Genomic DNA, 71,164 nt, shown 5'->3' with positions numbered 1-71,164 from the left:
GCCTCATTATTTGGCAAAGTTAACATTTAAACAAGTGTGACAGCCAAAGAAAGACTAAAACTCCTGCCCTCCCACTTTCAGGCCAACTTATCAGACTTTACACAAGAAGAATCAAGGAGGCTTACTGAAAAAGTAAAAGTGTGCTTTAAATGTTTAATATATTATTACTCTATTATAATATTATTATTATTATTTATATCTATTGAAAGAGTTGTTAACCAGAGACTTGACTAACAGTGTCTAAATTTAGAAGCAGGTAAACAGCCACCAGTTCAGAACCGAGACATTAAACATACCTGTTCAGCCTAAAACACTCTTAAATGTGAAATCATACGTTTAAATAATATCACTATAGCTGATTAGCTTTCCTTTCATCATGATCACCTGTTTGTACTTGAATCTCTTATTCGATGATTTTCCTTCTGATTCTCTACAAACCCGATTGACCTTCACCTTGGTGTGTTTGTCACTAAGACTCAGACTTATGAGTGAAAAATGCTTTTACTGTTTAAAAATGCTGCTCATTTTTCCTGAAATGTTCTACAGATGGACGTGAACCTGTCAGAGCTGTCTCTGCAGGACAAGGTGCTCTAGAAGTAATGAGAAACTCTCAGTTGCTCCTAAATTTCACCGAAATTTAACTAGGCCTGAACATTTACGCCCTTCCCATCCTTTTGAATATCATATGATCAAATGTTTGAATATGATTTTGCAAATTTTTGTGGTTGTTAGCAATACCCACTGTGTCTGATAATGAAAACATAGATGTGCCAAGAAACAAACATTAGCAAATTTAGACAAAACAAAAAACATTCATTTTATTTGTTTACAGGAAACCGGTTTCAAAAAAGTATTAACTGGAAAGAATTTTGAGTCCCGCGTTGTAGACTTGGTGTTTGTTCTCCCTGTCACATGATACATTTGTTTCCACCCATGAGGGACACTTGTTAGCACTCATCCTCCGTTGTGCTAACGTGTTTATAATAACCTCCCCATAGCTCTGAAGCTACCAGGCAGGACACAATTATTTACCAACTTCTACAACACTTCAAACATCGGCTGCTCTTTAGTTTTGTTCAGTGGAACATTTCTAACTCTCAGTGATGGCACATTTTTCGCGTTTGTAAAACCGAAGAAGAATTTGTATCCATAAATGACTAATGATGTACTTAAGTGGGGGGATTTTTGCTTTGTTCCTTTGTCTTATGTACATTAGAACAACAAGAATAACAATGACAATAAAAAGTAACACAGCACACACAGAGACACATCATCTATATCTGAAGGAGACCTGTCCTCATCCCCTCTGTCCTTGTCTCTCCACATCTGTTTGTCCTCTTCATCCATGACACCTGCAGAGCAGACACAGTGTGAGTACAAATGTAACAGTTGTGTACTTATTACATTAGTATTGTCACCCTTTGAAACATGTCAGCAGCTCATTCAGAGGCTTTGGGGCACATGAGAAGAAAAAAAAATCAACCAAGCTGATTTTTTTTGTATTTGTTGATATCCTTTTCCCGTCACACTGAACCGAATGTGCCTCAGCTCAGCAGGAAGTGAGTTTGAAAGCACAAGAATCAGAGATGACATCATCTGATGATGCTCTACTCGTTCATGACCTAATAACCTTTTGTGTTATTAAAGGTTATGTAGGACAGCAGGTGCAGGTTTCACTGGGGACTTTGTAGCACTGTGGTACAATTAGGCTGAGAGGCTGTTAGATAAATTCCACGTCTATCCTAACTTTATATTATTTAATGAACTGAGAGCAGACTCACCTGAAGCTGTGATGTTGAGCATGATGAAGCACTTAAGCTCATCAGTGCTTTTGGTGAATAAAATCCGACACTGGTATGTTCCTGCGTCACCGAATTTTTTAAATAATCTTTTTCAACTTTTAAAATGTAAAAAGCAACACTACCTTTATTTCTTATTGAACACCAATGACACATCTACCTGGCTTTTATTAGGCGTGGCCAAAGTTTCAGATTATGAGCAATGTTTTTGCTTTCACACTTTCATTCTAGCAGTTTCTGGTTTCATCTGCTTCAGACTGTCACATTAAAATGAGGTCACATGACTCAAAATGAGCCCTGCTGCCTGCACCAATCACAGACGTTATTGGATGATGACGATGATAAACTTGTGATTAAAAAAACAACACAAAAAAGCAAAAATGTGAGAATAAAATGCAAATCTGCTGCAAACTTTAAGGTGGACACTAAAGTGTAGTAATCGTCACCTCTGCCTACAGCCCACCTGACTGTAACACTGACAAAGTCAAGACTTTCAAACTCTTGATTTTGTTGTGCGTGTTTACAGTGAGAGTAAAGGTGAATCAGTTAAAGAGCACAGTCACAGGGACACGAGGCCGCTGCTTTGATAGAAGAGTAAAATCTCACCTGTACACACGAACAACAGAAGGCAGGCAAACAGCAGAATCCAGAAGAGCATCGCAGATGTTCCTGAACGCATCTCTCATTGCTCTACAGATCCCAGATCAGGTTGTTAATAGATAAGCTGAACAGGCTATAACACCCACAACACCCACTTCAAGTGGGTGTTTCCTTCAAGGAGATTTATGAGTGACGGACAGTCACATGACTTACAGGGATATTTCTTTTTTAAATAAGATTTTCAAGCTCACATCAAGCCCTCGTGCCACAACTAAGTTTGAACTAATTTGCAAATTAAAGTCTTTTGTTGAAAGGATTCCTGAACTGACCGTTCATCACTGTTCATCGTTCATCACAGAAACATTAAAAAAGAAGAAATCTGTAAAACTGAAACCACTAAAGGAGGAAACCATCACTGTATCATGTGACGTGGTCTCGTTCACCACAGAGTAAAGCAAGGAGAGATATAGAAATAATCAAAGTACTTTAGGTATTTCAAATTTTGCTATATCATTACTATTTAAATATTTAGCAACTTTAAATATTTAAATAGTGTAGATATAGAAATATTTTAATGAATGAGCACATTGTAGTTATTATGCTTTGTGGGATTTTTTGTGTTATTTTTAGTGCTTTTCCCCACATGTAATTGTCAATAACAGCTCTGAGGTTTCCAGTTTCTTGTTTCTGATTAAAGTTTCCCTGCAGGGTTAATAAGACACGTAAAGAAAGACATAAGTTTTACATAAGTGTCTGTACAGACAGTAAATGTAATTCTTATTGTTCGCTTCACCTGTGTACTCTATTTGTAGTTTGATTAGGTTAATAATTAGTAGTTTTGTAGCTGTAAACATCCTGGCATGTTGGCTTTATGTTTTCCATGACTGACGGCTCTGTGGTTAATCATGTGCATCTTCCTCTTCTGTCCTCAAGTCACTCGACAGCTCTGACAAACAGAAGCTGTCAAACTGTCACTGTGACCCATATTTTAGACCTAGCTTCAGTCCAGACATTACTTTTCTTTAAACAGGGTTCAACACACAAATTAAGGAGAGGTTTGTTCAAAATCAATGAATTAAAAATAATTTAATAATATTTTATGATTCATCTGCAAAAGATATTTTAAACAACATTCTGTCTTTATCAATTATTTCAGTTTTTTGTGGATTTATTTTTGTATTTTTGCTGCTGTGATTGAGTTTCCATCTTGTTCTCTTTCACTGTTTGACAAACATAAAACAATTATAAATATTATTTGACTACAGTATGGATGGAACACAATGTTTTAATGATGCCAGTAAGTATAATGTTATGTATAGTTTATTGTGTGGCACTATGCTGTTAACACTACAACAGTGAGCTGGCACTTTTACGGGGTCAGTAACCTTTGGTCTCACTTTTTGTTCTTCTTTTGTTCTCATAGTTTGTGGTCAGAGAGAGAGAGAGAGAGACAGAGACAGGGGAATCCACAAAGAGTAAAAATAGCTTGACCTCAGCCACAGACTGGAAGCAGCGGGAACGTCTTTCAGCGGTTTCAGAACAAACTGTGTAAGTGTGCCGTTTCAGGAAAGTTAAAAGGACCTGGGCCTCCTACGTACATGTGCTTTATCACAGCTGGTGGATATATTTAACCTCTTTCACAGAACAACCATGATAATTTCCTGTAATATTAGTGCCACAGAACAGTAGTGCAGTTATATACAGTTTTGGTCAAGTTACTTGAAAAAAGTAATTAGTAACTAATTATTGATTACTTCCCCCAAAAAGTAATTTGGGGGCCCTGGACAGGTTGCCAGGTACACCCTGGACAGGGTGTACCTGTCTGTAGCCTTCTGGCACCTGGGATAAACTCAACCCCAACCTTGACCTCGAATTTGATGAGTGGAAGTGGGCTGGGTTAAATATCACCAGCAGGTGGCGCTATTGCTTTGTCTGTTCATAGGTTGCATTGCGATAACCAGTCAGGGCTAGGCAGAGTCAGAAGCAGGAAATATTTCTCACATGTGCGCTTGTGATGGTTTAAGAGTCATTAATGAACCCAACTCCATCCTTATTTATGACTCTGTGGAAAACACTGCCTGTGAGTATTTTGAGCTTTTAACATGTTTATTATTTTTTTGGTAATTTAGGTACAATTGTGATTTTTACAGACGTTAATTTTAAAAAACAGGCTACTATGTAACTTCAGGTCTCATTGCACCTTGTTTAATTTTTATCACTCAGCTATAAAACATTCATGGGGGATTGCTGTGGACTCCCAAGTTTGTGAATGCACTAACTTGAGAAGGAAGTCTCCTCGGTACCATAGCTGTAGCTACTAAAAATCTCAGACAAGTATAAATCTCAGGGATATCAACCTCAAGGTCAGAGGTCAAATGAAAAAAAAAATCCTGTCAGGTGACGTAGGATATTGAAATTGATACCATAAGTGCGTCGACCCTGAGACTGAAGTACATGTTTCCTGATGTCTGTTAGTTTTACTTTACATTTTGAAGGGCCGTCTTAATAAAGTAGCCAGCACACCTGTCACTGGTCAAAGAGCTGTCTGTCTGCTTAGCTGTGCTTCACACAGTAGTAGCAGAACAGGAGGAAAGTGGATAGATGCACAAACCTTTATTTACTTTATTTACTAATAAACCAGTTCAATAAATGTATAATCATAAGAGTACATACCTGAAGCAAGGACATGACTAATAAAATGGATGAAAGCAGGAAGAGTGAATTCTTACTCTTGATTTAACCTGCTTGTCTTGCTCATCGAGGGACAAACAGATACAGAGGACACACTCGAGGCTTCAACTCACCTGCAGGTGTAACTTTCAGCTTGGTTTCCTGCTTCATCTCAGATCTCTGGCTGTGATCTGTTTCATATGAGATGTGGCACTCATATGTTCCAGTGTCGTTAACGGTGACGTTATGAAGAATGATGGACATTTTTCCACTTTTCATGTTTGGGTTTTCCAGCTCCACTCGACCTTTGAAAGACTCATGCTGGTAGGCTTTGTAAAGACGATCTTCCCGGAAGAAAAAGACATAATCGTCTGCTTTCAGGTCACTCTTGGTCCATGCTACCCGTAAGATGTTCCCTTCATGGGGACCCTGACAATCGAGAGTTGCATCCTCTCCAACCTCCACTTCTTTCTCGTCTAAAAGAAAAGAAAAGAATCCAGAAATACTGCACACCCCAAATTATAGTTGGATTAGTGTTGTTGGTTAGTGCATTACAATCATTCTGGACAGGCTCATATTTGCTACTTACAAGCAGCACACTGTCATAGTCCAGTTTTTCAACTGAAAGCTGAAAAATGAAAACACACACACACACACACACACACACACACACACACACACACACACACACACACACCTTGTGTGTGCCTTTGCTTAGAAATCTCAAAAATCTGCCCACAAATGCAAATGTGCGAGCGCAATCCAAATGCAAATCAGATAACAGTAGCTGTGACCACAGAGTGAATCTATATTAACAGTAGGCCGACTAGAAAGGCAAGAAATCCCCCACAGCTGTTATTTTTCGGGGAAGTTGGCAAAGCACTGACGAGAAAAATACTTTAAATAGTTTGAGGTCACGGGCCTCACTGTAACAGAGGAAATCACTTTAAGGAATCCATTGTGACTATGCTGTAAAACATTGAAAACAAAAGCCTTTTTGTAACAATATTAACTTTATCAAACTGCTGCTTTAAGTACACTGTAAAAATTAAACTTCAAATAAAAATGTAGATCACAGGTTATTGTAACAACATTTTCTAGTGAAGGAAAGTTAGAGTAGAAATAAATAAATAATTAAAAACCTTGGCAACATCAAAGAGTCAGTGTGCCTAAAATTAAAAATCCCGCATTTCTCTGATCGCCTGTGAGTCACTGTCTCATATTATCATGTTAACAGCATCATTTCTCTGCAGCACAGAAACATGTGGATCCACTGGTAACCAACTGAAATGTACAAATGTAACATTACCATTTAAAAAACATGAACCCTTTTCCACAGAAAACGTATTAAATAATAACAATGTAAACATGCTCTTTCATTCACATGTAGACGGAAAAATGAGGAGGACTTGGAGGGTGTTCATCTGTGAGAGGAGGCTGTAGAAAATGGAGTGATTGTAGGAAGCATTAAGCTTTCACACGAATTGGGGGGGGCAGGAAGTAGGTGGTTAAAAGGAACGTAGCATTTAAGAGAATGTGAGATCACACTTATTTAATGCTCTATAGCAGGGGTGGGCAATTCCAGGCCCCGAGGGCCAGTGCCCTGCAGGTTTTAGATCTCACCTTGGGTCAACACACCTGAATCACATGATTAGTTTGTTACTAGGCCTCTGGAGAACTTCAGGACATGTTGAGGAGCTAATTTAGCCATTTAAATCAGCTGTGTTGGTTCAAGGACATATCTAAAACCTGCAGGGACACCGGCCCTCGAGGCCTGGAGTTGACCACCCCTACTCTATAGTAAGACAAAACACACAGACAAAGCTGCTCACAGTGCTGAACGTGATAACTTATAAAAACTGTAAAACATTAGGAATCTGACATACAGTTTAGATGATGTCTCTCATCTCAGGCTTTTTACAGGAATTCGAGCTGCATTTGAGAAAAGGCTGCAGGGTCATGTTGGCTTCTATAGATCTGGTGCTCAGGGCCTCTGTGCTGCGCTTTAAGATGGCCATTTTCTACACACTAGTAAGATTTCTTTGTTTTGTCCTCTGCCTGTGTGTCAGTGGTAGACTGCATGATGGATTCTCCTGTTCGGTCTCATCTTCAGAGTCACTCCGTCAGCTCATCTTGGAGTATCGTCTTCCTGATTTATTCATGGATGCTGTCCTGATGACTCAGGTCTTATTCCCAGTGTTGGGCTTGCTGTATTTTTAACAAATGGCATAAAATATGAAAAATTAAAATTCCTCAGTTGAAGAGGTTGATGGATCTTGTTGTGTTTTATTTTTTATTCCATCCGTAGCTTTATCTAAAAATGAGGAAAAACGGTGCCGATGCTTTTGTGACTGATGGTGCCTTCTCTGTTTGGCTGTGACGTCACTGTGAGGTCAGGGTCGTGTCCCTAACAGGACTGAGGGAGGAAAGAGAGGACGGGTGTTCACTTGTCTCTTTTCATCACTTTCCTTTCTTCGTGTTCCTCCTTTGTTCTTTGTCTTCGGCTCTTCCACCTTTAGCTCTCCACAGTTCTGCATCAGCATCAAGCACACCCGTGGTTCATCACCCCAACGTTCCTCCTCACGAACACAAAGTGAGACCAGAACTGTTTGTTTATTCTGCATCGATCTACAGCCCGACCGATCCAACAGTGTCTGTGGAAGTTTTTTCCAACTCAAACCTGAGTGTCATTTCTCTTTAGTTCTGATGTCACCGCTGAGCAACACAAACCTTCTGCCGTCACAGTTACTTTCAGCTGCTCACTATTTCACCACAGTGGGAACTTCCACTGTTTTTAACGTTGGCTGATTTTCATGCTAGATGCCCTTTGTGACACGACGCCCACAGGATTTCTGTCTCTTGAGTGTTGTGGTTCACATTTGCCTAATAAGTGAAGGCTGTTGAAGTGAACTACAACTTTCTAAGTGCCCAGTTCTTTTTTCATTCTTCACTGTAGTGTGACACAATAATAACAATACAATAATTGATCCATGGAGCCTGCTGAAGGTTTTGCTGAACCTCATACTGTATTTTCACCCCTTTACTCTTTTTAAAGCTGCAGTTAAACAAAAGTGTGCCCCAGTTTGGGGGATTGTATAGGTTCCTCCATCACCCTCACTAACTTGAACTGGAGAACTGGATGAAAATGAATATCTAATCGACTTCAGACAGTTCATATTTGTGCACTTGTTCATGTTTGACTCATTTCAGTCCTCATTTCACCACACTTCTGTGTGGAACAGAATTTTTTGTTTTTGGACAAGGTCAGCAAATGCTTGAAGCTCTTTTTAAAAAACATATTTAATTGTAGAGTCAACATTTTGTGTGATCTGGGACCATTTGATTAAAATGACTGTTACAAATACTTCAAAGTTGTTGGTTTTATAACAACAAAATACTTCAGTTGAAACAGAAATCACAAAAATAGAAAATAAACCTGCACATATTTGATTCCTCTTGTTTTTATTTGTATCCAGTGCTGTGGGTGGTTAAGATTCCTGATTGTGTTAAACATTGACATGAAGGCAAAATGCTGCGTAACAATAAAGTGTATTCCAGATGTGAACACAAATAGCTTTTTAAGCAGATGTTTGCTGTGCTTGCATTACTTTCTTTTCTGGAAATGTATAATTTGAGTTGATCTTAATGAACCACTGGGTCACTCTCCAGGGACAGACTGGAAACAGAGACACGTGGAGACCGTTTATTTGCAGGTGGGGGAACTGGCTTGTTTCCACAGTATTCATGAAAGATAACCACAGTGCTGTTCCACTCTTTGTCTACAACAGGAAATGGGTGTTTCATCTCTGAAACATGCATACACAGGCAGAAGATCCACTGAAACAAAATGTTAAAGCAAAGCAAAACTAGGTCTTGATGTAGATGTAGGGTGATTATTTCTTGGTCACTATTTCTTTAGTTTTCACTTTTATTCACTGAAATGTCTCAATTGCATGTGTCTAACTGAAGTAATACCCTCTCCTGATGTCCTAGATCCTCCCAGCAGAGATGTGAGCAGAGGAGGAGACATGCGGCTCTTCTAAATTCCTCTTTTTCAATCCCTCCATTTAAAAGCACAAGTTCACACTGCAGTAGTTGTGCGTCTTAAATATCTGCACATCCTCTACAGAGAAAACAACGGTGAGTAACAGGGACAGCTCCATTTAAAATGTATTTATACTTCAGTTATATATTGGGACATTTATATATAAGAGCTAATTTGTGATATTTTGTATTATTGAATATGACACTTTACCTTGTTTGTTACTGTTCTTATTTTTTGGAGCAACTGTCATCACATACTTTCCTCTGGGATTAATAAAGTATTCAGATTTCTCTAGACTGTTTCTCTGAATCTCATTTATGCTCCAGATCAGTCTGCAGACACTGAAAGCACAGTAAGGTGGTTTAAACGATTCAAACTGCTGCAGATGATGTTTACCTCAGATTCTTAGTCGTACAGAGAGTTGGAAGGAGAGGATGCCTTTATAAGGTATTTCTATTTTACACGTTTTACTCATCTACGATGATGCTAAAGGGCTATTCTATTCTATGATATGAAGCAGAAAGCGCTAAATCACAGATGTGGATTGTTGTTATTACTGTAGAGTCTTTACCTTACAATATAAAATGCCTTGATGCAACTGTTGTTGTGATTTGGTGCTATATATCGTATTTTTCTGACCATAAGGTGCAATATCAATTAACAGTCTATTTTCATACATAAGTTGAAACTAAACAGTAAGATAAGTCAAACTTTATTCAACTCATTCACTCAATTCTCTCGCAGCTGTTCTATTCCAATGTTCTACTGCGTGACTGATAGCCATGAGTTTGTAAGCATGTCTCTAAACAGTGGCTGTGGCTCAGGCGGTAGAGCAGATCAGCTACTGATTGGAAGGTTGGTGGTTCGATGGGCAAGATATTAACCCCAAAATTGCCCTCCGATGCGTTCATCGGAGTGTGAATGTGTGTGAATATTTATTAGTTGCACTTGTGTTTAGAAGTGCTTGTATGAGTTCCAGTGAATGGGTGAATGAGGCATGTTGTATAGAGCGCTTTGAGTACTCCGGGAGAGTACTCAAAGCGAAAATCATGGCTTTGTGAATTATTTTAATGAGTCTATTTTAAATAGACTGATTCTATATAAGAATCAGTCTATTTAACAGGTGTCATTTTGGGGTCCTTATATACAGACAATAATATTATGTTGAAGCACAGTGGGTGTTACTCTCTGAGACTCCTGATTACAGTAGCCGTAATGCTCCAACAATCCAACAAGTGGTCGTACTAAAACATTTTGACAGATTTTTGAGTGCCGTGTACCACATAAAATCGGTTCGAGGTCAGTAAGCAAAACCAGAATTCATACATAAGGCGCACTGTCGATTTTTGAGACTATTACAGGATTTTAAGTGTACCTTATAGACCAAAAAATCTGGTAAATAAAATTGAATTGAAGTGTTCGGCTTTTTGTTTCTGTGAGTCGCCTCACAGTTTTTCCTTCCAGATCTGATGTTAAAGACTTTACTCTGTGTCCTCTAACTCTCACATGATGAAAGACAGGAGTTTAAGATGCAAGCCAGCATTCCTAGTTTGATGTGGTTGGTCGCTGAATTGTCAGTGGATGCCTGGATGACAAACTCTTTTTTTTACAGTTAAATTGATCACATTATTAAAATTTGAGTTTGTAATAAACAAAAATCTGGCCTTGTCCTAACCACTGCTAGGATTTCTTGATGTTTTGTCCTCTGTCTGTCTGTCTGTGGTACATTACATGATTTTGGATCCTCCTGTTTGGTCCCAGCATCTGTCTTCAGCTGTCAGAGAAACTCCATCAGCTCATCTTGGAGTATCAGATGGATTCGTCATCAAATGACTAAATCTGAATGAATTTTCATGACTTTTAAGTGTTTTGGGGGGATTTTTCCTAAGGATTATAAATTGGTTAAAACCAAGGACAGAAACAATATAATGTTTTAATCTGTAGCACATCTATCTGTAGTTTAAATACAGTAATCATACAATTTCCACTTCACAGTTAACACAGAAGAGTCATTATGGTCAATCAAATCTGAACCATATTATATCCTGTATATTTGTGATAAATACGTTCATAGTTAATAAACGTTAGAAGTAAATTTGTGCTAAAAACGGTTAAACTGTTTTGGGTTTGAAATCTGACCAGAGTAAGACTTCTGTACCACAAACGATCTTCGTTGTGTTGGATGTGCAGCATCAGTAGTGAGGGAGCGCTGCCCCCACGAACACGTGTTGTGAACCAGTGCTTCGCAGAAATAAGAGAGGAAACAGCTTATGCACAAGTTAAAATTGCAGTGCGTGCTTGTGCCTTTGGAAACTGTTGTTGTTGGGTTTTTTTTTTTTTGTTGTTGTTGTTTTTTTTTTTTTTTTTTACAGGGAAACAAGCTTACAAAGGAAACAGATTTATAAAGACAGCACATCAAAAGAAAGGAGAGGCGGAACAAACTGCGGTGGCTGAGGTTTGACTTGTGAAAGCAGCGCCTCCTACACAGACACAGACAGGTCTCCTTATCACATCGTGTCAGTGCACACAAGAGAGAAAACGGACGTTAAAGTATCGATCTCATTACTGTCGTACATCGATCGATCCGCCACAACTCCACAGTTTCATTAAGTGAATGCGCCGCGATCTTCTACAGGAATGTCGCTCGCATCGGTTTTGTGTTGCTTTTCGATGATCTGGACTTCACTTTCAAACGGTAAACAAACATAACCTGGCTGATTTATGTCTGTGTGTTTTGTATTTTTTTTTTTTATTTAATTAATTTTGCGCCAGCAGTGGTTTGAAGTTAGGATGGATGTGACCGTGTCTGTTCACAGTGCAGATTTCAGCTGTTAGTAACCTGCCAGTTCGTCATCATCGTAGGTGACAAACGAATGTTTTCGTAAACTTTCTCAAAATTTACGAAATTCAGCAGATCTGCGTGTTTTGGTTCGTTATCATCGTCAGAAGATGATATATGAACATGAATGTAAAATTAATTAAAATGTGCAGGTAACCAGTGCCACCTGTCAGATTTCTGCTCTCTGTGCTGGGATTCCCAGAGGAGGTTCGGCGTGGTGGTGTTTTCCCCCGTTGAGGGTTCAGGTTTTGCGGCCTGTTGGACGTGAGTCATCCTCTGATACGTATTTGGAGCTTCGTCTGACGATGGAAGCTGGTCAAAGGTTTGTCAGGGAAACGTGATGATCTGTCTCAGAGTTTTGAGGACTTGCAGTTGATCAATGTCTTACAATCAAAAGCAGTGTGGATGAAGCAACCCTTATGGGAATAATTTATTGTAATTTCTCATGACAACGTCTCCTCTCATTCTAAATAACTTAAATCTTGTCGGCTGTAAATGTCCTGACAAAAAAGCCTCTTTTGGAAGTTTGACCTTGGTTTAAATCACTTTCCGCAGACCTGCGTGTTTTCAGTCTCATCTGAATGTTGGATGTGTCTGTGTGTCCACTCATCACATATGAAACACTTTGCTTCAACCAAGGGAGTTCCATGGAGTTCCACAGGGTTCAGTGCTAGGACCAATTCTGTTTACATTATACATGCTTCCCTTAGGCAGTATCATTAGAAGACATAGCATACATTTTCACTGCTATGCAGATGACACCCAGCTCTATCTGTCCATGAAGCCAGATAACACACACCAATTAGTTAAACTGCAGGAATGTCTTAAAGACATAAAGACCTGGATGGCCGCTAACTTTCTGCTTCTTAATTCAGATAAAACTGAGGTTATTGTACTCGGCCCTGAAAAGCCTAGAAATATGGTATCTAAGCAGATTCTTACTCTGGATGGCATTACCTTGGCCTCCAGTAACGCTGTGAGGAACCTTGGAGTCATTTTTGACCAGGACATGTCCTTCAATGCACATATTAAACAAATATGTAAGACTGCGTTCTTCCATTTGCGCAACATCTCCAAAATTAGAAATATCCTGTCTCAGAGTGACGCTGAAAAACTAGTTCATGCATTTATTACTTCCAGGCTGGACTACTGTAATTCATTATTATCAGGATGTCCAAAAAACTCACTGAAAAGCCTTCAGCTAATCCAAAACGCTGCAGCAAGAGTACTGACAGGGACTAGAAAGAGAGAGCATATTTCTCCTGTTTTGGCTTCCCTTCATTGGCTTCCTGTTAAATCCAGAATTGAATTCAAAATCCTGCTCCTCACATACAAGGTCTTAAATAATCAGGCCCCATCTTATCTCAATGACCTTGTAGTGCCATATCACCCTATTAGAGCACTTCGCTCTTGCTCTGCAGGCCTACTTGTTGTTCCTAGAGTATTTAAAAGTAGAATGGGAGGGAGAGCCTTCAGTTTTCAGGCCCCTCTTCTATGGAACCAGCTTCCAGTTTGGATTCGGGAGACAGACACTATCTCTACTTTTAAGATTAGGCTTAAAACTTTCCTTTTTGCTAAAGCATATAGTTAGGGCTGGACCAGGTGACCCTGAATCCTCCCTTAGTTATGCTGCAATAGACATAGGCTGCCGGGGGATTCCCATGATGCATTGAGTTTTTCCTTTCCAGTCACCTTTCTCACTCACTATGTATTAACAGACCTCTCTGCATTAAATCATATCTGTTATTAACCTCTGTCTCTCTTCCACAGCATGTCTTTTATCCTGTCTTCCTTCTCTCACCCCAACCGGTCGCAGCAGATGGCCGCCCCTCCCTGAGCCTGGTTCTGCCGGAGGTTTCTTCCTGTTAAAAGGGAGTTTTTCCTTCCCACTGTTGCCAAAGTGCTTGCTCATAGGGGGTCATATGATTGTTGGGTTTTTTTTCTCTGTATCTATGAAGCGCCTTGAGGCGACTTATGTTGTGATTTGGCGCTATATAAATAAAATTGAATTGAATTGAATTGAAAGGGTGTAGATTAGGTTTTGGCATTGGTGGAGACGGATGATTCAACCACCGAACTCTGCCCTGTTTCTTTTTTTTTCTTCCTTTTTGTGTTTGCTTCTAGATTTAAAAAAAGGAGAAATATACTTGCCTACATATGCTATTCTACCTGCTTTTAAACCATTTAAAATTACAATTCATAGTTTATATGTGAATTCTATAATGTTAAATTACTATTAAACAAATGACTAAATATTTTAGGCTTTAGTTTACTTCAGCCATAATCCACATAAATCAGGAATCATACAAAAATAAAAATAGCTTCAAATACAGTCATGAGAATAAAAGAATATGACTTTAAGGACTTAACAACATTACTTCAGTTATAGTGCACCAACATCTCTTATACATTAGCACTAAGGGAACACTGAACGACCTGCTGGTTTTTGTCCATAAAACTACTCATCTAAAATTACCACAAAGTAAAAGATCTCTCAGCAAAATTATGCAACATTTTAGGCACTATACAAACATTACTGATGAGTCACACATCAGTAATGTTTGTAGGGTGAGTGCATTTTTAAAACAATTTGTGCAAACTGCACTAAAAGGTGGAATATTTGCAAAATCATGACTACCTCATGATATTTTGTCTCAAAAATGAACCCTGTGAATATGTCAGTGCCATTAGGATGAAATTATTGTGTCACCAACATTTTAACGTTAGACATATAATTTTAACAGCCTCTGTAAACTAATATCCTGGCTCGCTCGAGGCTGCCGTTTTTTCTGACAGTTTCAATCAAAATTAGAAATGCTGCTCTGAGACTGAGAGAACTAATAGTGCTGCATGTTGTGCAGTTAGTTTCCAAAACATTATTCATGGTTACAATTTTAGACTGATGTGGGCCAAAGCCTAGCATAGCCTGTAACGTTATTACGACGGACACATTTTATGAGTGAACTTGGCTTTGAGTGACTTACAGGTTTCTTTGAAACACTCTCTTATATCCCGCTTCTTCCTTTTTGCTGCCATCCTCCTCTCCTCCTTGCAGGTCCTCGCAGCGCAGGCTTGCTGCTAAAACTAAACTGAGCTCCCTGAAAGGCTCAGCCAATCACATTGGCCATATTTGTCACATGAGGTAGGACTCCAGTAGAGAACGTAATTTAACTCTTTCTGCACCGCTGGGTGAATGAGACGTTGACAGATCGTTTTTCTTTTCTTTCTATAGGTTTTGTTTTTTACTCATAGAGATCAAATTATTGGTGGGACAATTCAATAATCGCTGGATATTGGTGGGGACGTGTCCCTTCTGTCCATGCCAAATCTACGCCCTTGGCTTCAACGTGACCATTTTAGGGTTTTTCACTGTAGTTTCCTTTGAGCTGAAGCACTAATAACTCTTGTTCTGTGTGGTTTAGATCCAGACGAGGTGATCACAGTGAAACAGGGAGAGGACGTCACTCTCGAGTGTTGGGGTTTCGCAGATGCTCCTATTGAGCTGCTGGAGTGGAGCAGACCTGAGCTGAAGCCAGACTACGTGTGGTACTGCAGAGAGCAGCGCTCCTATGAAAAATATCAGCATCCGTGTTACAAAGGCCGGGTGAAGCTGAGAGACCCGGACATGAAGAATGGAGACGTTTCAGTGATTCTTAAGAATGTCACCTTCAGTGATGCGGGCAGATATGAGTGTTTGGTTGGAACGGGGAGAACAAGAGACAAGCGGAGCTCCATCAGCGTCAGGGTGGAACAGACTACTAAAGATACCTCGGGTGGAGGAAACACTGAGAGAGAAAACAGGGATGTTGGAGGGAACATGGAGAGAGAAAAGTGGCGTGTTGGACAGATAGCAGCCATAGTGATTTTAGTGTTTGTAGCAACCACATTGATTTTAATGATTGGGGTGGTTGTAGCTGTGGGGGTAGAGCAGGTTCCCTAGTAATGGGAGGGTTGGTGTGGTTTGATCCCTGTCTGCTCCAGTCTGCATCCTAAATATTTTCAGGGAAGATACTTAGCCCAAGTTGCTCTCAGATGCAGTCATTGGAGTCTAAATGTTAGACAGAAAGCTCTTACACAGAAAAAGTGCTGGTGTGAATGTTTGAATGAGGCAAGTTGTGTAAAGGGCTCACTCTGAGTGCTCACAGTAGAAAAGCATTACATAAAAACCAGTGTTACGTTCCCCTAAAAGGGTCCAGGCGACAAAGATGAAGTACCAAAAAGTGTACGGGTCAGAAAAAGGAGACAAGGAGGCAAAAGGGTTAAATTAAAGAGCTTTATTAAAGTTTGCTGTAACTCTGAGTTCTTTCAAAAACGAATATTTTTGAAAAAATGTTTGAGGTGCTGCAAAACGTTTGTTTTTTTCTAAAAGTGTTTATTTGGTGCCAATCTGCTAATTTGGCTCATGTGTTTTTCCTCTGTTTTAATAATGGTATACAGGGACTTGAATTAAAAAAAATCTTGACTTAAACTGATTTTTCTCACTGATGAGGACCATCTTCTCCTGGACTGTGAACAAACACTCACCTCACACCCCACTCCTGCCCACCCACCTCACCAATCTGAGCCATGATCGTAGTGACCATCATCACTCAGAACACTCACATACAGACTCTATACTCAGACCTTCTGCACTGCTACCAAGCACTTTGTTCTCCAATGTGCCTCTCTATTGTTTGTGTATACATCTCTTGTGTTTGCTGTTTATTCCTGATGTCTTTACAAAGTTTTGCACAGTTGGCGTGGTAAAGCACAGATGTGGATCGTTGTTATTACTGTAGAGTCTTTATCTCACAATATAAAGTGTTTTGAGGCCACTGCTGTTGTGGTTTTGTGATATCTAAATAAAATGTAATTGACTTTTTTGGCTAACTTTTCTTGATGCTTTGTCCTCTCTCTGTCTGTCAGTGGTACATTGCATGATTTTGGATGCTCCTCACCTTCTGTCTTCAGCTGTCAGAGTCACTCTGTCAGCTCATCTTCGAGTGTCATCTTCCTGATTTATTCATGGTCGCTGTGTTGATGGCTCAGGACTTATTTCTAGTGTTGGACTTGCTGTATTTACAAATTGGCACAAAATATGAAAAATAGAAACTACTCAGGAAAATTTTGGATGATCATGTTTCATAATCCTACCTGAGGTTTCTTTACAGACAAGGAAAACAGTGCGATACGTTTGTAACTGATGGAGTTTTCTCTGTTTGGTCATCAGACTGGTGAGGGTGGTTTTTGGTGTTTACACGTCATATGACACATTCAGAGTTCAGGTCATGCCATTGCCGTACTGAAACAGGCCTGTGGCTTTCATTGGAAAGAGGGAGGTGAAATGACAGTTTCCTTATTATAGAGCTACACTGGCCTGTTGTTAACAGTTTTTATGACTTTAGAATGTTAAACTCTATACCAATACTCAGAAAAATACTCAATAGGTGATTCTTCAAATCCAACAAAAGTGGTTACAAACATTTTTGCGACGTTTGTGCTGCTATCTGTTCCAACTCAATTTAAAATCAGGGCCAAACTTTATCTCTGTCAGATCCACAGTCAAATCCATAGTAACTGAGTTGTTACATTTAAAGTCATGTTCAAATTTGTGAATTAATATCCTGGGCTGACTCAGAAGCAGAGCTGTTAAACTTGTATGTGTCACATGAGCGTAACTTTAAACAGTATTGTGTCCTCCTGTTCTTTGTTCAGAGTTTAGTTGTTTCTCCTGTGTTTAACATGGGTTTGCCCACTGTAGTGTGTGGTTGTGTGATGGAGTACACAGGTTAATTTGACGGTCAGACTGCAGACCGACATCCTGAACAGCAGTGATCTAATTCGTTGTGTTTGATCGCCATGTTGTGGTGAGTCTGGTAATTGTAAAAGGATGATGTGATGTTTTTTGGTTTCTGAAAAGGATCAAAGATCCCTCACTGTGTTGCTTCACAAACATCCAGTTTGTGAAGAAGATAAAAAGAAAGAAAACCACTTCCTGTTTTCTGCTTGTTCAGTCTGTAGATCGACCAGACTGATGGCGTTGCTGCGAGAGATCAAGGCTCCAGACATCCAGAGACCCCCAGAGCACAAGGGAAGACCAACAGAGGGGCAGCCACGCCACTATCCCGGAAAAAGCTGAGGAGAGCCCCAGATGAGGGGTCACTCAGCAGCCGCGGAGCAGAAGCCGGGGGGGGGGGGTTGCAGTGACGTGTCCGTAAGCTCTGCCGGCAGCCAGCTGTGCCAGAGTGACCGAGCCCCAGGCCGAGAGGCCCCGACAAGCAGCCACCAGGTGTGAGCCGGTGAGTACCTGGATGCCCATCCCCGGACACAAAGGACCATCAACGCACCGATGTCTGAGGGCATCTGCTACTGGGAGGGGAAGTGGTGGGGGGAGATAGGCCTCCATACCTTAGAGGGCCTGAGATGTCCCCAGAGAGGTGGCGTCTGATACCCAACCTGACATATAGACACAGACATACAGGCACACACAGATACAAACATCCATTCCCACCCTCATGCTCTCATATACACTTACTCCACACTCAACCAACGTGGAGACAGACATGGAGAGACACTGTACACACGATCACACTCCCCAAGCGTACTCTACGAACCGGGTCTAGGTACCCTTGCCCCTGGAGGGGGAAACTGCACCCAGACCCAGGTGGTGTTACCCTTTTCCCTGCGGTGGAGAGAAGCAGACCGCCCCGACTCCGCAGCAGCAGGGAGGCCCCACACTCCAGACCGCAGTCGGACGGCCAACTCCTCCTCCCAGACCCCCCTCCCCAACAGGCCGCAGAGAACGGGGGTGAGAGAAGACTCCAAACCTCCCTCCGCCCGCTCATATGTAGTGTTGATGCATGTGTGTTCTAAGGTGCATTTAAAACCCAGGAGGGCATGGAGCTACCTGCCAGAGAGCAGCAGGTAAGCGCATAGTCCCTCCTGCTAGCCCTCAATGTCTACGTGTATTTAAAATTGAGAGGTGGGCAACGACACCAGGGGTGAGGTGTACACCCTGATGGTCTTTTGGATTCCGTGTATCGTGCCCACCCCCAAGATCCTATATGTATGTGTAATGAGAGTGTGAGTAATGTGAATGTCTAAGTTGTGGGATAAAATTGAGGCAGAGGCAGCCAGAAGGGGAGAGAGGGGGGGGATGCCTCCCCTGCACCCTGGTGACACACCTTTACCCCAAGGCCCTGCATGTGTGGGTGATTGTGGTGGAGGAGGGAGGCAGCTGGAGATGGGGAGGGAAGGAAGGGAGGGGCAAGTGGCCCCTCCCTGGGGCCAGCTCCCCCGCTTTTTTTTTTTCTTTCTCATAAGAATTCATGACAGCAACTACAATTAACGCAGTTTTAAAAAAACACCCAGGTGCTATATCAGATAAATCATCTAAACAAAATTCTAATAAACAAAGGACATACATATCATATCTGTAAGTGTGTGGAGACATTTATTTATGAGACATGAGCAAGACCTTCACTTTTACCTGTTCAGGTTTGTTGGTGTGAGAATGAATTAGTGAACTGTGGGGTCATGTTTATTGTAGTTTCTGGTATCCTCTTTAAACCCAGTATTATGGCAAAATGTGTAACTGCTCACCCCTCAGAAAACTGATGAATGGAAAAAATATAGCAAGATAAATCTAAATCTGATGATTTGCACCTGATGAATCATTATTTGGCTAAGTTAACATATAAACAAGTGTGACAAAAAAAGAAAGAGACTGAAACTCATGCACTCCCACATCCAGGCTGACTTATTAGACTTCACAGAAGAAGAATCAAAGAGGCTTATTGAAAAAGTAAAAATATGATTTATTGTTATAAATGTTTATTATATTATTACTATATTATAAGGTTATTGTAATTTCTATATATTGAAAAATAATTGCCCAGAGACTTGACTGACAGTGTCTAAATTCAGAAAAAGGTAAACAGGCACCACTTTGGACACATAAACTCAGACATTAAACATATTTGTCCAGCTTCAAACTCTCTTAAATGTAAAAATTACATGTTTAAATAATAACATTATAGCTGATTAGCTTTCCTTTCATCATGTTCACCTGTTTATACTTAAACCTCTTCCCTTCTGATTCTCTATAAACCAGTGTGACCTTCCCTTTGGCCTGTTTGTCACTAAGAGCTAAAATTAGGAGTAAAAATGCCTTTAGTGTGTAAAAATGCTATTTTACTGCCCATTTTTCCTGAAATGTTCTACAGATGGATGTGACCCTGTCAGAGCTGTCTCTGCAGGACTGTTTAAAGCAAAGAGAAACTCTCAGTTGCTGTAATTTCTCTTAAATTTGACTGAAATTCATTTAGGCCTGAACATTTACGTCCTTCACATCCTTTTGAATATCATATGATGAAATATGTGAATATGATTTTGGAAATTTGTGTGGTTGTTAGCAATACCCACTGTGTCTGATACTGAAAACATAAATGTGCCAAGAAACAAAAATAAACAACTTGAGTCAGTCACACTCACACCTTGAAAACAAAAGAGAAAACATTCATTTTATTTGTTTACAGCAAAACGGTTTCAAAAAAGTATTAACTGGAAAGAATTTTGAGTCCAGAGTGGTAGGCCTTAATGACTAACCTCATGGATCATCTCAGGTGTTCTTCCTGCCCCATGATGCATTTGTCTCCGCCCATCAGGGACACTTGTTAGCACTCATCCTCCATTGTGCTAACGTGTTTTTAATATCCTACCCATAGCTTTGTAGCTAGCTATAGGACACCATTATATAACAACTTACTCAACTTCAACAACACTCCAAACAATGCTGCTGTTTAGTTTTCTTCATTAGGACATTTCTAACGCTCAGTGATGGCACATTGTTTGAGTTTGTAAAGCCGAAGAAAAATTAGTACCCGTAAATGACTACTGATGTCGTACTTAAGTGGGGGATACTTTCCTTTGTCTTATGTACCTTAGAACAACAACAACAACAACAACAATGACAATAAAAAGTAACACAGCACACACAGACACACCAACTTTATCTGAAGGAGACCTGTCCTCATCCCCTCTGTCCTTGTCTCTCCACATCTGTTTGTCCTCTTCATCCATGACACCTGCAGAGCAGACACAGTGTGAGGACAAATGTAACAGTTGTGTACTTATTACATTAGTATTGTCACCCTTTGAAACATGTCAGCAGCTCATTCAGAGGCTTTGGGGCACATAAGAAAAAAAAATTCAACCAAGGAGAATTTGTTTTGTATTCCTTGATTTCCTTTTTTGTCTCATCGAACTGAACTGAATCTGCCACAGCTCGGCAGGAAGTGAGCTTGGAAGCACAAAAATCATTTTCAGTCTTTTTATCTTGTTTTCATTGTTGTTGGAGGCCAAAGTTACAGGTGAAAGTACACGTAAGTGAGAACAACACCGCGGTTAAAATGGTTTAAAAGGTGGCACAGTGATCACAGAGAATAACACCAGCACATCACATAAGAAAGAAAGGACGGGAGAGGAAGGTGGGATCATCTGATGATGCTCTACTCGTTCATGACCTAATAACCTTTTGTGTTATTAAAGGTTATGTAGGACAGCAGGTGCAGGTTTCACTGGGGTCTTTGTAGCACTGTGGTACAATTAGGCTGAGAGGCTGTTAGATAACTTCCACCTCTATCAACTATCCTAACAAGCAGACTCACCTGAAGCTGTGATGTTGAGCATAATGAAGCACTTAAGCTCATCAGTGCTTTTGGTGAATAAAATCCGACACTGGTATGTTCCTGCATCACCGATGCTGAGGTTCTTTAGAGTTACAGAAACGTCTCCATCCTTCATGGACGGCTCTCTCAGCTCCACTCGGCCTTTAAAGGACTCGTGCTGGTAGTTTTCATACGAGCGCCCATTTCGGAAGAAGAACACGTACTCGTTGGACGCAAACTCAGGTCGGCGCCACTCCAACACGGCAATCTCTGAATCTGCTGGATGATGACACTGAAGAACGGCATCTTTTCCAGGCTCCATGTTAACCTCTGTGGGATCTAATGAAACACTGACTGTTTAGTGTGAACGCCAGGAGTAACTAAGGGAAACAGACAAGATGCATACAAGGCAAAAATCCAGAGTTTCATCCAGTTTTGAGGCACTTTATCTCTGCATACTTTTTAAAATATTTTAAAGAACTTTTCAACTTTTAAAATGTAAAAAGCAACACTACCTTTATTTCTTATTGAACACCACTGACACATCTACCTGGCTTTTATTAGGCGTGGCCAAAGTTTCAGATTATGAGCAATGTTTTTGCTTTCACACTTTCATTCTAGCAGTTTCTGGTTTCATCTGCTTCAGACTGTCACATTAAAATGAGGTCACATGACTCAAAATGAGCCCTGCTGCCTGCACCAATCACAGACGTTATTGGATGATGACGATGATAAACTTGTGATTAAAAAAACAACACAAAAAAGCAAAAATGTGAGAATAAAATGCAAATCTGCTGCAAACTTTAAGGTGGACACTAAAGTGTAGTAATCGTCACCTCTGCCTACAGCCCACCTGACTGTAACACTGACAAAGTCAAGACTTTCAAACTCTTGATTTTGTTGTGCGTGTTTAGAGTGAGAGTAAAGGTGAATCAGTCTAAGAGCACAGTCACAGGGACACGAGGCCGCTGCTTTGATAGAAGAGTAAAATCTCACCTGTACACACGAACAACAGAAGGCAGGCAAACAGCAGAATCCAGAAGAGCATCGCAGATGTTCCTGAACGCATCTCTCATTGCTCTACAGATCCCAGATCAGGTTGTTAACAGAGAAGCTGAACAGGCTATAACACCCACAACACCCACTTCAAGTGGGTGTTTCCTTCAAGGAGATTTATGAGTGACGGACAGTCACATGACTTACAGGGATATTTCTTTTTTAAATAAGATTTTCAAGCTCACATCAAGCCCTTGTGCCACAACCATGTTTAAACTTATTTGCCAATTAAAGTCTTTTGTTGAAAGGATTCCTGAACTGACCGTTCATCACTGTTCATCGTTCATCACAGAAACATTAAAAAGAAGAAATCTGTAAAACTGAAACCACTGAAGGAGACCGCGTCACATGACTGTATCATGTGACGTGGTCTCGTTCACCACAGAGTAAAGCAAGGAGAGATATAGAAATAATCAAAGTACTTTAGGTATTTCAAATTTTGCTATATCATTACTATTTAAATATTTAGCAACTTTAAATATTTAAATAGTGTAGATATAGAAATATTTTAATGAATGAGCACATTGTAGTTATTATGCTTTGTGGGATTTTTTGTGTTATTTTTAGTGCTTTTTCCCCACATGTAATTGTCAATAACAGCTCTGAGGTTTCCAGTTTCCTGTTTCTGATGAAAGTTTCCCTGCAGGGTTAATAAGACACGTAAAGAAAGACTTAAGTTTTACATAAGTGTCTGTACAGACAGTAAATGTAATTCTTATTGTTCGCTTCACCTGTGTACTCTATCTGTAATTTGATTAGGTTAATAATTTAGTAGTTTTGTAGCTGTAAACATCCTGGCATGTTGGCTTTATGTTTTCCATGACTGACGGCTCTGTGGTTAATCATGTGCATCTTCCTCTTCTGTCCTCAAGTCACTCGACAGCTCTGACAAACAGAAGCTGTCAAACTGTCACTGTGAGACATATTTTAGACCTAGCTTCAGTCCAGACATCACTTTTCTTTAAACAGGGTTCAACACACAAATTAAGGAAAGGTTTGTTCAAAATCAATGAATTAAAAATAATTTAATGATATTTTATGATTCATCTGCAAAAGATATTTTAAACAACATTCTGTCTTTATCAATTATTTCAGTTTTTGTGGATTTATTTTTGTATGTTTGCTGCTGTGATTGAGTTTCCATCTTGTTCTCTTTCACTGTTTGACAAACATAAAACAATTATAAATATTATTTGACTACAGTATGGATGGAACACAATGTTTTAATGATGCCAGTAAGTATAATGTTATGTATAGTTTATTGTGTGGCACTATGCTGTTAACACTACAACAGTGAGCTGGCACTTTTACGGGGTCAGTAACCTTTGGTCTCACTTTTTGTTCTTCTTTTGTGCTCATAGTTTGTGGTCAGAGAGAGCGAGAGAGAGACAGGGGAATCCACAAAGAGCAAAAATAGCTTGACCTCAGCCACAGACTGGAAGCAGCAGGAACGTCTTTCAGCGGTTTCAGAACAAACTGTGTAAGTGTGCCGTTTCAGGAAAGTTAAAAGGACCTGGGCCTCCTACGTACATGTGCTTTATCACAGCTGGTGGATATATTTAACCTCTTTCACAGAACAACCATGATAATTTCCTGTAATATTAGTGCCACAGAAGAGTAGTGCAGTTATATATATAAAAAATCGAGTGATTCCTGTGTGTGTTGCACCAACCTTGCTACCTTGCGGTGACTCACACACACACATCCCTCCATTGCTGAAGCAGTTACAAGAATCTTTGGCCACAAAGTGATTGGTGAGTGTCATGGTGGGAACCCCGAACCAGATGGTGGGCACCGGAGGTGAAGGCAGCCGTCACGCTAAAGAAGAAGAAGAGTCTTACTGGGTTTGGTCAGCCTGTGGGTCTTTGGAGGCAACTGATGGGTACCAGCAGGCAAAAACTCACCATGCTGTAGTCACGGTGTATAGTGGGCGTGGGTTGGGTTCATTTAATGATTACAGTGGACATAAAAATGAGCATGACTCAATATCCAAATATGAACACATTTCATGAGAAGCAGCAATAGAAGTAAGTATGTAAACACTGTAAAGAGGAATAATATTTACTGGTGTTACATGGATTAGTATTATCTCCATTATACTTTAAGTTATGATCTTTTTCAATAGATGTTCAGATCCTGTAAAGTGAGGAAAACCTATTACTCCACCAATAATCCTCCTTTATACACAATGTGTTGGATTTTCTTATAGGAATAAATGGAAATGATCTCTAGGAGTAAATGCATCAGTGATACATCTCTTTATAATCATGTGGTCATTTGAAAAAAGTCTGTTAGTCTGACAGAACTCCGGCTCATGTATGTAGGTAAAGTCACCAGCTTGCAACCTTCTGTCTGCTGTGCCCAGATTAAACCATGGTCTCGTGCTGCCATCTACTGACACTTAAATGCAACAACAGGCTGTCCAACTCTAATCTTCCACCACTGAAACTTTAATATCACTCGCGTTTTATGAATGCGGAGCACCGTTTTTGTATCTGATATGGAAGGAAATTCACACTCAAACGTCATAAAATGTCTTTTCTAATTAGTTTTTTGCAGGCGTGTTCACACCTGGTGATCTCTGGTGGTCGTTTCGTTGCCCTGTACCTGTGCATGTGCAATGACAATAAAGTTGAATTCTATTCTATTCTATTCTATTCTCAATGACATCACACAGGATCAGGAGAGCTCAGCTCTTTAAAAAACGCCCTGTCACACCTGTTTTAACTGACACACAACACCACAAAAATCTAACGTCAAATATGTGTTCACATTTTTTGATTTAATTAAAGTAATATACACTCACTGGCCACTTTATTAGGTACAGCTTCCTAATATTGGGTTGGACCCTTTTTTGCCTTCATACTGTTTTAATTCTTCGTGGCATAGATTCAACAAGGCCCTGGAAACATTTCTCTGCAATTTTTGGTCCATCACTCACTTCCACAATGGCCCAAAGCTGCTCTATTAGATTACGATTTGGTGACTCTGGAGTGTGGGCTATTTGAGTGCAGTGAACTCATTATCATGTTAAAGAAACCATATCACACTCAGGTCGGCTGTGATGTATGACACTCAGTTTGTGTGTCAAGAAAATCCTCCACACGTCACACCACAGGCTGAACTGTTGGTGGAAAGCAGGATGGATTCATACTTTCATCCTACATTTAGATCCTACTATCTAAACGTTGCAGCAGAAATGAAGATAAAAGAGTGTGTGTGGATGATTCAGCACCTACAACTCAGAAGAAGATGACAGTGGAAAAGAAGGCCAGGTCAACTGGAGACAGTTGAGTGTAACAAGTGTTTGTTTGAGGTCAAATGCAGTCTGGAGGAGAGGGGAGAAACAAAAGCAAATATGTGCCAAACATTAATGTAAATCTTGAAACCAGCACATTTAATCAAACTCTCGTTAGCTTTTAATAACTGACTTGACAGCAGCACACACACACACACACACACACACACACACACACAACCCCGTTCAGCTATCTTAGTGAGGACCTTCATTGACATAATGGTTTCCCTATCCCCTTACCCTAACCCTAACCATTAAATGAATGCCTAACCCTAACCATAACCTAATTGTAACCCTGACACTAAAACCACATTTTGAGCCTCAAAAAGGCCTTCAAACTTGTGAGGACCGATGAGTCCTCACAAGTGACTGTTGGTTCTCACAAGTATAGTAGAATGCAGATTTCGGTCCTCACAAAGATAGCTAGACAGGAACACACACACACGCACACACAATGACATCTAGTTTGAGGAAACCTGCTGTATTCACATGCAGGACATTTAATCAGTTAGAATCCATTAGTTACATTATTACAGTCTATGACATCATCAAAGCAGACAGTCAGAAAAAAAAGACGGAAAGAAAAAAGAAAGCAGACAGAGCTGAAGTAGAAAAGCTTCTATATCGTCTTCTGCCTCCACTGGGATGCCTCAGACTACACTAAGTAATCCCTCATGTTATGGTAAATGGCCTGTATTTATATAGCGCTTTACTAGTCCCTAAGGACCCCAAAGCGCTTTACACAACCAGTCATCCACCCATTCACACACACATTGGTGATGGCAGCTACATTGTAGCCACAGCCACCCTGGGGCGCACTGACAGAGGCGAGGCTGCCGGACACTGGCGCCCTCTGACCACCACCAGTAGGCAACGGGTGAAGTGTCTTGCCCAAGGACACAACGGCCAAGACTGTCCAAGCCGGGGCTCGAACCAGCAACCTTCCAATTACAAAGCGAACTCCCAACTCTTGAGCCACGATCGCTCCAGGTCATGTGCCTGGAGCTCAATATAAGCTTATTTGATTTTCTTCCAAGAGCCGAGTCATCCCCTCAGTGAATGTTTCCACCTGCTGCCGTCTGATTGAAATGTTTGTCATGAATGTCGTGCCACCATGTGTGATACTGCCAAGCTTCTCGTCGATGTCTCACATGAATACAGCAGCATTTTTTTCACCCTTTAGAATTGCAAAATATTCCAGTTTCCTTCAAGGACATGGCTCAAATTACAAGTTGTGACTATTTTATGAAGTGGTAATATATTCATGTGCAAGAGTTTTTGTCTTGTTAGTCTGATCCTCAAACACACCAGATACTATCACCATTATCATTTAGTCAGTGGATTTTCTTTTTTTGCCCTGTCCCAGTGCAAAGACTTTCAGGGAAAGTTCTGGACATGTTTCACACTCATTGGATTTCTGTCCATCAGTTCACCTGTCATTCAGCCCGATCACAGCCCAAGTTCCGACTCTTTTGCTGTTTTCTTTACACCAAATATCCAACAGCAGCCACAATGAGAAGCAGGCTGGAAACTGATAGACCGGATATAAGTCCAACAGATCTATCCTTCTTGTCTGCTTCCTCCCTGGCTCCTTGTCTTTGAACTGCAGGACAGAAACAGGTGTCAGGTGTGTTAGGTAGGTGATGAGAGAAGAACAGAACAGGAACCAGCTTCACTGTGAATCATGACCTGTTTCCTGATTCTCACTGAAAACCTTTTCAACCCTCAGCTAAATCTATCTACTGTGGCCTGAACTGGTTTAATGTTGCCACACGGATTGTCAGAGTGGCCACAAAATGACTGGAAAGCTCTGACGATGCTTACTCTGTCAGCTTCTCTCCTTCACTCTCGCTTTCATTACTGTCAGTGTAACACTTGTTTTAAAGCACTCAGGGTAACACAGTGGATGGTGGCCAGCCGGCTGGGGCCATGGGTTCTTGACAGCTTCCTCCCACAGTTGAAGAACATCCACGCGTTAGGTAAACTGGTGAGTCTAAACTGGTATTTATGGTTTTCTGTCTGACTGGCAACCTGTCCAACCTGTCCAGGGTGTACCTGTCTGTAGCCTTCTGGCACCTGGGATAAACTCAACCCCAACCTTGACCTCGAATTTGATGAGTGGAAGTGGGCTGGGTTAAATCTCACCAGCAGGTGGCGCTATTGCTTTGTCTGTTCATAGGTTGCATTGCGATAGCTAGTAACAGCTAGGCAGAGTCAGAAGCAGGAAATATTTCTCACATGTGCGCTTGCGATGGTTTAATAGTCATTAATGAACCCAACTCCATCCTTATTTATGACTCTGTGGAAAACACTGCCTCTGAGTATTTTGAGCTTTTGACATGTTTTCTATTATTACTTTCTGGTACTTTGAGTACAATTGTGATTTTTACAGACGTTAATTTTAAGAAACAGGCTACTATGTAACTTCAGGTCTCATTGCACCTTGTTTAATTTTTATCACTCAGATATAAAATGTTCATGAGGGATTGTTGTGGACACTCAAGTTTGTGAATGTGAACTTGAGAAGGAAGAGGAATTAAAAATCAATACCATAGCTGTAGCTAGTAAAAAATCTCAGACAAGTATAAATCTCAGGGATATTAACCTCAAGGTCAGAGGTCAAATTAAAAAAAAATCCTGTCAGGTGACGTAGGATATTGAAATTGATACCATAAGTGCGTCGACCCTGAGACTGAAGTACATGTTTCCTGATGTCTGTTAGTTTTACTTTACATTTTGAAGGGCCGTCTTAATAAAGTAGACAGCACACCTGTCACTGGTCAAAGAGCTGTCTGTCTGCTTAGCTGTGCTTCACACAGTAGTAACAGAACAGGAGGAAAGTGGATAGATTCACACTCATTTACACCTATGGGCAATTTGGATTAATCAATGTACCTATCCCCACTAAGTGCATGTCTTTGGACGGTGGGAGGAAGCCGGAGTACCCGGAGGGAACCCACGCAGACAGGGGGAGAACATTCAAACTCCACACAGAAAGACCCCGGCCTGATGGTGGAATTGAACTCAGGACCTTCTTGCTGAGCGGCAACAGTGCTAACCACCGTGCCACCGTGCTGCCTTAAACCAGTTCAATAAATGTATAATCATAAGAGTACATACCTGAAGCCAGGACATGACTAATAAAATGGATGAAAGCAGGAAGAGTGAATTCTTACTCTTGATTTAACCGGCTAGTCTTGCTCATCGAGGGACAAACAGATACAGAGGACACACTCGAGGCTTCAACTCACCTGCAGGTGTAACTTTCAGCTTGGTTTCCTGCTTAATCTCAGACCTCTGGCTGTGATCTGTTTCATATGAGATGTGGCACTCATATGTTCCAGTGTCATTAGCGGTGACGTTGTGAAGAATGATGGACATTTTTCCACTTTTCATGTTTGGGTCTTCCAGCTCCACTCGACCTTTGAAAGACTCATGCTGGTATGTTTTGTAAAGACGATCTTCCCGGAAGAAAAAGACGTAATCATCTACTTTCAGGTCACTCTTGGTCCATGCTACCCGTAAGATGTTGCCTTCATGGGGACCCTGACAATCGAGAGTTGCATCCTCTCCAACCTCCACTTCTTTCTCGTCTAAAAGAAAAAGAAAAGAATCCAGAAATACTGCACACCCCAAATTATAGTTGGATTAGTGTTGTTGGTTAGTGCATTACAATCATTCTGGACAGGCTCATATTTGCTACTTACAAGCAGCACACTGTCATAGTCCAGTTTTTCAACTGAAAGCTGAAAAATGAAAACACACACACACCTTGTGTGTGCCTTTGCTTAGAAATCTCAAAAATCTGCCCACAAATGCAAATGTGCGAGCGCAATCCAAATGCAAATCAGATAACAGTAGTTGTGACCACAGAGTGAATCTATATTAACAGTAGGCCGACTAGAAAGGCAAGAAATCCCCCACAGCTGTTATTTTTCGAGGAAGTTGGCAAAGCACTGACGAGAAAAATACTTTAAATAGTTTGAGGTCACGGGCCTCACTGTAACAGAGGAAAGCACTTTAAGGAATCCATTGTGACTATGCTGTAAAACATTGAAAACAAAAGCCTTTTTGTAACAATATTAACTTTATCAAACTGCTGCTTTAAGTACACTGTAAAAATTAAACTTCAAATATAGATCACAGGTTATTGTAACAACATTTTCTAGGGAAGGAAAGTTAAAGTAGAAATAAATAAATAATTAAAAACCTTGGCAACATCAAAGAGTCAGTGTGCCTAAAATTAAAAATCCCGCATTTCTCTGATCGCCTGTGAGTCACTGTCTCATATTATCATGTTAATAGCATCATTTCTCTGCAGCACAGAAACATGTGGATCCACTGGTAACCAACTGAAATGTACAAATGTAACATTACCATTTAAAAAACATGAAACCTTTTCCACAGAAATACCATTAAATAATAATAATGTAAACATGCTCTTTCACTCACCTGTAGATCCAAGAATTAGAGCCAAAAACAGGACTTGGAGAGTGTTCATCTGTGACAGGAGGCTGTAGACGGTGGCGTTATGATAGGAAACATTAGGCTTTCATACGAATCAGAGGGGGGGACAAAGTGTGGGAGGTTCAAAGGAAAGTAGCATTTAAGAGAATGTGAGATCACACTTATTTAATGCTCATGATATGAACATGATATTATATAAAAACTGTAAAACATTAGGAATCTGACATACAGTTTAGATGATGTCTCTCATCTCAGGCTTTTTACAGGAATTCGAGCTGCATTTCAGAAAAGGCTGCAGGGTCATGTTGGCTTCTATAGATCTGGTGCTCAGGGCCTCTGTGCTGTGCTTTAACATGGCCATTTTCTACACACTAGTAAGATTTCTTCATGTTTTGTCCTCTGCCTGTGTGTCAGTGGTAGACTGCATGATTTTGTATGTTCCTGTTCGGTCTCATCTTCAGAGTCACTCCGTCAGCTCATCTTGGAGTATCGTCTTCCTGATTTATTCATGGATGCCATCCTGATGACTCAGGTCTTATTCCCAGTGTTGTTGCTGTATTTTTAAAAATGGCACAAAATATGAAAAATAGAAATTCCTCAGGAGGAGGGTGATGGATCTTGTGGTGTGTAGTTTTTGTGTGTGTAGCTTTATCTTAAAATGACTAAGAACAGTGCCGATGTTTTTGCAACTGATGGTGGCTTCTCTGTTTGTCTGTGGCATAACAGAGGGTCGTGTCCCTAACAGGCCTGAGGGAGGAAAGAGAGCAGGGGCGTTCACACAGTTTCACTTCTCTGTTGTTAACGATTGTGATGAGCTCATGTTGGTAAAATGAATCATTCCTTTCACGCCAAAGAAATGTGGGTACTAACCATTAAGAACTCTTTGGAATTTGTGTTCACAGGTTTTTCAAAGTTACAGGCCCTCAGAGTGCATTGGAGAGGGGGTTAAACGCTCAAATCTTGACAGCATTTTTGGTTCCTCATAAATTGATAAGTTATTCACAGAAACATTCACAACAGTAGTCAAAGCTGGCACATTTGTATTTGAGGTTCATTCATGTGCCTCATGAAGACTCTGAAACTGTCTGACAGACGTTTGGGGATTTTTTTTTCTTCACTGTGGTGAAGAATCGTTTTCATCACTTTCCTTTCTTCGTGTTCCTCCTTTGTTCTTTGTCTTCGGCTCTTCCACCTTTAGCTCTCCACAGTTCTGCATCAGCATCAAGCACACCCGTGGTTCATCACCCCAACGTTCCTCCTCACGAACACAAAGTGAGACCAGAACTGTTTGTTTATTCTGCATCGATCTACAGCCCGACCGATCCAACAGTGTCTGTGGAAGTTTTTTACAACTCAAACCTGAGTGTCATTTCTCTTTAGTTCTGATGTCACCGCTGAGCAACACAAACCTTCTGCCGTCACAGTTACTTTCAGCTGCTCACTATTTCACCACAGTGGGAACTTTTTTTAACGTTGGCTGATTTTCATGCTAGATGCCCTTTGTGACACGACGCCCACAGGATTTCTGTCTCTTGAGTGTTGTGGTTCACATTTGCCTAATAAGTGAAGGCTGTTGAAGTGAACTACAACTTTCTAAGGGCCCAGTTCTTTTTTCATTCTTCACTGTAGTGTGACACAATAATAACAATACAATAATTGATCCATGGAGCCTGCTGAAGGTTCTGCTGAACCTCATACTGTATTTTCACCCCTTTACTCTTTTTAAAGCTGCAGTTAAACAAAAGTGTGCCCCAGTTTTGAGGGATGTTCATGTTTGACTCATTTCACCACAATTCTGTGTGGTATTTCTACAGAAATGTATTTTCATGTTTCATCCCACTAGCTGTTTAATACTCAGACGTATTTGAATTTCTGTTTACCAAAGAAAATAGGCAAATCAGCTGAGTTGGCACAATAGAGGAGGATGTTAGAGACTGAGTGAAGGAGGCAGATGAGCTACTGTGATGACCCCTAATATGAGAGCAGAAGGTTAACCAACTCGAATTCACCTTTATACATCACAGCTTTATTTAACTGTCCACTTTCACAGGCCTGGTTAGCTGGTATCAAGTCAAGTCAAAGTCAAGGAAACCTCCATTTCTCACATGCAAGTTGCCCTACTGTGAAATGGGACCAGTTGTGTATAATATGAGTTTATGTCAATAAACAACTGGGACACTCTCCTGGGACAGACTGGGAAAAGAGACATGTGGAGACAGTTCATTTAGGCGAGGGAGTCGGCATGTTAAATAACCGAAATCCTGTTCCACTCTTTGTTCACATCAGGAAATGTGGGTTTCATGTCAACGTCAATGCAATGTCAATGGTAACTTTATTGTCCCTAATGGGAAAGTGATTTGCAGTATGTCCATACAGAAATATAAAAAACAAACAAACAGGCAAACAAACGCATCACATACACACATAAAAATAATATAAGCCTGAGAAAACAACCTAAAATTTATCACCAATTTATCACTATTTTGCTTGGGCAGGTGACACCTCCCTGGGGTCAGCGGGGGAGCTGGCCCCAGGGAGGTGTCACCTGCCCCTCCCTTCCTTCCCTCCCCATCTCCAGCTGCCTCCCTCTTCCCGCTCCACCACAACCACCCACACATGCAGGGCCTTGGAGTAGGGGTATGTCACCAGGGTGCAGAGGAGGCTACCCCCCCCCTCTGTCCCCTTCTGGCTGCCTCTGCCTCAATTTTATCCCACAACTTAGACATTCACATTACTCACACTCTCATTACACATACATATAGGATCTTGGGGGTGGGCACGATACACGGAGTCCAAAGTACCATCAGGGTGTACACCCCACCCCTGGCGTCGTTGCCCACCTCTCAATGTTAAATACACGTAGACATACCTGCTGCTCTCTGGCAGGTAGCTCCATGCCCTCCTGGGTTTTAAATGCACCTTAGAACACACATGCATCAACACTACAATGAGCGGGTGGAGGGAGGTTTGGAGTCTTCTCTCACCCCCATTCTCTGCGGCCTGCTGGAGCGGGGGGGCTAGGAGGAGGAGTTGGCCGTCTGACTGCGGTCTGGAGTGTGGGGCCTCCCTGCTGCTGTGGAGTCGGGGCGGTCTGCCTCCCCCCACCGCAGGGAAAAGGGTAACACCACCTGGGTCTGGGTGCAGTTCCCCCCCCAGGGGCAAGGGTACCTAGACCCGGTTTGTAGAGTACGCTTGGGGAGTGTGATCGTGTGTACAGCGTCTCTTTATGTCTGTCTCCACGTTGGTTGAGTGTGGAGTAAGTGCATATGAGAGCATGAGGGTGGGAATGGATGTTTGTGTCTGTGTGTGCCTGTATGTCTGTGTCTATATGTCAGGTTGGGTGTCAGGCGCCACCTCTCTGGGGACATCTCAGGCCCTCCAAGGTTTGGAGGCCTATCTCCCCCTACCACCACTTCCCCTGCCAGTGGCGGACTCCCTCAGGTGTCGGTGGCGTTGGTGGTTCTTTGTGTCTGGGGATGGGCGTCCGGGTACACACCGGCTCACTCCTTGGCGGCCGCTTATCGGGGCCTGGAGCCTGGGGCTCGCTCGGGCCACTTCGGAGGTGGGGTGCCCCTGGCCTCTCGGCCTGGGGCTCGGTCACTCAGGCACAGCTGGCTGCCGGCGGAGCTCACGGGCGCGTCACTGCAACTCCCCCTGGCTTCTGCTCCGCGGCTGCTGAGTGTAGCCCTCATCTGGGACTCTCCTCAGCTCTTACTGGGACAGTGGCGCGGCTGCCCCTCTGTTGGTCTTCCTTGGTCTCTTGTGTTCTGGGGGCCTCTGGATGTCTGGAGTTTTGATCTCCTCCATACCTGCTTCATGCCCTGGAGGACGGGGCTGTGCCCCCCCCCACACCCTCTAGCAGATCATTACATGAAGGAACCTTTTAAAAACAAAAACAAGCGCGTCCATGCTCACAGGTGTACACACGGGTGATCACACCCACAAACTACACCCTTTTTGGCTCCTACCTCAAAGCACACTGTGTTCTGTTGATCTTATGTGCTGCACAATAATGTTTAATATTTAGTATTTACTGTCATATTCCCATATATCATTGTGATGTTGTTTATTCTATTACTCTTGTTCTCTTCTGCTTGTTTTCTTTTTTCTTTCTCAGCAGGTGATCCAGGTGATCGATAGATGCATTTATATATATATATATTTTTTTTTTCTGCTCATTCTGTTGGTTTTTGTTTTTTGCCCTTCTCCCCCATCCCTCTTCTTAGCTGTTTCTCTTTCCCTCTTTCTTTCTCCCCTTCTTTCCCCCAGTCAAGTCTGTCTCATATTCAGTAAGTGAAAATAAAATAAACAATAAAAGGTGAATCAAATGGACCATTATGGCAAGGCTGGGATGGTCAATTTGGTAAAGTAAATCCATTGGGCATCTTTCTTTGCCTTTAGACAACAATTCTGATGGCAAAAGAGCCAAACGGGACAGGCAAAAAAAAAGAAAAAAAAAAAAGAGGATGTGGCTCACTACAAGAAGTCATGTCACTCAGTTTGTGTGTCTATTTTGCTTCGTTTGTTTTGCTTATTTATTTTCACGCCAGTGGTCGTCTCAGCACTGTAAGTGTGGAGGCAGCTAACCTGTAGTAACAGACCTTTCACTATATTGTAAGTTTTGTCAAGATTATATTACTACTCGTGTCAAATAGGTGTCAGTATCACCTTCAGACAACAACATCTTACACGAAAATCAATTCAAATATGCCACCTGTCAAATTTCTGCCCTCTGTGCTGGGATTCCCAGAATCTTGGCAGGAAGTAAGGTTGTATTTCTACTGGTCGAGGGTTTCATTTCTGGGCATGGGTCAGATTTGAGTCATCCTCTGACAAGTATTTGGAGGTTTTTTTTGTAATTGGAATTACAGTCTCCTCTGTCCGCACTCCTTTGGCAGTAAGTCAAACTTTATTCAGCTGATTCACATGTTGAATTCTCTCGCAGCTGTTCTATTCCAAAGTTCTACTGCGTGACTGATAGCCATGAGTTTGAAATCCGCTCTGTAAGCATGTCTCTTAACAGGTGTCATTTTGGGGTCCTTATACACAGACAGTAATATTATGTTGAAGCACAGTGGGTATTACTCTCTGAGACTCCTGACTAGTGTAGCCGTAATGCTCTGACAATCCATCAAGCAGTCGTACTAAAACAACCAGAATTCATACATAAGGCGCACTGACGATTTTTGACACTATTAAAGGATTTTAAGTGCACCTTATAGACTTTTATGTTTCTGTGAGTCGACGCAGCCTTGTTTATCTTATTGCATCCTCTGTAACGTTGATTTAGTTGCTCTGCAGTGTCATACTTTTGTTTCTCCACATCTCATCTCAGTCCTGAACCATACTGAAGAGAGGCCTACTGCACCTTTACCCCTCATGAGCAACACTGATGAGACATGAAACCATCTTTTTGTTTTTCCTTCCAAATCTGATGTTAAAGACTTTACTCTGTGTCTTCTAATTCTCATATTATGAGAGACGGGAGTTTAAGATGCAAGTCAGCATTCCCAGTTTGATGTGGTTGGTCCCTGAATTGTCAGTGGATGCCTGGATGTACTCTGGTTGTATATATAAATACTTATTTTCCACCCTGATTTACGTATAAATTCTTTACAAATCCTACCATGTGGATTCATGGATTTTTTTTTTTTCACATTCTGTCTCTCACAGTTGAAGTGTACCTCTGGTGCAAATTACTGACCTCTGTCATCATTTTAGGTGGGGGAACTTGCACAATCGGTGGCTGACTAAATACTTTTTTGCCCCACTGTATTTTAAAGTAAAGGCTTTAAAACCAAGTTAGTACAAACGTCACTAATGTCACATAACTTTGCCGACATGTGGCCAACAGTAATGTTTTAATGTTCTTCGTTATTAAACATTTGCACATAAATAAGTGACATAATATTCAGTACTTACTTTTCACAGTTTACTCTTCGGCCGCTCCGCTTCTGCCGTCTGCGGCAGAATTCTCCACACCGACTGCCGCGCTATGAATTGTGGGATATATGGGACCACGAAGTCTACACTGCCACAGCCTTAAAATTCAGGGAAATGAAGGCCGCATTTCAGGGCCGCATTTCGAGCAGCCTTTGAATTGGGACAGCCTTCGGCGCGCCGCTGTGATGTAATCGGCCTTGAAATGCGTACTTTAAGGCTGCAGACCCTGAATTGGGAGACAGCCTCCTATCTCTCCTACTGACATGTTTCAGCCAAACAAAACCTTTTCTCATAATGATGAGAGGTGGAAACTACAGAACTACCACCCTGTAAGAGAGGAAGGAGGAGGAGGCTCTCGCTTGATGCTAGTGTGGACCGATCAAAGTTGAGTAGCACCTGCAGATGGAGAAAGTTTCTTCACTTTGGCTGCTCTGTAAGTATGCTGTGATGTTTTTGGTTTCTGAAAAGGATTAAAAAGAAAGGACTCTCACTGTGTTGCTTCACAAACATCCAGTTTGTGAAGACAAAAGAGAAAAAAAACCACTTCCTGTTTTCTGCTTCTTCAGTCTGTAGATCGACCAGACTGATGGCGTTGCTGCTTTTTTCCTGAATGTGAAGCTTTAAACTAACCTGTTATTTCTCTTTAGTTTCAACCTCACTGCTGATCTGCACAACAAACCAAGGTCAGTAACCTTTTCCTGTCACAGTTTAAACCTGATATCAGCTACACCGTAATAGAAGCTCTGAGCATTTTTTATATTGTGGCATGATATTATAGTTATTGCACTAAGCTATCCAGGAGCCTGCTGAAAGTTCATCGATGCTACCAAAAGCATAAAGGAAGTATGTTCACCTGAAGAAACTGTTCTAACTTTCTTGGAGGTTCACATTAAAAAAAAAAACTGATCAGCTTTGACTGAGCTCACAGAGTTCCCCACAGCAGGTCTGCTTTGGACCTCAGTGCTGGCTTGTACTTAATATGCATCTTCCTCACAGCTCGTCTGACTGTGAGTCCCAGCAGCTCTCAGGTCTTTAAAGGAGACTTTGTGTCTCTGAGCTGTGAGGAGGACGACAGCTCTGCTGGATGGACTCTGAGGAGAGACACAAGCAGAGACACCGGAGCTGAGTGTGGAGATGAGTGGGGGAGATCAGCTGGTTCTTCCTGTAACATCAGCTACATCGACCCACTGGACAGTGGAGTTTACTGGTGTGAGTCCAGAGAGGGTCCCATCAGTAACATGGTTAACCTGACAGTCACTGGTAAGCTGAGTGTGTGGAGTTAGTGTTGATGAAGCTGTGTGTAAATGGATGAAATGCTGTAGTTTGTCTCTGTGTTGAGATGGATCAGTGATCCTGCAGAGTCCTGTCCTCCCTGTGATGGAGGGAGATGACGTCACTCTGCTCTGTAAAACAAAGACCACTCCCTCCAACCTCCCAGCTGCTTTCTATAAAGATGGCTCCCTCATCAGGAAGCAGCCTACAGGTCACATGACCATCCAGCATGTTTCCAGGTCTGATGAAGGCCTCTACAAGTGTGACATCAGCGGTCATGGAGAGTCTCCATCCAGCTGGATCACTGTCACAGGTGAGGAGCTTCACTCTAATTTCACCTCTTACTTCATCCACATATTCACTGAACAGGTGGGATTCTCTCTGCAGGCAAACCTACAAACACAACCCTTGCCCATGAACCCTCCTCCCCCCACCTTGTGTCCAGGGTTTCCCTCCACCTGGTGGTGTTCTGTCCATACTTCATCTCCACTCTGCTCATGGTATCTTTATATCGATGGAGAGCCACAGGTAACACTCTTAGTCTCTTCAGTTATTTATCAAGCTCAGTTCTTTTTGACTCTTTATACAAATCTCTGATTACACATGTGACAGGAAGTGACCTTATCCCTGTGGTAACAGCACCACCCACCCAAGCTAGGGAGAGACTGGCTGAAGACTGTGATGACATTGTTGGCGTGATCACTGAGCATCACTTTTGAGTTCCTGTTTAATCTGTCAGATTGTGGTCATCACATCTCTGTGATTGAACAACGTGCGACGCCGCAGATTTAAACTGGAATATTATGCTTTGATGAATAAATAAATACATGAAGAAAACATGGACCAGTCAAAGACTGAATGGTAGTAATGGAAGTTTAATGGATTTAAAGCACTTACATGTAATCATTCTCCTGTCAAAAGATTCAAACATTGTGTAATAAAACATGTGACGGTGTGAGAAACACCTGCACCTCTGCAATCTGCTCACATGTTCCTGTTTAAACAGGAAACTGAACGACTACAGTGCTGTGGAACATCTGTTAACCACAGGCTAAAAGACTGGTGGTCCTGCAAGAACACCGCCCACTGCTACCTTTCATCTGCAAACACACACTGACTGCAGGATGCGCATTTAGAAACTCTGGCTCAGTTTATATCAGTGAGACAGGCAGTTAAAACTGAACCTGGTGTTGTGTGCTACGAACTTAAATTAAATTACAATCCACGATTCTGTTCAGACCTTTTCTTAGTTGGTTTCTTTATGATTATAATCTCAGATTTTTGTTACCTTTTCCAATGAAGTTTCTGTTGGTAGTTTATCTTTAATTCTTTGTGATAGGTTTGTAGCTTGTACCTATCTGCTGGAACGTTGAAGACAATATAATTACACTGCAAAGCAAGACACAAGCAGGCTGGTTTACTCATGCATGAGGGAAATCTGGCTGGGCCCAAGTGTCGTCCCACCACCTAGCCTCCGTCAGACTCTCAGCCAGGCTCCCCATAGCACTCCTTTTATTGTGGTTACATGAATATGCATAGGGTTATTAACATATAACATCTTACATAGGTATACATGTGAACAAAGAATACTGTGTGTGTGTGTGTGTGTGAGGTCCAGATGTGACCCTGTGAAGACTCCCCAAAGCTGGTGCCAGGAGTCTAGCGGTCCATCTGAACAAAAGGCTCTTATACTTAAACAGATATACGTGTGTTTGCTATACCACATATCAGCAAGAGAAGATACGACCTCTCCTAGGAGGTGTGTGATCTATGCCAGAACACTCTGTAGAGGGAGTGAACGCCCTCCCCCTTCATGCTACACAGAGCTGTTACAGACCTCCTAGGATGAGACATTCTTTCAATCTACAAATGATTATACACTTCTAAGCATATATGGTTAAATATTTCTAAGCATAAATGACAATCAACAATACAAATCTAACACTTTGAGTTCCGGTTTATTCTGTCTCCTCTATATTCTCCTGTATTTTAATGCTAATCTTGCTCTTTTTGTTCCCTTCTTACATTGCTTCCTGTTTTACTTTGATACCCTTTTGTTTCTTGTATTTGATTTCACATCTTTGATTACCCTTATTAGCCTTTGTGTACTTATAGCTTCAGTCTTCCTTTTTCGCTTGTGTCTTACTGTTTCTTCAGTGCCTTTTGGGGTTTGTGTCCTCGACATCAAATTTGTTTACTTACCTTTTAAATGTTCATTCTGATGGTTTTTCACACTGTAGATTGTAGATCTTCAAAATGAAGTGTACTGTTTGAGATTTGATGTTCTGTTTGTAACCCTCACAAGGTTATCCACTGCTGCTCATTACATGTTTTTCATGGATGTGTGGTTAAGTAATGAGCTCCCAAACAATGTGGCAGAGAGGTGGTTTGTGCTTCTACATTAAATCCTGGTGCACATGTCTGACAGTGTGCGCACTTACTGCTCTGATGTAGATAGATAATTGTGTTGTTGATTATCCAGTGCAGACCTTCTGTAGTTTATGTAGCACCAGATGAAAATGCTGAAACAGCCATGAAAGACTTCACTGACGCCATCAGCAAACTGCAAAGACTCTATCCAGAGGCCTTTGCTCTTGTCGGGTTTTAATTACTGCAGTGTTTGATCTATGCATCTATCAGAATGTTTGTAGTTTGCACTAAAAACTGACCATCAGGTCGCAGCAAACATTTAAAAAACACACGCATAGATTTCAGTTTCTAATGATTTATGGTGTAGGCACCTGTCAGTCACAACTACTCATGCTGTCCTCGGTGCACGCCTTCGTTTCTTCCTCTGTGAAAAGTTTGGGTGTCATCCTCGATAGTACTCTGTCTTTCAATTCACGCATTAATAATGCCACTCGGTCTGCATATTTTCAATTGTGCAACATTAATCAGCTCCGTCCGATTCTCACTCCACATGCCACTGCCATTCTTGTTCATAGCCTTGTTACTTCCCGGATCGATTACTGTCATTCACTTATTTTTTGGTCTTACTCAAAAATCCATCCACAAGCTCCAAGGCGTCCAGAACTCTGCTGCTCGTATCATCACCAGGACTCCTTCTATCCACCACATCAATACTGTCCTGCAGCAGCTTCATTGGCTCCTGGTCAAATATTGTATCAATCTCAAAATACTCGTGTATACATTTAAGGCTATTCATCATCTCTCTCCTCCATATGTCTCTGACCTGGTTCAGATCACCAGCCCATCTTGGTGTCTTAGATCCTCTTCTTCTCTTTCTCTCTCTGTCCCCTCTACCCGTCTTGCCACCAAGGGGATCGTAGCTCAATAGTTGGCAGTTCGTCTTATAATCAGAAGGTTGCCGGTTCGAGCCCCGGCTTGGACAGTCTCGGTCGTTGTGTCCTTGGGCAAGACACTTCACCTGTTGCCTACTGGTGGTGGTCAGAGGGCCCGGTGGCGCCAGTGTCCGACGGAAAAATTAGGAGGACTTGGAGAGTGTTCATCTGTGACAGGAGGCTGTAGACAGTGGAGTGATTATAGGAAGCATTAAGCTTTCACACGAATCAGAGAGGGGGCAGGAAGTAGATGGTTAAACAGAAAGTAAAACATTAGGCTTGTGACATACAGTTTAGATGATGTCACTTCTCTTGGGGATTTTACAGGAATTCGAGCTGCTTCTGAGAAAAGGTCAGAGCAATGTAACTGCACTGAGTGAAGATCAGGATGGTTGTGTTTGTTATTCATTGTGAAGTTTTCACAGTGAAATGTAATTGTTTCACAAAGCAGTGATTGTGTATTCAGGTTGATTCCACATGTAAGATTCACCAAAGAAGCAAAGATTTCACATCATCAGACCCAGATGGATTTTTGGGGATCCATCTCCCAGCCACTTGGTTGTACGCTGTCCTAGCTTGCATCTCATGTGCTGGATAGTCTTTGTGACACCTTTACACAGCCTGCAGGGTCGTGTTGGCTTCTATAGATCTGGTGCTCAGGGCCTCTGTGCTGTCTTTAAGGAATGGCCTTTTTCTAGACACTAGTAAGATTTCTTCATGTTTTATCCTCTGTCTGTGTGTCAGTGATAGATTACATGATTTTGGATCCTCCTTACCTTCTGACACTCTGTCAGCTCGTCTTGGAGTAACATCTTAATGATTTATTCATTGACGCTGTGCTGATGGCTCCTTGTCTTATTCCTAGTGTTGGGCTCGCTGTATTTACAAAAATAGCAACAAAAAAAAAAGGGGGGGGGGTGCGCAAGTGTTTTAATCATCTGTAGCTTTATCTAAAAATGAGAAGGAATAGTGACAATGCTTTTGTAACTGATGGTGGCTTCTCTGTTTGTCTGTGGCATAACAGAGGGCCGTGTCCCTAACAGGCCTGAGGTGTTCACACAGTTTCACTTGTCTGTTGTTAACGGTTGTGATGAGCTCATGTTGGTAAAATGAGTCATTCCTGTCACACCAAAGACGTGGGTACTAACCATTAAGGACCCTTTGGAATCAGCTGGGTGTCCCACAACAGTGTCCAAGCTGGCACATTTATATTTGAGCTTCATTCATTGTTTGTTTGCTGACCTTTCAAAGTGAAAGTGAAACCAAGATGTGCCCACTGTGTTTTTCTCCTGTGTGTTTGCTGCTTCAGGGCCGAGTCTACATGTGCCTCCTGAAGACTCCCTGAAACTGTGAGTTGTCTTCACTGTGGTGAAAAATCTTTTTCATCACTTTCCTTTCCTCCTGTTCTTGCTTTGTTCTTTTGGCCCTTTCACCTTTACCCCTCCACGGTTCCGCATCAGCATCAAGCACACCTGTGGTTCATTGCCCCGAAAAGAGTACCCCTCTATTTTCCTCCTCACGCACACAAAGTGAAATCAGAACTGTTTGTTTATTCTACATCGATCCAACAGTGTCTATGGAAGTTTTTTTTTTCTCGAATCTTACCGCCGAGAGACACAAACCAAGGCCAGTAACCTTCTCCTGTCACAGTTACTTTCAGCTGCTCCCCTTTTACTTCTGCCCCAGTTTTTGAGGCTTTGTGATTGTATAGTTCCCAAACCAGCACCTAACTTGGACAACTGGAAGAAAATGATTATCTAATTTACTTCAAACTTTTCACATGTGCACTTGATCATGTGTGAATGTACTTTATTTCAGGATTCATAATTTATATTTAGAATTCTCTGTCTACTGAAATTTATTTTCATTTTTCATCCCACTAGCAGTTTAAGACTCAGATGTATCTGGATTTCTTTTCAGCAACAAAAATAGACAAATCAGCAGAGTTGGCACGGTAGAGGAGGATGCTAGAGACGGGGTGAGATGGAGGCAGATGATCTGCTGTGGCGTACTGTGTATTTTCTTTTTCTGTATTTTCATTGTAAAAATAATAATTTTTGTTGCAAAGAAGCAGTAAACATGAGTTCATGTTAATGAACAACTGGGTCACTCTCCAGGGATAGACTGGAAACAGAAACATGTGGACATAGTCCATTTTTAGGAGTCGACTTGTTTCTGCAGCATTCATGAAAGATAACCACAGTCCTGTTCCACTTTTTGTCCGCTGGACATCCGAAATGGACATCCATCAGGAAATTGTTGTTTTATCTCCAAAGCATTAATACACCGGCAGAAGATCCACTGAAACAAAACCAGGTTTTAATATACAGATGTTTAATTCTCGGTCAGTATTTCTTTAGTTGTGAATTTTATTTGCTGAAATGCATCAATTGCATGTGTCTACCTCAAGTAATACCCTGTCCTGGTTAGGGCTGTGCGATATGATCAAAATCTCATATCCCGATATAAGAATTCTATCGTCCGATAACGATATAAATCACAAAAATGTAACATTTTTGTAAATTCTGTGAATCTCGGGCAGCTCGACTTGCAGGAAGTGTTTCCAGCTGCGCGTCATGTACCTGGAGTCGAGTGTTAACCGATGTATGAAACTATACATTTTTAGACAGAAGTGGTAACGGCCGCCGTTTTCTTTGTGAGTATTTATTACACAGCGTGCTGCGGGGAAAAGCCTGTTCTAACGTTTGAGTCTAAGGTTAATTTTTTAGCACCTGGCGGCTTTTTTACTTCTCATCCGTAAATAATCTGCTTTTTCACGTGATTCGGTTTATTTTGAAAAGTCTCAACAGGATCTTCAGCTTTATTGTGAAAGGTTTATGTGGAACATAAACAAGCGGACACGCGATGGTTTTACCGTCGTTGTTGCTAACCACAGCGCATAAAAACAGGTGCTTGTCTGTCTGTAGTGTGGTTATATTAAATAAAAGAGAAAGAGAGAACTTTAAGAAATTAATATAGCCACTACAGTGGCCGTCAAAACGATGAAAAAATATTTCCGTAAAGTTTATTTTGCGACACCACGAAACAAATGATAGCGTAAAATGAAAGGATAGATGTTTTTACATCCTCATCCGATATATATCGTTATATCGAACAGCCCTAGTCCTGATGTCCTAGATCCTCCTGTGAGCAGAGGAGGAGACATGCGGCTCTTCTGATTCCTTCTTTTTCAATCCCTCCATTTAAAAGCACAAGTTCGCACTGCAGTAGTTGTACACTGTTAAAATCTGGACATCCTCTACTGAGAAAACAACTGTGAGTAACAGGGACAGCTCCATTTAAAGTGTATTTATACAACAGTTTTGTGTGACATATGTTGGGACATTTATATATAAGAGCTAATTTGTGATATTTTGTATTATTGAATATGGCACTTTACCTTGTTTGTTACTGTTCTTATTTATTGGATGAACTGTCATCGCATACTTTGCCTTGGGATTAATAAACTTTTCTGATTTCTCTAGACTGTTTCTGTGAATCTCATTTATGCTCCAGATCAGTTTGCAGACTGTGAAAAGAAAGTAAGGTGGTTTGAGTGATTAATTAAGTCTTTAAAATGTTCACATTTTACACTCAAGCTCACATAAAATGTGCCAGGCATGAAAACCAGCTTGGCTGCACTTCACTGTCTGGTGCGATCCATGTTCACAACCAGCAGCAAAGAGTGACACTGACTGTTGCGTCCAGCCAGCTAAACCCTGGGTTGGTTCCTTCTTGTCTGCCAACATGGGCCCCAACAGCTCTAAAACAGCCCCTCTTAATGATGCTGTACCATAAAGCTCTATTTTGGGTCTAGTCTTGTTTGCACTGTATATGTTGCCACTAGGAGTAAATGGTACTTTTGTACAGAAGTTTTCATTTCACTGTTTTGCAGATGACTTGGATATTTCTTTGTCTTTAAAAGCAGAGACAGATTCATTTCAGTTGTTATTACGTTGCTTTGAAGCCATTTAACAGTAGATGTTCTTAAATTTTTATACATTAAATGAAAACAAAAAAAGAAATTGTCATTTTTGGCAAGTCCAGCCAGTGCTTTGTCAGAGGAACTCTGTCAGCTCATCTTGGAGTATCCGATGGATTCGTCACCAAATTGCAAAATCTGAATGAATTTTTATGACTTTTAAGTGTTTTGTGGGGATTTTTCCTAAGGATTATAAACTGGCTAAAACCCAGGATAGAAATAATATACCAGCTTCCATCATCAGGCGAAACTCCAAATACGTATCAGAGGATGACTCACGTCCAACTCAGGCCACAAAAACTGAACCCTCGACAGGGGAAAACAACACCACGCCGAACCTCCTCTGGGAATCCCAGCACAGAGAGCAGAAACTGACAGGTGGAACCGTGAAGCAGTGAGCTGGGTTTTTAAAAATGCGTTGCTGCTGCCTGATGTTGGGCCCACAGAGGAAGACGACTCACAAAGACGAATTATGGATTTGATCAACTGGTCCCTGAATGCAATTGACACCCTCTTCTCGACTAGAAGCCTGGGTTTGGGAGAGCCCATTGAAGACATCTATCTTTTTGGAACCATGATAACAGGGTTCTTGCTGATCGGTGCTGGCTAGGCCCAGGCTTATCGAAGAATAAAAAAAGCAGAAACAGCTGTTGGGCCTCCCTGCTGCTGCGGAGTCGGGGCGGTCTGCCTCTCCCCACCGCAGGGAAAAGGGTAACACCACCTGGGTCTGGGTGCAGTTCCCCCCTCCAGGGGCAAGGGTACCTAGACCCGGTTTGTAGAGTACGCTTGGGGAGTGTGATCGTGTGTACAGCGTCTCTTTATGTCTGTCTCCACGTTGGTTGAGTGTGGAGTAAGTGCATATGAGAGCATGAGGGTGGGAATAGATGTTTGTATCTGTGTGTGCCTGTATGTCTGTGTCTATATGTCAGGTTGGGTGTCAGACGCCACCTCTCTGGGGACATCTCGGGCCCTCCAAGGTTTGGAGGCCTATCTCCCCCCACCACCACTTCCCCTGCCAGTGGCGGACTCCCTCAGACATCGATGCGTTGGTGGTTCTTTGTGTCCGGGGATGGGCGTCCAGGTACACACTGGCTCACTCCTTGGCGGCCGCTTATCGGGGCCTGGAGCCTGGGGCTCGCTCGGGCCACTTCAGAGGTGGGGTGCCCCCGGTCTCTCGGCCTGGGGCTCGGTCACTCAGGCACAGCTGGCTGCCGGCGGAGCTCACGGGCGCGTCACTGCAACTCCCCCTGGCTTCTGCTCCGCGGCTGCTGAGTGAGCCCTCATCTGGGACTCTCCTCAGCTCTTTCTGGGACAGTGGCGCGGCTGCCCCTCTGTTGGTCTTCCTTGGTCTCTTGTGTTCTGGGGGCCTCTGGATGTCTGGAGTTTTGATCTCCTCCATACCTGCTTCATGCCCTGGAGGACGGGGCTGTGGCCCCCCCACACCCTCTAGCAGATCATTACATGAAGGAACCTTTTAAAAACAAATGCGTCCATGCTCACAGGTGTACACACGGGTGCTCACACACACAAACTACACCCTTTTTGGCTCCTACCTCAAAGCACACTGTGTTCTGTTGATCTTATGTGCTGCACAATAATGTTTAATATTTATTATCTACTGTCATATTCCCATATATCATTGTGATGTTGTTTATTCTATTACTCTTGTTCTCTTCTGCTTGTTTTTTTTTCTTTCTCAGCAGGTGATCCAGGTGATTGATATATGCATTTTTTTTTCTTTTCTTTTTTTCTGCTCATTCTGTTGGTTTATGTTTTTTGCCCTTCTCCCCCGTCCCTCTTCTCAGCTGTTTCTCTTTCCCTCTTTCTTTCTCCCCTTCTTTCCTCCAGTCAAGTCTGTCCCGTATTCAGCAAGTGAAAATAAAATAAACAATAAAAGGTGAATTAAATGGACCATTGAGGCAAGGCTGGGATGGTCAATTTGGTAAAGTAAATCCGTTGGGCATCTTTCTTTGCCTTTAGACAATAATTCTGATGGCAAAAGAGCCAAACGGGACAGGCAAAAGAAAAAGAAAAAAAAAAAGAAACAGCTGTTCAAATCCCCACAAGGCTGCCCGCTATGTTGATTGGAACGATGGATTAGCGACTTCCATAGAGAAATGGAGGGAGGCTCAGCCCCCACCCATCTCAACATGATGCTTTTCCTGGCCAACATTAACAGTGACTGAATTACATGCTCATGTTGTACCAGTGAGACGGGAATATATCCCAATATACACATTAATGGGTTTTCTGTCACCTGATGACTAATGGCTGTACTAATATTGGCGCAGACCTCTTTCCAAAATGACTGGATAATAGCACATTCCCACAAGCAGTGGAATCTAGTGCCCACTCTGACCTTACACTTGAGACAGTTTGGAGATGTTCCCATATTATACTTACTATAAATATACATTTCATTTCATTTCATTTATTCATTTATAAAGCACATTTAATAACAACAGGGCGTTGACCAAAGTGCTGTACAACATAACAATTAAACAGTGGCATTAATAACAACAACAGATAAAAATTAAAAACAGATTAGGATAAAAGAATTGGTAACTCCCCTACAGTTTTGAAAGCCAGAGTAAAAAAATATGTTTTAAGATGCGATTTAAAAAGAGTAACAGTTGGGGCCTTTCTAATGTGGAGAGGTAGATTGTTCCACATTTTCGGTGCCACAACCGCAAATGCACGATCTCCTCTACACAGCAAAATTTCCAGTGTTAAATTAACACTGGAGAGTGTCTATATGGGTCCACAACACTGTTGAGTGTTAAATTAACACTTTCGACAGTGTTATATGTTTAAAAGTAACCTAGTCAGTTTTGAAGATTAACAATGGCTAACACTGAGCAGTGCTGATTTTCTAACACTGGAATATTTCTAACATTTTGAGTTATTTTCCAGTGTTAGAAAATCAGCACTGCTCAGTGTTAGCCATTGTTAATCTTCAAAACTGACTAGGTTACTTTTAAACATATAACACTGTCAAAAGTGTTAATTTAACACTCAACAGTGTTGTATTTAACACTCAGAGGTGTGGACCCATATAGACACTCTCCAGTGTTAATTTAACACTGGAAATTTTGCTGTGTATGAACCATTCTAGACTTATGTAAAGTAAGGAGTAGGTGATCACTTGATCGAAGGGCTCTAGAGGGCGTATACAGCTGCACAAGGTCAGACAAATAATCCGGTGCCTGGCCATTTAGCACTTTATAAGTTAAAAGTAAGCTTTTGAATTTAATTCTAAAACGCACTGGAAGCCAATGAAGGGAAGCAAGCACCGGAGTAATATGTTGGTGTTTCTTCACACGAGTCAAAAGGCGAGCTGCAGCATTCTGTACAAGTTGGAGCTGGGCCAAGCTGGACTGACTGACACCCACATAAAGTGAATTGCAGTAATCCAGTTGAGATAAAACAAACGCATGAATTGCTCATTCCAAGTTTCTATAGGATAGAAAAGATCTCACTTTGGATAGGAGCCTTAATTTAAAAAAGGACCGCTGGACAACTGAATTAATTTGTTTCTCAAATGTAAGTTTGCTATCCAAGAAAACCCCCAGGTTTTTTACATGCGTTTTAACAGCACATGTTAGGTTGCATAAGTCCAAATCTGGGGCATTGAAATTGGTCCAAAAATAATTACCTCTGTTTTATCCTCGTTGAAGGTAAGAAAATTTAAGGCCATCCAGGTTTTAACTTCGTCGAGACATTTGACTAACGATTCCATGGGCGTAGAGGTGTTTCTATTAAACCGAAGATAAATCTGGGTGTCATCGGCATATGAGTGAAAGCAGATGTTATGCTTCCTAAAGATTAGGCCTAGGCGCAACATATAGATTGAAAAAAGAATTGGGCCTAATACGGATCCCTGCGGGACACCACAAGTAAAAAGAGCTGGGGAAGAAATAAAATCATCAAGGCTCACGGGAAAAAGTCCTCTTGGAGAGGTACGACCTAAACCATTCCAAGGGGATACCTTTGATACCACATTGTGCCAAACGGGAGATCAGAATGCTGTGGTCAACAGTATCAAAGGCTGCAGTTAAGTCTAGGAGCAGGAGCACAGCTGGGTCTTGTTAAGGTTCACATAATTGAGGAAGGGGAGTACAAACAACCATGGTCCAGAAGATCTTGGTCAAACAATTGATTTTAATGAATACACGCGTGGGAAGACCAGTCTGTACGCAGACAGCACTTGATCTTCGACTTAGTCAAAGCATACACAGATTTTTATAGCATCAGGGTTTAAATTTAATGATGCCCCTTCATACGTCACAGACAGAATATATACACACGTCAAATCAAAACCACAATGACTTTTAACACAGTTTAAAAGAACATTGTCTTCTATCTCGTCTGAAACACGAACCCCACATCCTGCCAGACGCTGTTCCTCTTTCCAGAGACAAACATGACCAACCTCTCACCTATAAATGAGTCTAACTAATGTGTGTGTGTGTATGTGTTGACCTTACATGCCCTCTCATCTCACCCGTTGCACTTCTGACCTTTTACCAGACCAGAGGCTCATCCTTATGTGTAATAACCTAACTGAAACTATATGTACTATGTTGAATAAATGTTTTAATCAAGAACCTCTACTAAGAGCTTAGTAAAAGAATATAAAAGTATAACAGACAATTTGAATAACCTAGTAATTCAAATAGCCTCGTCTAACCTGCTCAGAATAACTTAGACTCTGCTTTCCCTTCTGCAAACTCTCTGCAACTTCCTGTCAGCCTGCAACTTATTCTTTCTAAAACACACACACTGTTTAAACCTCTGAATACAATATCAATGCTGCAGATTCTACTATTAATGCAATGGTAATGATGATGATTATTTAACAATAGCAGTAAAATAATTTCCCTGCTCCACAGTCTCCTGAGTCAGTGATTAATAAAATATCATTAAGCATTTTTAAGAGGGCAGTTTCTGTGCTGTGGTGGGTTTTGAAGCCCGACTGGAACTTCTCAAAAATATTATGACTGTTTAGAAAGGATTGCAGATGCTCAAATACAATCCTTCCTAGAATTTTTTGACAGAAATGGTAGCTTGGAGACAGGTCTAAAATGAACAAGAACAGAATAATCAAGTACTGGCTGCACAACAGCGTGCTCTTATCCAGTTGGTTCTACTCCAGAGCTGAGACTGCTATTAAAAATAGTTAAAATCTGAGGGGCAGGATGATGTCTTTATGCTATTGCAAAGCTCTTCTACCTGGTTAAGACATGTTCTTCATGTTTGTATTGAACTTGAGTAAATGTGTTGATCTAGTTTCCAACAGTTCCAGCAAACACATGGAGCAACACAACGAGAACACACAGAGAGGAGAAGTGAGTGAAGTGGATCAGGTTTTCCCCACTGCAAAACACACCCACACATGTCGGAGAAGTGGGAGGGGCAGTAGGAGGAGCAGTGGTTTGTAATGAACTGTGTGGGGAGGTGAAGGTAACAAAGCCTGGTGGTGTCCCTGTAACTGTGTCGCTGATCCATTTCTGGTACTGGGACACAGGAGTGTAGACTGAAGGAGATGCAGTACATCCAGGCACTGTGAAAACTCCACTCTGGAGCCAGACTGATTTACTCTGAGTCATGAGTGGCGCTCCAAGTTTATCCTGTGGAAAGACAGTGATGAAAGTTATTAGGACAGATACAGATGTGTAACTCTTAGAAGTTGACCTTTTTCACCTGAGAAAGTTTTAACTTTGTTGGTAGTTTTGTTGCAAACTGCTCAAATAAATTAAGGGAGTAGTTGATCATCACAGTCAGTAAAACTTAATGGATGTCAGTCTGTCCAGTTAGGAAACATGAACCACTGTGAATCCATTTCAGCTGCTTTGGTGCAAATGAAAGTGACGATTCCACAGACAGAAAGTTTCAGACAGCTCTTTTAAAGGAATCAGTTTCATTAAACAAATTAGTTTTTTTTTAAAGAAAAAAAGACCTTTGATTAAATATGAATATTAATATTTATAGACAACGACAGTAAAACAAGTAAACCAAAGTGTGAGTAAAGATGAGATTATCTCAGTGACAGTCAACAACAGATTATAGTAAATAAAGTTGTGGTCACCCAACATGAATTTGTCTCTCTAGTACAGATGATGCTGTCTGGGATCCGTGGAAATCTGGCTTTGCACACATCGTTTCCCACTACTGATACTTTTGCCTCCTGCAGGTTATATCTCAATACCTCTGTTTGGAGAGAATTTAAACATCAAGCTTTTCTAAAGACTCCAACATAATGCTGTAAAATCAAATAAATATTTTATTATTTACCAATGTCACCAAAGCCGATGGCCCAGCTGCTGGTCTCATTGTTGAAAGTGCTGTTTTCTGAGGCCAAGCAGATCGGCTGAATGTAGTCTGTGAAATTCACAGGAGCCGACAGCTTCAGAAGACAAATATTGTTCTCACGAGTCAACGAGTTGAATCCGGGATGGCAGGTGGCGTTTATCACGTTCAGCCTCACTTTATTTGGGTCTGGATCTAACACCCTGTTGCTGCCCAGCAAGACCACCATGCTTCTGTAATCCCTTCACACACAACAGATATTTTTATTGTGCCTCATGTTGATCATTGTCACAGAGCAAAGCAGTCAATGTCACGAGTTTCCTTTTTCCTTTCAGCCCTTTGTCATGTGTGTGTGTGTGTGTGTGTGTGTGTGTGTGTGTGTGTGTGTGTGTGTGTGTGTGTGTGTGTGTGTGTGTGTGTGTGTGTGTCTGTGTGTGTCTGTGTGTGTGTGTGCTCAGGTGGTTGAACCTGCTGGCGCACTACATAAATGAGTAATTAACTCTGATGGTCAGATTCATCCATAACACTGAGTAAGTTTATGTTCCAGGTGCTGCATGGAGATCTAGTGTTTGTAGAGGAGCAAGCTCAACAAACATCAGCAAACACACAAACTGTGTGTGATACTTTTTTAAAGCAGGAACTTTTTCCAACATGTCCGGATATGTAACTTACATCTTTATGATTCATTCATGAGTTTCTAAAATCAGATCTTGGATCAGTGATTGTGCTGCTGATAATTCTGTGTTTTCCAAAGGTTGCATGAAAGCATCAGATTAGTTCAGGTTAAACTGGTTAGTTTGCAGGACTGTGGTGAAGGTTACAGAGCTGCTCTGTGTTGGGCTGGTGCAGAGCGTGGTCAGTGTTAGAGTGCAGACACCAAAGTCAATTTATGCCAATCCTTAAGTTCTCTTTTGAATGCTGACATTAGAGAGTGCAGGGTTTGGCTATCAGCCGCAGAGCTCATGTAACTCATGTAAATCTGTTTATATGTTTTTGAAGTGAGCAGCAACTGTGACGTGAGGTCAGCTGATCACAGCCTGCACACAAAGAAAACTCACAAAACAATTGACTGTGTGACTGAGTCTTTCCCAGCATGTGTTCGTTAATGAGCCTTACAGAGGTGCGTAGTTGTATTTATTAGCTGCAGGTTCCCCGTTTAAAAACTTTATGCTAAGCTAACCATCTTCTGACATGAATGGACAGAATGATCAATATTTTCATGTGACAGCATATCTTTGACAAATCAATGCTCCGAAAAAACAATGACTTGGATGTGTGGTGTAATTGCATTGTACAGTAGATGTTAATGCAGCCGGTCAGTGTAGTTAGGCTGATGGCAGCTAGAGGGCGAGACCAGTGTGTTTTTGTATAGAATGTTATGTTATGTGTGGGCAGAGCAAGAACAAGAAAATAAAGTGTGGTTATGAATCGTACAGTGGACCCGCGTATAATTGAATAACACGACAGGATGAAATTAAATCAATGTGACATCTGGTTTGATTGTTGTGCAGACAACTCTGTACTTTGCAGTTCAGCAATTTGTGTAACAGCTGTTGTTTTTAAATGTTAAAAGAAGTGAGGAAATATTTTTTTTAAAAAAACATCTCTAGTGCACATAAATATTGCACTTCACCTTCATCATCATATTACTCCTCAACAAAGTGTAAACTTGCAGCAGTGACTCACGTTGGTAGGGAGTATGCATCTGTCAGCACCCACTGGTCGGTGATCAGAGACCCTGCAGAATGAGTGTTTACAGCAGCGAACCAGGGCCAACTTCCTGGTGCAGCGTCACGAGCTCCTGTGATGCTGCTGCTGTTCACAGCACTTCTGCCACATGCTGACAAGAGAAGAGAGAGCACAGCTAAACAGATCAGCCACCACATTAAAACCACTCAGAGAGATAACACTGATCAATGCTCTGCTGGGAGATCCTGAGCAGTGACATTCATGTGGATGTTATTTTAACATTAGACTGTGGTTTACATGTGATCCACAAATGTTCCTCCTCTGTGTCAGAAAACTGGAAGATTTTACTGAACAAAATCACATCACAGTTTATAGAAAAACCAAAGTCAGCACACTCAAATGTGGACATCACAGATTTATATGTGCTCATTACTGTACAGCTGACAGAAGGAAGACAAGGTTCAAATGTCTTTGGATGCTTACTGGGCTTCTGTGAGTGACAACCTGGAAATGAGAACACACAGACAAACCTGTGAAAGTAAGCACTGACTGCTTTCTTCGAACTTGAAGAATTGATCACACTAAACACAACACTTTTTAAGGGGAGGGGATTGTAGATCTTTAGGTCTAGTTTCTATATTTAAAACAGCTTTTAAGAAAATCTGCATCTTTGCTGAGACAAACTTCAACTTTTCATTGATGATGTTGATAATTTTGACATAAAACCTTTAAACATTAACCCACCAGTTCATCTTTAAGTGACATGTCTTTGCTTTATAGAAAGAGAACAACCAATCAAATCATTTTCTCACCTTTGCAGAAGAAAACGATCACCACAGTGAAGCAGCACACAAACTGTTGGAGAGCCATGGTTAACTGCACCTCTTTCAGGTCATCTTAGACTTTAAATATGTCAAATTTATGTCCAGCTCCGCCTGTTCCTGGCAGTCATCAGGGCCCCACCAAAGAATCCAGTCAGACTCGTTGGTCTTTGTGCTTTTTGACCGCAGTTATGCATGATGCACTGAAATTTGGGGCAGGTTCAGTTTTCAGTTCAGTTTTATTTATACAGCCCCAAATCACAACAACAGTCACCTGCTACTGTAAGGAAGACCCTACAGTAGCAGGTGAAAGTCCCCACACAGCAGACTGCAATCAGACCTGATCAGTTTGTTACTGTCACTGACGGTGTCATATTTTTGGGATATGTCACGCACATTTTATATGTCACGCACATTTTAAGGCACAGATGACACTTTTTAGGTTACAAATAATCCGGTTATTTGTCGGGCCTTTGGTACTCTTGGGGCCCGGTTGTCCCGGTTTCACCTCTGTCTACCTTCAGGCTTCTGGGGGGCGTCGCTGCAGTTTCAACACCCTCACTATCACATATTTGTGACACTCTCTCACTCACACACACAATAAGAAGATTGTTGATTTATGTATTTCTCAGTTTTGTGTCCCGCATGTCGTATCTTTGTTTTGGTTTTCGGTCTGTTACAGGTGCAGCAGTTGGCGATACATTTTATTTGCTTGTATCAGCGAGCCGTCAGACAGGTTTCTTTTTTGTCTTTCCTCTGATTTGGTTTAGTGACCAGCCCACTCTGCTCACAGGATTTCTGCTCTTAGTGGGTTTAAGAACAGCAAGCTGGCTCTCACAACTGGATCTTCAGCACAGCAGGTGGGTGTCTGTGACTAACAGGCAGGTCAACAGCTGAAACTGAACAGAGAGAAAGTTGAAACAGTGAAGCAGCCACCGCACTGACTGAGTAACATAACAATTTGATGAAGTATGACGAGGAGAGGTGCAGGTTACCAGAGGTGTGGACTCGAGTCATATGACTTGGACTCGAGTCATTAATTTTATGACTTTAGACTTGACTTGAAAAAATGTTCTAAGACTTGTGACTTGACTTGGACTTTTACACCAGTGACTTGGGACTTGAATTGGACTTGAACCGGTTTACTTGAAAAGACTTGATATTTCACCCCAAATATAAAATTTAACATGCATATTATATAGAGATTGAAAATGTGACGTCATTCAGGGGTAAACCGCAAAGGATTCTGGGAACTCGTGGCAAGCGGTACTAGCGCACGCAGGCTTTCAATTACAATCAGTTATACAGCGATAAAAAGAAGCATAAAAATGTCAAGAAGCTGTTGTATTATTAACTGCAATAGCCGGTCGCATGACAGCCACGGGAAGCCGACGGGTAAAGAGATCGGTTGTTATCGGATTACGTTGTTGAAGAGAAATTGTTCGAGCCATGTTTCCGAAGTAACAAAGAGGCGACTGGATTGCAGCCATTCAAAGACCAAATATTACGTCCCAGAACACTCCAGCTCACAGGTTAGTCTGCTCCAAGCATTTACACGACGGTCGGTGTTTTTTTTAGTAGTTAATGCATCATTTTCATAACATAATTGGTGATATAGGTTACAAGCAAGTCTGGCGCTGAACAGAAATTGTCGCGCTATGCTCCTTTATTTATTGTGCATAAACAGTGAATTGTCCTGACACAATATTGCGTTTCGCTTCTGTTATTATGGTACATTGACAAAAACATATACTTTTATTCACAGGATAAAACAGTTGTTTTGTATCACCAATCGCCCAGTACGATTACAGCATACAATATTATTGTCACTGCTACATTTCTGTGATGTGTACCAGAAATTATTTCCACTACTAATTAATTACCGTTGAGCTCAAAGGTCCTATTAATAAACGGTTAACGAATGTGTATTTATGACGACGATTTGTGAGACTGGTAAACTTATGATACGTACGATGGTCTTTACTTTCTACACGGTGCATTTCAAGGTCCTGCACCCATCCGTCGGTAAACTGTACCTGGGCTTGTTGCAGTGACCGGAAGTTACTAAACTTCATGCGTGTATGCACTCACTCCAAGAACCGTATAATTATAAATATGCATATAAATATGCTACGATGAGATAGCTGACTTCATCTAACTAGCAAATGTTGTCCAGGCTCCGTTGGTGATGCAGTTTTTTTTTTAATGATATTTTTTTTAAAATATCATTTATTTATGTATGATATTTTTGTCATGCGATTTTAAAGCTGGTCCTACAACCGCATCCAAGAATAACATGCAGCTTATCTCAGAACTGTCGGTGAAAATTATTCTTGGAGCTAGGTTTAATTGAGCTGCATTTTAAAGAGGTGCAATTTCACAATTTGTGTATATTTTCTACGTTCACTATTTTGTCATGTGTTGAGAAAAACACAGATTTAAAAATTACATGGTCTAATATTTACATTTAGCATAACTGCAACATGCTTTTTTCGTTTTTTTTTTTAAAGACTCGAAAGGACTTGAAATTCAAAGTTTCAGACTTGTGACTTTACTCGGACTTTTACACCAGTGACTTGAGACTCGACTCTGACTTGCCTGACATTACTTGAGACTTGACTTGAGACTTGAGGATAAAGACTTGAGACTTACTTGAGACTTGCAAAACAATGACTTGGTCCCACCTCTGCAGGTTACATACCACTCAAGAACAGCCACTTCTAGAGGAGGGAGGCAGACACACACACACACACACACACACACACACACACACACACACACACACACACACACACACACACACACACACACCAAGAAGCAGGAGGGAGGCAGATGAGTAAGGGAACAGCTGTTACAAAGACAACAAGCTGCAAAGGTGAGAAAATAAGAGTGAGACAGTAAAATGGTGCTAACAGAGCTTCATTATGTTGCCTCATAAATGACTGTGTGACTGATTTAAATTCAGTGCCACACAGACATTACTTATCCACACAGGGAAAAGCAGGTGGTGGGTAACATAATATTCCAGAAACACGCTTTGCTGATCCGATCAGCTGTTCATAACACTTCCTACGTTAGAATAGATGTCAGTGTGAACTATCAAGGCTATACTGGTGTTTTTAAAAGTTATCTTTGACTTTATGACTTTCTGTGTCGTTTCTGGGATGCTTAGGACTCATATTGCACTGCTGGAAATAGTTTATTTTGATGCATATGCTGCTTTTTGCAAATTTGCATTATAATATTTATTTTTGTTTTTCCTGCAGTATATAAAATTGGTGTATTTCAAAAATAAAACTATGAAGACACTCAAAATAAATTTCCTGTTATTTCGTGCAACTTTTTTGTATTTACAGTTTTGAGGGATAAGCCTCTTAAATTTCTCTAACTAGAAATATATGTTAAAAAAACAAAAACAATTTTCAATTTTTTTGTAGTTTATTGCATTTTCTTGCAATTTATGTAATTTCTATGCACTTAATGCAGACATATTATTAAAGTTTGGGCTATAATGGTTGTATTGATGCATAGCAACTTGAAATGCTCCCAAAAATGGCTCCACAGCAGGTAAAAATATAATATAAGCTCTGGCGGACTTGGTTCTATGGTAGGTCTTAAAGGGTTAATGTGTCATTATCACCTTTGTCCACCAGGTCCCTGCAGAGTTACTCACTTTCTCCTCCAATACTCCAAAGAAGGTTTGACTTGCAGTATAAGAGCTGTGTGAACTGTGTCCAAGAGTTTGTGTTTTAAAACATTTATTCTGTGAAAAGTAAAACAATAATCTCCATGTTGTGTTCAGCTTCGCTGAAACACGCAGACACTGTCAGGCCAATAAAACAGGTCTAACAGCATTAGCCTACTTGTTGTTGACCATGTTCACACAAATGAGATTTCAAGAAAAAGATCATTCTGCAAGCAAACAAAAACTGTCAACTCCCATCATCAGATAGAAGGCTTACATAGAAAAAGTGCTGGTGTGAATGAGTGAATAAGGCGGGCGTGTAACGGGCTTTGAATGCTCAGAGTAGGAAAGCATTACATAAGAACCAGTTTACTGGTTACTGATTAGTGTCGTCTCTGTTGCTTCTGACACAAAGATCAGAGACAAACAAACCACAGATGTGGATCATTGTTATTACTGTAGAGTCTTTACCTCACAATATAAAGTGCTTTGAGGCCCCTGTTGTTGTTTTATGATATATAAATAAAACTGAATTTGAGTTTGGCTTCTATGTTTCTGTGAGTCGCTGCAGCCTCGTTTATCTTATTGCGTCCTCTGAAATGTTGGTCAGTCGCTCTGCAGTGTCAGTTTTGTTTCTCCACATCTCAGTCCAGAACCATACTTTGTTGGTACTGAAGAGAGGCCTACTGCACCTTTATCACTCATGAGCAACACTGATGAGACGATGAAAAACATGAACCCTTTTCACCAGAAATACCATTAAAGAATAAAAATGTAAGAATGCTCTTTCACTCACCTGTAGACCCAAGAACTAGAGACAAAAACAGGACTTGAAGAGTGTTCATCTGTAGACAGTGGAGGGAATATAGGCAGCATAATGCTAAAGGAGCGTTAAAGAGAACGTGAGATCACACTCATATTTAATGATCTATAAGACAAAACACAAAGACAAAGCTGCTCACAGTGATAAACATGATATGATATGATGAAAAAACATTAGGAATATGACATACAGTTTAAATGATGTGTTTAAATGATTTTTGTACACTTTGCAGTGTATCCACCAGGTGTCAGCAGAAGCCCAGAATCACCCACAGTCAGAGGAATGTAACTGCACTGAGTTGAATTTAGGATGGCTGTTTGCTATTGTTGTTATTCATTGTGAGGTTTTTACAGAGAAATGTAATTGTTTCACAAAACAGTGATTGTGTTTTCATGTTGATTCCAAATGTAAGATTCACTAAAGAAAGATTTCACATCATCCTTCCCAGATGGATTTTTGGGCATTAGGAGTTCAGACGTTCCTGTAACCTCTCCCAGCCACTTGGTTGTACGCTGTCCTAGCTTGCATCTTATGTGCTGGATAGTCTCTGTGACATCTTTACACAGCCTGCAGGGTCGTGTAGATCTGGTGCTCAGATGGACATTTTCTTGGCACTGATAGGATTTTTTCATGTTTTGTCCTCTGTGTGGGTGTCAGTGATTTTGGATCCTCCTTACCTTCTGACATGCTGTCAGCTCATTTTGGAGTAACATCTTCCTGATTTATTCATTGACGCTGTGCCGATGGCTCCGATCTTATTCTTAGTGTTTGGTTCGCTGTATTTACAAAAATGGCACAAAATATGAAAAATAGAAATTCGTCAGGAGGAGGTTGATGGCTATTGTTGTGTTTAGTTTTTTTATTCCGTCCGTAGCTTTATCTAAAAATGAGGAAGAACAGTGCCAATGCTTTCTGTAACTGATGGGTCCTTCTCCATTTAGCTGTGACATCACTGAGAGGGTCGTGTCCCTAACAGGCCTGAGGTGTTCACACAGTTTCACTTGTCTGTTGTTAACGGTTGTGATGGGCTCATGTTGGTAAAATGAGTCATTCCTGTCACACCAAAGACGTGGGTACTAACCATCAAGGACTCTTTGAAATCAACTGGGTGTCCCATCAGTAGTCAAAGCTGGCACATTTATATTTCAGCTTCATTCAGCGTTTGTTTGCAGACCTTTCAAAGCCTTGTAGTGAAACCAAGATGTGCCCACTGTGTTTTTCTCCTGTGTGTTTGCTGCTTCAGGGCCGAGTCTAGATGTGCCTCCTGAAGACTCTCTGAAACTGGGGAATTGTATAGGCTCCAGCCACAACTCTATCACCCTCCGCTAACTTGAACTGGACAACTGGATGAAAATGAATGTCTAATCAACTACAGACTGTTAACATTTGTTCACTTGTTCAAGTATGACTGTGCCTTATATCAGTGTTGATAATTCCTTGGGGTATTTCTACTGAAATGTATTTTCATTTTTCATCCCATTAGACATTTAAAACTGAAATGTATTTGGATTTCTGTTCGCCAAAGAAAATCGGCAGTGTTGGCACGTTAGAGGGGGATGGTAGAGATGGGGTGAGATGGAGGCAGATGATCTGCTGTGGCGATCCCTTTTTTTTCCTTTTCTTTCTTTTTCTTCTTTTTTTCTCTTTTCTGTGCTCACCTTTGTTCTAGATTGTATTATTCTTAATTGTTCATTTAAAAAACAAAACAACTTTGCTCACCTTTTCCCGTGCTGCAACACATATTTTGGACACTGCCCTCTAGTGACAATTAATAGCTGAAACATGTAGACAACAGTTGCGTGCAGGCTCTGTGTAGACAATCACATAGGTGTGATTGTAGAGGCAGAGCTGGACTTGACCAGAGGCTCTGCAGCCCCTCCTGATATGTCAAGTCATTACACTCAAGCTGTGACCTCTGAAGTCACGGGAAGTGGCATAATTTGCATTTCCTAAGGTGAGTGGGTTATAATCTTCAGTGTTTAAATGACGGCGTGTTTGGAGCCTGTTACAAAACCAGTTTTGATATGATAAATAGGCATGAAGAAACATGCAAAGACAGAAACCCCCCAGCATTTGATTCAAACCCAGGACCTTTTTACTGTGAGGCAACAGTGGTAACGACTCCACCACTGTGCCTCCCTACGTCTAGCTTGCTTCTTTAAATTGTTTTAAGGTTTAAAATGAATGCATAACTCAGGGCACAGCCTCTTTGAATAATTCACGAGTGCCATTTTTCTTTGTTTGGGATTTTGTTTTTGAGCTGCTTCCTATTTGCCAAAATTAGCATTCCACAGTGAAGGACAGATAAAGGAACTAAGCTAGAAAGCCAGTGCTGTCATGAGCTGAGAGCATGAAAATATGGTCACATCTACTTTCCAAACCCAACATGGCACTAGGCAAAACAGCTGGGGTTAAGATGGGAGTCCACAAACTGTGGGGTGACGTCACTTTGGCGACATCTATCTTCCTCTCATAATCATGCAATCTGTGCTGGCATTCCTTTTATATCTTCAGTCTGGCGCTGCCACCATCCCCACCGATGTCTGTGGGGGAGTATAAACAAGCACATCTTGAAAACAGCTGAATGCGAAGTAGGGTGAGTATTGAAGTCTCTTTTTCAGAGACTAAGATTTATGAACAGTTTGCTTGTTTGTTTGTTTAGTAAAATGTGGTTTTTCAGAGCGTGTTCTGGCATGAGCATGTTAAGATTTCCCCTCATGTGCACTGTAGATCTGAAAACGATCAAAACCCAAAATGCACAAAGTAATGGAAAACAGTGGCTGCCATGAACAGGAATGAAAAAATCTACAACTTTGAAGTGCAACTATATAATAATTCAATAGGAGATGCAGATATGAGAGATAAAAAGCTTAAATGTGCAAAAGTGCTGATAAAATCCTGAACAGTATAAGTACAGTGTCTTCTGTGTGTTTCTGCTTTACAACCACCCCACCTAATTTTCCAGGCCATTGCACTCTCTTTCACACAAACACTCACACCCTTTGAAAAGATACATATACTGTGAATTCCCAGTGCATACGTTTTTATGAAAGAGCGGTCTGATGGAGACAACAAAGACAGTCTGCTCTTTAAAAATGACAGCGGGGATTAAGATGCTTCGTTTGTCGCGATGTTGCGGTCACGAGGTTGCTTCTCAAATGCCTCAGGCACTTAAAGGTTGGCCTGAAGCACAGAGAGGAGCACACAAACAGAGATATGCTGTCACCTGCGTGTGATTTCTGCTTCACAAGTGTGACTGAGACTCACAAAATGGGCCAACGGACAGAGAAGAAATTCATTCTTTCTCTTTCCCCCTCGTTTTTTTTCTTTTTCTAAGTGCAAACTCCTGCAGCTTCAGCTACTCTCTCAATACTCGTTGCTACACTTTGCTCACACGTTATCTCCTCTCTGACTTATTTTCACAAAGATGAGCACAACACTTCTAACAGGTGTCAAGAGGAAGACAATATTTTTGATGCACAGATGCGCCTATTTCAGTAGAAACACACACAGTGAAACAAACAGGCATAAATCCCCTGGGGGCAGGAAACAGCAGCGGGAGGGGAGGAAGTGATTTTAGCGGCTGACCCAGATGCTGCTGCTGGGAATATCTCTGGTCACCAAATACTAAATCATTCTTTTTCTCGGTCCTTACTTTCTTTTCTTTGTGACAGGCAGATTATTTTTCCGCTCTCTACTGGATGTCTCTCTGCATCTGTGTTTCTATTTCCGGCATATCTAATAATGGGGACAGCACATTTATCAGCTGCGACATCTCAAAAAGTGAAGAAATGTAATGTGTTGGTAAACAAACTAGCGTTCGTATTGCCTGTAGATGTATTTGATGCATTCTGCAAAAGAAACGCGGGAAAAAGATTTCTCAAAAGAGTAGCTCAGTGTACTATGAGGACTGAAACAACCATCAGGAAACTGTTATCAGGTGTTGGCCCTGCCAGGCACTGACTTAAAGGTGGAGGTTGAAGAGACACGGTGGCAGAGAGAAAACACAGGAACTATTGTGGTGAGCTTCACGGCAGGTTTGTTTTTTGGGCTGTTGAAATTGATTTATACTGAGAACCTGATCAGTTTATATGATTTCCTTTCTGAGAAACAGTATGTTTGGATTTACGGTAGATCCAGACATCTGTGGTTTTCAGGTCTCTGAAGGATCTCCACAACAAAGTTTTCTGCTAGCACAGACGAAAACTTTAAATCAAGTTAGAAATGTTTTTGAATCTATAGCCACACCTGCACATAGAGTACTTGAGGCTTTACTTGGCTAATGGATTTGAAGCTTGAAGTGCTAACACAAGAATCCTAACAGCATCAGTGGTGATATGCTCCTTTTATTTATTTTTTATTTTATTTTATTTTTTTATATTTATATCAGTGTTGATAATTCCTTGGGGTATTTCTACTGAAATTTATTTTCATTTTCATTTTTCATCCCATTAGACATTTAAAACTGAAATGTATTTGGATTTCTGTTCGCCAAAGAAAATCAGCAGTGTTGGCACGTTAGAGGTGGATGGTAGAGATGGGGTGAGATGGAGGCAGATGATCTGCTGTGGCGATCCCTAATGAGAGAAGAAGGAAGAAGTAGACGGGTTGTACTGATGCGTGCTCAGTCTTATTTATATACAAAGTTAGATCTCTTCTCCACTCTCTTGTTAACCAGCTGAAAAGCAGCTTTATACATCACAGCTTTATTTAACCTCCACTTCATGGGCCTGCTTAGCTGGTATGATGCTGTTTAGCAAAAAGGAGACAAATACAAATATTTCAAAACAACAGAAACACAACTGATCAAGTCGTTGGTTTTATAGCAACAAAAGACCTCAGCTGAAACAGAAATCACAAAAGTAAAGAATAGACCTGCACATGTTTGACTCCTCTTGTTTTTATTTGTATCCAGTGCTGTGGGTGGTTAAGATTCCTGATTGTCTTAAACACTGACATGAAGACAAACGGCTTCTTAAGTAGATGTTTGCTGTGCTTGCATTACTTTCATTTCTGGAAGTGGTGAACATGAGTTCATGTTAATGAACAACTGGGTCACTCTCCAGGGACAGAATGGAAACAAAGACATGTGGACACAGTTCATTTTCAGGAGTCGGCCTGTTTCCGCAGCATTCATGAAAGATAACCACAGTCCTGTTTCGCATCAGGAAATGGTTGTTGCATGTCTGAAACATTAATACACAAGCAGAAGAAAGCAAAGTACAACCAAGTATGGAAGTAGGGATGTTGGCACTGTTGGAGCTATTTGTTCTTTATTTTTATTATTTTGAAATTAGTTAAAGTTTGTTGTTAGTTTACTTATATTTTGGGTTTATTTACAAGTTTATTTGTAGGTTAATATTTGTTTCAATGTTTTGTTTGTTTGATGTTACCTTGTTACATTAGTCAGTAAGAGCTGCAGGGCCATTTTGTCTCTATAAATAAAGAGACTGGTATAGGACCAGCATGCACTGGGGTGGGCCTGCGTACGAAATATTATCTCAGTGCAGCAGTGGCTTGTGGATTTTTAATTGTGGGATGTTTGGTTGGTCAAACAAAAGGAATTGCCACTACAGGCACTTTACCTTGTTTGTTACTGTTCTAATTTATTGGAGCAACTGTGCTCACATACTTTCCTCTGGGATTAATAAACTATCCTTTATTAATCGTGTAGGGACATTCCTCTCTGCATTTAACCCATTCACTCAGTGAAGCAGTGCGCAGCCACCAATCCAGCGCTCAGGGTGCAGTGTCTAGAGACAGTACCTTGCTCAGGGGTACCTCTGGGCAGCTCAGTGGATTCAAACCCCTGACCTGACCTTTCCGATCATAAAATTAATGAAGTATTCTGATTTGGATTTATCTAGAGAGATGGCAGGTCTCTCTTGGAAATGTGATCTTAACCCCAGTGACACTTCCACCTGGATAAATAAAAGATAATAAATAATTTAATAATCCCAGAGTAGAAGAAAAAGAATGAAATGGCTTTAGTGGACGTGGAATTCTGTGGAAACTTAATCTGCTGCACAGTTGCTTTATGTGAATGTGCAGGATGAACAGGAGCCAGTAGTCTCACAGCTACATCCTGTAAACTAACTCACAGTTATTAGCTCTGTTTGTGGACCAGAGAGAAAAATCTGCATTTCATTGAAACCAGCTTTCTGTAACAGAGCATCAAACACACTCCTGCATCCAGCACCAAGTCAGGGACATTTACAGGAAAGTTGATCATATCTGCTTGGAAAGGTCATATTTGTTTTGCAAAGTTTTACTATCAAAAGGCAAAGAAGGAAGGAGTGGCTCACTACAAGAAGTCGAGTCATTTGTTTTGTGTGTGTGTTTTCTTTTCTTCTTTTTTTTTTTTTTTTTTTTTTTTTTTCTTATTTATTTTCACGTTAGCAGAAGTTGGAAGATGTGGCCAACTGGTATAGAACCAGCACGTACTGGGGTGGGCCTATGTTTTTTTGTTTTTTTTTACCAGAGCAGGAGAATCAGCAGGAAGTAAGAAAAAATGGATCTTGATATTGCTTGCCAAACTGGATTAATAAACTATAAAAAGTGCAACTTTCAAGTTTGGACAGTGGACTTCTTTTGCCTGCGTACAAAATATTATCTCAGTGCAGCAGTGGTTTGTGGATTTTTAATTGTGGGATGTTTAGTTTATCAAACAAAAGGAATTGCCACTACACTGCAGATAACAGTGCCTCTACTATGTTGTAAATTTTGACAAGATTACGTGTGCCAAATTGGTGTCAGTATCACCTTCAGACAACACCAGACACATTGTATGAAAATTAATTTAAATATAAAGCAACCAGTACCAGCTGCCAGATCTCTGCTCTGTGTGCTGGATTCCTGGATTCCCAGAATCTTGGCAGGGAGTTGGTGTTTTTTCGGGTTCCTTATCAAGGCACAGGTCAGACTTGAGTCATCATGTGACACGTCTTTGAAGTTTCGTTTTGTAACCGACTGCTTTGTGTTCTTCACTAATAACTGAAACAACTTTGGCATCTGGGAGTGCATCTTGTGAGGGCATACTGACTTTATGAAGTAGTTCAGCTATTTGTTTGTAATTTTGTGACACTTCCTTTCCTCAAACTGCTGCAGACGATGCATATGTCGGATTCTTAGTAGTTTAGATAGATGGAGGGAGAGGATATCTTTACAAAGTTTTTTTCAACCAATCTAATTCCTGTACAGTGACAATAAAGGGCTTTCTTGATGTTTTGTCCTCTGTCTGTGTGACAATGGTACATTAGCTACATGATTTCGGATCCTCCTCTCTTTCTGTCCCCAGGTGTCAGAGGCACTCGGCTCATCTTGGAGTCCAGTTTCACATCGTCACGTGTTTTCAGGCCAACACGTTCTCACTCCCAAAGTGTAATATTTGACGCTACTTGTTTGCCCGACACTGCATGAGTCACGTGACAGTACAACAATCAAAACAAAAGAAAGGAGGCGGAGGAACAAACTGCGGCGGCTCTGTGACTTGTGAAAGCAGCGGTTCTTGCACACACAGTCGGGTCTCCTCTTCGATGATATCGCATCTAAAGTGTCGATCTCATTGCTCTCGTATTGATCCGTATCTGTACAAGAGTTGGTATCGACATTGCGATATATGGACCCTGCACGCACCAATACGTACTTTCTTTAAGCGATTGCGCTGGAATCACTTAAACTACAGGAATGTGGCTCATATCTGTTTCCTTTTTCTTTTTGATGATTTGGACTTCACTATCAAAAGGTAAACAAATAGGAACTGGTTGATTTATGCGTGTGTGTGTTTTTTTATTATTATTTATTTTTGCGCCATCCTTGCAGTTGGAGGATGCGGTCCACTTTCGGTTTCTGCTCGCTTCATGTGTGGACGCAGATATTAGCTGTCTGTAACAGACCTGCCAGTTCATCATCATCGGTGAGGAACGACTGTTTTCGTAAACTTTGCTGAAATATTTACGAAATGCTTCAGCAAAGTTTACGAAATTCAGCAGATCTGCGTGTTTTCGTGAACTTTCGCAAAGTTTACGAAAACATTCGTCAGACACAATAAATGAACATGAATGAAAAATGAATTTAAACATGCAGGTAACGAGTGTAACCTGCGGTAGGTCTGCGCTCTGTGCTCGGATTCCCAGAATGTGTTTTCACCTGTTGCTGAGTCATCCTGTCACACGTCTTTGGAGTTTCGCTTTTTGATTCACTACTTTGTGGTTTTCAGCATTGAATGGTTGATTGAAACGACACTCGTGTGACGAACGAAAATATCTTGGAGTGCATCAAGTGAGGGCAGATCATTTTATTTATTCATTTATAATTTTGTGACACTTGTCTTTCTCAGATTGCTGCAGATGATGTATACCTCAGCTTCTTAGTAGCAGACTGTTTACATGTGTGAACTGATCACACTGATCACACATTTACATATATTATATTTTCACTCTTGGTTATGTGCGTTTCAGCTGGATTATTAGAATATGATCAACATGGTCTGTTATTGTTTGAAATTAATAGAAGTTACAAATACATTCTCTTTGGGTTAGCCTCATTTTATGATTTAGGTTTTGTCCCATTCCAGCCCTGTGTGCAAGCACAAATGTTTGGCTACAGTTTAAATTACTTTCAGCAGATCTGCGTGTTTTCAGTCTCACCTGGATGTTGGATGTGTCTGTGTATTCACTCATCACATATGAAACACTTTGACCTTTTTGGGGTTTTCCCTGTAGTTTCCTTTGAGCTGAAGCACTAATGACTGTTCTTCTGTTGTGGTTTAGATCCGGATGAGGTGATCACAGTGAAGCATGGAGAGCACGTCACGCTCCAGTGTTGGGGTTTTACAGATGCTCCCATCGAGCTGCTGGAGTGGAGCAGACCTGAGCTGACAGACTACGTGTGGTACTACAGAGAGCAGCGCTCCTATGAAAAATATCAGCATCTGTCTTACAAAGGACGGGTGAAGCTGAGAGACCCGGAGATGAAGAATGGAGACGTTTCAGTGATTCTGAAGGAAGTTACCTTCAGTGATGCGGGCAGATATGAGTGTTTTGTCGGAACGAGGAGAACAAGAAACAAGCGGAGCTCCATCAGCATCAGGGTGGAACAGACTACTAAAGATACCTCGGGTGGAGGAAACACTGAGAGAGAAAACAGGGATGTTGGAGGGAACATGGAGAGAGAAAAGTGGCGTGTTGGACAGATAGTAGCCATAGTGATTTTAGTGTTTGTAGCAACCACATTGATTTTAATGATTGGGGTGGTTGTAGCTGTGGGGGTAGAGCAGGTTCCCTACTAATGGGAGGGTTGGTGTGGTTTGATCCCTGTCTGCTCCAGTCTGCATCCTAAATATTTTCAGGGAAGATACTTAGCCCAAGTTGCTCTCAGATGCAGTCATTGGAGTCTAAATGTTAGACAGAAAGCTCTTACACAGAAAAAGTGCTGGTGTGAATGTTTGAATGAGGCAAGTTGTGTAAAGGGCTCACTCTGAGTGCTCACAGTAGAAAAGCATTACATAAGAACCAGTTTACTGATTAATGTCGTCTCTGTTGCTTCTAACACAAAGACCAGCAGACAAACAAACCCGTGAGGATCTCCTGCAGAGCGATGAAGCTGGAAACGAGCTGCACTGAAATGTCACCTGATTCTTGAGTCTGCTGTTACTGTTACAGTTTGAGTTGATGGTACAGTCCCCGAAGAGTAAATGAATACAGTGAAAAACATAATATAACTGCAACACAGCTAAAATGCATTTTTTTTATTAAAATAAATAAATATTTCTTTTAAAAACTAATGTTTTGTAGACACATTTGAGCTGCTGCAAAAACAGCTAATGTGGCTCATGTCACGGTCTGGCTGGCAGACCGTGAGGATGTGGGGAAAAGGAGGACCCAGGCGCGGTACTCTGTGTATAAACAGTGCGTTTATTTACAGTGATGGAAACAATAACAGTAAATCCCTGTGCTCTCCCGTGACTCCCGTGTCGTGTCTTCCCAAAAAGTCTGTGCTCCGTGTTCTCCACTCTCGTGTGTCCACACACACCCCGTGCCTGCTGCCCTCCGATGTTCCACGCTCCTCCTGAGGGGAAAATGACAGAGGCAGCTGTCAAGACACGTAATTCCAGTAGGCATACACTCACAGACTAAACTGAACAGAAGCCTAACATGGCGTCTCAAGCAATGATCCCACGTCGGTGGGAGCTCCAAGACTCTCTTAAGTAGCTCCCCCGACGAGGCCTGATCAGCAGCAGGTGTGTGGCTTCGGGTGTGGCCAGTCCCCTAGCAGGGCCACACCCCCCAGGCCTGACGGCGCCTATAAACAAGTGCTCAGACACACAGCCACCCACACACACATATGTACAAGCATGGAGAAGGGGAAGCAACACCAAAAATACATAATAATATCACAGGTCCATGATTTTTCCTCTTTGTTAATAATGGTACAAACACTATGTGCTGTATTTGTCACTAAATAGTTTACAACACCATGAGATATATTATTTTATAAGAAGTTAATATATTTTCAAGTGTTTTATACTCTGAGCAGCATGAACAGGGACTCGAATTATTCTGTATTTATTTCCTGTTAAAGGGGGGAAAAAGTACACAACTGTCAGAATCTGAACTCCAGAAAAATCTTGACTTAAACTGGTTCTGTTAACTGATGAGAACAGTGTGTGCCTCTCTATTGTTTTATATGTATTCCTCTTGACTGTATACATCTCTTCTGATTGGTGCTTATTCCTGATGTGTTTAATTTTTTTTTACTCCTGTACAGTTGGCATGCTAAACCTTTAATTTAGTTTTACATGACAATGAAGGGCTATTCTATTTGAGTCTATAAGATGATGCAGGCAGCTCATAAAGCACAGATGTGGATCGTTGTTATTACAGTAGAGTCTGTTTATCAGCTCATCTTCGAGTGTCATCTTCCTGATTTATTCATGGTCGCTGTGTTGATGGCTCAGGACTTAATTCTAGTGCTGGACTGGCTGTATTTATAAATTGGCACAAAATATGAAAAATAGAAACTGCTCAGGAACATTTTGGATGATCATGTTTCATAATCCCCCCTGGGGTTTATTTACAGGCGAGGAAGACAGTGCAGAAACGTTTGTAACTGATGGAGTTTTCTCTGGGTGGTTGTTGATGTTTGCATGAGTTATGACTCATTCGGTGTCATGCCTCTGTGGTATTAAAACGGCCTGTGGGTTTAATAGGAAAGAGGGAGGTGAAAATTTAAACTCTATACGGTTACCCAGAAAAATACTTAATAGATGATTTTTAATGAGTGTAAAGTTTGCTCCCCATCTTTTCCAACAGAGGTGGTGTCAAATGTTTTTGTGACATTTGTGCTGCAAAAATAGTTGTTTGTGCTGCTATCCTTTCAGAGATATAAATCAAAGCTTCTAGAGGTCATCTGAGGTCAACTAGCCCCCTTCTTACTGTAAAAAGATTCTTCTTCTTTCTTCTCATATTTTTAAAATAAAACCAGCACAAAAGTAGTACAACTGATTGACATCAAATTTGTTTGGTTTGGATAAACGTGTGTATGTGTGACCTTTTTACATTTTCATGAATAACTTTAACACAGAAGCAGCACAAACACAAATATTGCAGCACAAACGTTTGACAGCACTTTTGTTGAGTTGGAAGAAGGTGAGGGTCAAGTTCACCATGAAGGTAAATCACGGCCAGAATAAAAACAATAGGAATTTTCACGAGCGGGAACCAATTTGTTAGACTTGGAACTTTTTATTGTCATTGTGCAGTTTTTTGCGTAGGGGTGCAGTCAATTGTGTAGATGGTGTATAGGAGTGGAGCCGACACACAGCCAGCGCTGAGTGAAAGGGTGGATGATCCTGCTTGCCAACCTTGACTGACTGTGACATGTGGCGGGGAGAGGTCCAAGTTTAGCAGCTTGGCTATAAGAATGTCTGGGTTGATGAAAGCTGAGCTGAAATCAATGAAAAGCATCCTTACTGATGTTCCAGGATTCTCCAGGTGATGCAGAGCAGAGTGGGGGGCAGTGGAAATTTCATCCTCGGTGGACCTGTTTGCTTTATAGGCAAACTGGTGGGGCTCGAAGCTGGGTGGGAGTGCTTTGAGACTAGCTTCTCGAAGCACTTTGCAACCACTGGAGTCAGTGTGATGGGTCTGTAGATGCTGAGGCTACTTATGGTGGTGGACTTGGAGAATGGGACTATTGTTGATTATTTCAGGCATTTGGGGACAGTGGCATGTGACAGGGAGAGGTTGAATAGTCCAGTGAACACAGGAGCCAGCTGGTCGGCGCAGGCTTTGAACACTCTACCAGGCATTCCATCAGGGCCAGGAGCTTTCCTCTGATTTACTGCTCTCAATACAGACTTCTCGTCTGTGAAGGTTCTCAGTCATCCAGGTCACCGTAGTCTAAGGAGCTTGCAAAGAAAAGCGTCTGGACTTCTTTAAGTTGCTTGAAGACGTTTCACCTCTCATCCGAGAAGCTTCATCAGCTCTAAGGTCAAATGGTGGAGAGTCCCAGATTTAAGCCCAGTGGGAGTTTCCCCCCCAAAGAGGGACAAAAGGACCCCCTGATGATCCTCTACCTAATCACATGAGCCAAGGTGTGAAAGCGGGTGTGGGTCACAATCAGCCAGGGTTTCGGGTGTTTTTTCACATTGTTGGCGTGATCACTGAGCATCACTTCTGAGTTCCTGTTTAATCTGTCAGGTTGTGGTCATCACATCTCTGTGATTGAACAACGTGCGACGCCGCAGATTTAAACTGGAATATTATGCTTTGATGAATAAATAAATACATGAAGAAAACATGGACCAGTCAAAGACTGAACGGTAGTAATGGAAGTTTAATGGATTTAAAGCACTTACATGTAATCATTCTCCTGTCAAAAGATTCAAACATTGTGTAATAAAACATGTGACGGTG

General features: G+C 41.3%; 5 protein-coding genes across 5 annotated transcripts; 2 read left to right on the top strand and 3 right to left on the bottom strand.

Moving 5' to 3' along the window:
- The first annotated feature begins 11,504 nt into the window (after positions 1-11,504).
- LOC120746647 (nectin-4-like) lies at positions 11,505-16,030 on the top strand. Its single transcript, XM_040052085.1, has 2 exons — positions 11,505-11,809; positions 15,376-16,030. The coding sequence occupies exons 1-2, from the start codon at positions 11,752-11,754 to the stop codon at positions 15,891-15,893; spliced, it is 576 nt and encodes a 191-aa protein (XP_039908019.1). The 5' UTR covers positions 11,505-11,751; the 3' UTR covers positions 15,894-16,030.
- A 3,825-nt stretch (positions 16,031-19,855) lies between these two features.
- On the bottom strand, positions 19,856-22,060 carry LOC120746651 (V-set domain-containing T-cell activation inhibitor 1-like). Its single transcript, XM_040052090.1, has 2 exons — positions 21,601-22,060; positions 19,856-21,018 (listed from the first exon to the last, which is right to left on the bottom strand). The coding sequence occupies exons 1-2, from the start codon at positions 21,920-21,922 to the stop codon at positions 20,840-20,842; spliced, it is 501 nt and encodes a 166-aa protein (XP_039908024.1). The 5' UTR covers positions 21,923-22,060; the 3' UTR covers positions 19,856-20,839.
- A 5,096-nt stretch (positions 22,061-27,156) lies between these two features.
- On the bottom strand, positions 27,157-30,560 carry LOC120746650 (butyrophilin subfamily 2 member A1-like). Its single transcript, XM_040052089.1, has 3 exons — positions 30,407-30,560; positions 29,206-29,547; positions 27,157-27,557 (listed from the first exon to the last, which is right to left on the bottom strand). The coding sequence occupies exons 1-3, from the start codon at positions 30,453-30,455 to the stop codon at positions 27,439-27,441; spliced, it is 510 nt and encodes a 169-aa protein (XP_039908023.1). The 5' UTR covers positions 30,456-30,560; the 3' UTR covers positions 27,157-27,438.
- A 19,215-nt stretch (positions 30,561-49,775) lies between these two features.
- On the bottom strand, positions 49,776-53,834 carry LOC120746633 (chymotrypsin-like protease CTRL-1). The gene is made up of 6 exons (XM_040052063.1): positions 53,731-53,834; positions 53,402-53,422; positions 52,916-53,069; positions 51,215-51,471; positions 51,009-51,130; positions 49,776-50,550 (listed from the first exon to the last, which is right to left on the bottom strand). Exons 1-6 carry the CDS (start codon positions 53,786-53,788, stop codon positions 50,206-50,208), a joined length of 957 nt encoding a protein of 318 aa, XP_039907997.1. The 5' UTR covers positions 53,789-53,834; the 3' UTR covers positions 49,776-50,205.
- Positions 53,835-63,666: 9,832 nt separating this feature from the next.
- On the top strand, positions 63,667-67,670 carry LOC120746646 (myelin-oligodendrocyte glycoprotein-like). The gene is made up of 2 exons (XM_040052084.1): positions 63,667-65,991; positions 67,019-67,670. Exons 1-2 carry the CDS (start codon positions 65,934-65,936, stop codon positions 67,534-67,536), a joined length of 576 nt encoding a protein of 191 aa, XP_039908018.1. The 5' UTR covers positions 63,667-65,933; the 3' UTR covers positions 67,537-67,670.
- The last annotated feature ends 3,494 nt before the right edge of the window (positions 67,671-71,164 follow it).

Source organism: Simochromis diagramma, unplaced genomic scaffold, assembly GCF_900408965.1.
Source record: "Simochromis diagramma unplaced genomic scaffold, fSimDia1.1 OVJJ01000201.1, whole genome shotgun sequence".
In the NCBI taxonomy this organism is placed as follows: domain Eukaryota; kingdom Metazoa; phylum Chordata; class Actinopteri; order Cichliformes; family Cichlidae; genus Simochromis; species Simochromis diagramma.
This window is presented reverse-complemented; position numbering and strand designations above follow the sequence as displayed.

Bases quoted from the DNA above. Each gene is read 5' to 3' on its own strand.
- LOC120746647 (XM_040052085.1), top strand. From the start codon at position 11,752: ATGTCGCTCGCATCGGTTTTGTGTTGCTTTTCGATGATCTGGACTTCA. The intron at 11,810-15,375 runs GTAAACAAACAT...TGTGTGGTTTAG, and splicing joins CTGGACTTCACTTTCAAACG to ATCCAGACGAGGTGATCACA.
- LOC120746651 (XM_040052090.1), bottom strand. From the start codon at position 21,922: ATGGAGCCTGGAAAAGATGCCGTTCTTCAGTGTCATCATCCAGCAGAT. The intron at 21,019-21,600 runs GTGAGTCTGCTT...TCTGCTCTGCAG, and splicing joins GCTCAACATCACAGCTTCAG to GTGTCATGGATGAAGAGGAC.
- LOC120746650 (XM_040052089.1), bottom strand. From the start codon at position 30,455: ATGAACACTCTCCAAGTCCTGTTTTTGGCTCTAATTCTTGGATCTACA. The intron at 29,548-30,406 runs GTGAGTGAAAGA...TTTTTCTTTTAG, and splicing joins TCTAATTCTTGGATCTACAG to ACGAGAAAGAAGTGGAGGTT. The intron at 27,558-29,205 runs GTGAGTTGAAGC...TCTGTCCTGCAG, and splicing joins GCTGAAAGTTACACCTGCAG to TTCAAAGACAAGGAGCCAGG.
- LOC120746633 (XM_040052063.1), bottom strand. From the start codon at position 53,788: ATGGCTCTCCAACAGTTTGTGTGCTGCTTCACTGTGGTGATCGTTTTC. The intron at 51,472-52,915 runs GTGAGTCACTGC...TTGTGTGTGAAG, and splicing joins GATGCATACTCCCTACCAAC to GGATTACAGAAGCATGGTGG. The intron at 51,131-51,214 runs GTAAATAATAAA...CTCTCCAAACAG, and splicing joins CATCGGCTTTGGTGACATTG to AGGTATTGAGATATAACCTG.
- LOC120746646 (XM_040052084.1), top strand. From the start codon at position 65,934: ATGTGGCTCATATCTGTTTCCTTTTTCTTTTTGATGATTTGGACTTCA. The intron at 65,992-67,018 runs GTAAACAAATAG...GTTGTGGTTTAG, and splicing joins TTGGACTTCACTATCAAAAG to ATCCGGATGAGGTGATCACA.